General features: G+C 40.3%; 1 protein-coding gene across 1 annotated transcript; it reads left to right on the top strand.

Annotated features, from left to right (window-relative positions):
• The first annotated feature begins 12,999 nt into the window (after positions 1 to 12,999).
• On the top strand, positions 13,000 to 66,347 carry gatad2b (GATA zinc finger domain containing 2B). The gene is made up of 11 exons (XM_038304038.1): positions 13,000 to 13,133; positions 31,582 to 31,962; positions 38,266 to 38,395; positions 40,180 to 40,311; positions 41,991 to 42,119; positions 45,334 to 45,501; positions 49,302 to 49,671; positions 49,899 to 50,101; positions 51,294 to 51,404; positions 59,984 to 60,182; positions 62,073 to 66,347. Exons 2-11 carry the CDS (start codon positions 31,583 to 31,585, stop codon positions 62,207 to 62,209), a joined length of 1,959 nt encoding a protein of 652 aa, XP_038159966.1. The 5' UTR covers positions 13,000 to 13,133; position 31,582; the 3' UTR covers positions 62,210 to 66,347.
• The last annotated feature ends 5,742 nt before the right edge of the window (positions 66,348 to 72,089 follow it).

Genomic DNA, 72,089 nt, shown 5'->3' with positions numbered 1-72,089 from the left:
TAGAAAACCCTTTTTATACAAAGCACACAACCAGATCTTCAGATTTCTATTCTATTCCTAGAATAAACCTGCAGTAGCATACCAAAAAAAGTTAAAGAACAATCCTATGGACTTTGTTTCCAAGCTTGAAGACGTTTCGCTTTCCATCCAGGAAGGTTTTTCAGTACAAAATGTCAGCAATAGCATTGAGTTTAAAGGCTTCGTACAGTAGTCCAACAAGGCCTGGTTTTTGTTTAAAAAACATCCAAATTGCAACGGATGAACGGGTCCATCCCTTTGGGATGGGGCTTATTTTGTTAGCGTGCAATGCCCCATACCTGTCTATGTATCTGAAAGGGGGGTCGTTAAAGGGAATTGCTGTCTTGGCCAAATAGGCGAGGGGGTTTTCAATTTGCATGTTTCTAAACAAAAACAAGGCTTTGTTGGACTACCATATAAAGCCTCCAACTCAACGCTATTTCTGACATTTTTAATTGAAAAAGCTTCCTGGATGGAAGAGAAACGTCTTCAAACCTGGAAAAACAAAGTCCAGTGGATTATATTTTTTATTTTTTTTGGAATGACTATGACCTGAATGACTAAGAATCTTCACCAGCATACTGCAGTAGCATAATTTATCCTCCTCGAATATTAGTGGCCTTATAAACAACTTTCAATTTACAGCAAGAACAAGTGCTGTACTTCACTCATTTGTTCATTGAACTCACAGAGAATCTGAGAGGCTTCTTTTATAGATTTGGAAATTTATGTTGAAGCAATGTATGTAGTCACTCTATTCAATTTATTTCCTTAGAGATAATTGTAGAAACTTTATTAATATAAGAAAATCCCAATGATTTTCATTTGTCACACATTTTATCTACTTATTAAACATCACAGACTCTGAGAGAATTTGTTGTCATTTTACATTTCCAGAACCCATATTTATATATACAGTATGTGCAAAGATTTTTGTCCTGCATCACTCAAGTACTGAGTTCCCCAAAATAGGCTTGGATAGTTTATTATAAAGTTATATTTAAGTTGAATATATATATTTGTACAGCAGTACAGTGAGATTTTTTTTTTATATCAAACTAAGATGTTTTAATCTCTATATAATTTCTTTTCATTTTTTGAAAAGAACGCTGAAATTCGATCCAAAAGTATTCATGCGGTAAGTTTTGCCTGGTTGGTTGACTAAAATGTAAGATGACAACAATTTCTTCAGTGGTTGTGTCAGTTTCTGTTGGGTTTAAGTTTAAGCTCTTATTTGTAATTTTTATTCTAGATTTTGAAAGAAATAGACCTGTTTGTTTAGAGCCTCAAGCATTTTATTCCATCTAAACTCATATGAAAAAACAGCTGTACTTGAATGTCTAACAGCTGTTGACTTTTTAAAGTTTTATTTTGACATGCCAAAACCAAAAAAAGAAATCTAGCTAAAGTTCTTTGTGTTTTGTCGTTTTTTAACAAGACTAACAGGATTATCTCAAGGAGATAAACAAGATGAAAGTATCTTGTTGGTTATATGGTTTGACCCTTGAAATGAATACTGAATACTGCATGGCAGCTGGATGTTGTAATAAATTGGATAAAAATGAAAAGAAAAATGTGTAATTTCACCTTTCCGATTCCTGATCCTCCACGGACGGGTTGGTCGTTGGATCGCCAACTTGAAGAGGGAGGATTTGCCATCGAACTTCTGGCCAGAGAAAAAACCCGTAATATTTAGCCAACATTTGGAAGAAGAATGTTTTCAAGATGACTTGGATAATAGCGCGTTGTGACAAACACCAGATACAGCACTGGGACTTGATCAACAGCTGATACCGCACCGTGACATCACAAACCAGTAGGTGGCAGTAGTGTTCTTTGACAAACATGGATGCCTCCAGTAAAGCACATTTAAATGAAAACTCTTAATTGAAAAAATTTATCATTTTTTGAACAGTATTTTTGATAATCACATTAATTTATGTTGCCATACAGAAACTTGGCTGCAGCAAAAGCATTATGTAAGCATAAATGAGGCAACTCCTTCTAGTTATTTAAATTTTCACAAATCCAGAAGTTCTGGGTGAGGAGGAGGAGTAGCAACAATATTTTAGTCTGACTTAATGATTACTCCAAAGGCAGTTAATAATTACAACTCTTTTGAACATTTAACCCTTAATTTCACTCAACCAAATTGCAAAGCAAGAAAACCATTTCTTCTTGTAACTTTGTATCGTCCACCAGGTCCTTACTTTGAATTTTTAGATGAGTTTTCAGAGTTCCTTTCTGATTTGGTATTAAATACTGACAGGGTCATCATAGTGGGAGATTTTAACATAGCTTAAGAGCAGCCTTTAATGCTACCGTAACTTAGATGCTATTGGCTTTGTTCAAAATGTGAATAGTCACACACATTCTCATCTTCATACTTTGGATCTTGTGCTGACATATGGCAAAGAATGTGAAAGAAACAGTATTTCCTCGCAGCCCTTGTCTTTTCTGACCACTTTTTTAATAACCTACAGGATTACTGTACCAGAGTTCTCCCCCCCAAAAGTAGGTTCCACTTTCGCAGATCATTATCAGATGGTGCAGTTACAAATTATAAAGAATCTGTTTCACTTTCTCTCTCCTCTGTGTCGCTGAGCAGTGCTGCAGAGTGCAAAAGCATAGCTTATTTCCCTTCACAGGTTGATGATTTTGTTGATGGGGTTACTAGTTCTCTGCGTACTGCCTTACACAACGCAGCCCCTTTGAAAATGAAAACCGTTAAAAATAGAAATCTGGCTCCTTGGTTTAATGCATGCTGTGCACTTTGAAGCAAAATGCTAGAAAACTGGGGAGAAAATTGCGCCTCAATGGCCTACAAGAATCCTACCTAGTCTGGAAAAATGGTTTACTGCTGTATAAGAGGACCCTCTGTAAAGCAAGAGCAGCATACTTCTCCTCATTAATAGAGGAGAATAAGAATAATCCTAGATTTCTTTTAATACAGTTTCCAGACTCACCCAGAGCCATAGCTTAGTTGAACCATCCATTCCACCTGCTCTTAGAGGTAATGATTTTATGGGATTCTTAAAAAATAAGATCATTAGCACTCCTCTATTCGCGATTGGTTTGTATCTGGAGGGTGGGGCAGCATCTGAGGTAGTCATGGAATCTGAACCGTGTTTAGACTGCTTTGATACAGTTGAACTTTCAGAGTTAGCAAAATTATTGTCTTCATCTAAGCCTTCAACTTGGATGTTAGATCCAGTTCCAACCAGGTTATTCAAGGAGGTATTCCCTTTGATCTCCTCCTCCATTGTAGATGTGATTAATCTATCTCTGTTACAGGGATATGTACCAAAGGCTTTTAAGGTTGCTGTAATTAAACCTTTGCTTAAGAAACTGTCTTATGGCCTCACATAATGGACTTGTATGTACTTGTATGTACTTGTACTTGTCCTGTTAGATCTCAGTGCTTCATTTGATACAGTTTATCAAAATATTCTTTTAGAAATACTTGAATATTTTGTAGGAATTAAAGGAACAGCACTAGAGTGGTTTAAATCTTATCTATCTGATCGGTTTCCGTTTTTTCACGTTAATGATAAATCTTCCTCATAATCAAAGATTACCTGTGGAGTACCACAGGGATCAGTGCTAGGACCAATTCTCTTTACTATATATATATGCTCCCAATCGGTGGGGTTATTAGACGGCATGGGATTAATTTCCACTGTTATGCTGATGATACCCAGCTATATCTGTCTATAAATCCAGATGAAGCTAACCCATTACATAGATTACAGGCATGTCTTGAAGACATAAAAACCTGGATGACTCTTAACTAGTGTTGCACCGATACCGATACCAGTATCGGATGGGGCCCCAATACTGCCCTAAAATGGTGGTATCGGTATCGGCGAGTACCAACCAATAGAGCACCGATACCATTTGGAGAGCCATAAGTTTATTCAACTATTGTCACCCACTCCTGGTAGGCAATAAAAAGTTCTACTGGATTCACTTTGTATTAGATTTTTCCTGCTTCACAAAGGTAGGCAGCAGCTTGACAAAGCCATGATGGCAGATATTTTACATTATTATGGTATCGGTATCGGCCGATACTGCACAGCCAGGTATCGGGTATCGGTATCGGGGCCAAAAAATGGCATCGGTGCAAGACTACTCTTAACTTTCTCCTTTTGAATGCAGACAAAACAGAAGTTATAGTCCTTGGACCAGAGTCTTTGAAAAAGAAGCTGATTAGTCAGTCACTTCATTTGGATGGGATTAAACTGATTTCAGATAATAAAGTAAAAAATCTTTGTGTTGTTTTTTGATCAGGACCTGTCATTTAAATCCCATATCAAAGAGGTTTCTAGAATTTCCTTCTTTCATCTGAGGAATATTGCAAAAAGGAGAAATCTCCTGTCCAGGGGTGATGCTGAGAAACTAGTCCATGCATTTGTTACTTCAAGGCTGGACTATTATCAGGCTCCTCTCCTGTGGAACCAACTGCCATTTTAGTCCGTGAGGCAGACACCCTGTCTACTTTTAAGCCTAGGCTTAAAACTTAAAACTTTTTGATAAAGCTTATAGTTAGAGTGGCTCAGGTTATCCTGAGCTATCTCTATAGTTATGCTGCTATAGGCTTAGACTGCTGGAGGACATAGGGACCCCTTTTTATCATTCTGCTTTATTCTATCTCTATTCTCCCACTCTGCAGAATCTGTTAGTTCAATCTTATTTTATGCTCTCTGCTTTTTCTCTTAGTAGCTTCATCTGGTCTGTTCCTGTTTGGCTGTGACTCCATCCTGGAGAGAAATATCAGCTGTGCTGCTGCCATCAACACCTTTGTTTCTAGATGTTGGAGCTTGGCCTGTTTTCCAGTGTAGTCCTGTTTCTCTGACTGTGACTAACTGGATGTGCTCTCTTCATCCTCTGACATGGGAGCTGGCTCGGAGCTCGTCTGCCTGGCTGTGTGTTTCCTGGACGGGGCCGCCTGTGGAGCTGGTCGACAGCTGCCTTTTGTATCTATGCTTCTTTTTCTATGTCTGCTTCTGTCTCCTTGAACCCAGTCGGCCTCAGCAGATGGCCGCTCACACTGAGCCTGGTTCTGCTGGAGGTTTCTTCCTGTTCAAAGGGAGTTTTTCCTCTCCACTGTCGCTACAAGCATGCTTAGTGTGAGGGATTGCTGAAGAGTCAATGAGTCGATGCAATAAGCTGGTTTTCCTTAGATAGAAAACTTTGAATCTATCTGACTGGATGATCTGGTGAACTGGAAAGTGCCTTGAGATGACATGATGTGAATTTGCGCTATAGAAATAAACTGAATTGAATACATTTACTGCGATGGACTGGCAACCTGTCCAGGCAGTACCCGCCTCTCACCTGTAGACAGCTGGAGATAGGCACCAGCACCCCTCGAGACCCCACTTGGATTAAGCGTGTCAGAAAATGGATGGATGGATGGATGAATACATTTAAAGTTTGTTTTACTAAGCTAGAATGAGGTGTGAGGGATTGCTTTCGAGTCAATGATTTGATACAATCAGCTGGTTTTCCTTAGACAACCAGCTGATTGAATTGTCTCTGTAAAGTACCCTGAGAATACATGTGTTGTGAATTGGTGCTATATGAATATTCTAGATTGAAATTGAATTTAATCAAATGTTTATACACCTTTATATCATGAAATGTTTGAACACCTGTTTCTAAAACATTTTAGTTTTATGTTACCCCTGTTTAAACGGAATGACGAAAGTAAAGCTGAATAGTAAAATATAGAAAATCAATCTGAAAAGGTTGTTGCTAAAAAGACTTGTTGATTACCAAGTCCTGCTTTCAATTCAAGCATCTTCATAGATATTGAAGAACTTAGACAACTTTTATTGGCATTTTGTATACACAGAGTGGATACAAAACATATTTTAATTTAGTACAGCTTTTTAGACTGCTCATAGACAATTCCATTCCATAAAGCATAAAAAGCATGGTGCAAAAAACGCATTGATAGAGAAGAAGAAAAATGTGTAATAGAAAAGGAAGCAACAGAGAGGACTTTCAGAGGACTGTCAAACAAAATCCGTTCATAAAGTTGGGGCAGCTTCAAGCGGGATACATAAACTAAGGCTGGATCCAGTGCATCCAGTCCCCACACACATGAAGTGTTGCAGTCCTTGATTTTAACCAGAAACTCAGTGCTCTAAAATCCTCTTTTAGATCAAAGTTAGAATTTTATTTGGTAAACAAGGTACCAGAGTCTTGAATCAAGAGACAACAAAGCAGTTCAGTGTTCGGTTTCCTCAGATTTGGGGATCAGTGTGAAAGCAGTCATCTTCCTGGAAATCAATACCCGCTGCCAGACTTTCCACCTCCTCTGGGGCAATCCCAAGGCATTACCAGGCCACCCAAGAAACATAGTCCTTCCAGCGAGTCCTGGGTCTCCCTCTAGGTCTCCTCCCAGTGGGGTGGATGACTGAGCTCCTCAAGGAAGAGCCAAGATACACTACGGAGAAAACTCATTTTGGCCGCTTGTATCTGGGATCTCGTTCTCTCGGTCATGACCCAAAGCTTGTGACCAAAGATGAAGGTAGGAAAGTAGATTGAGCTGTAAATCGAGAGATTTGCCTTGGCCATAGCATGTATCGACAACCTTGCGGCCACAGCTCCGACTAGGAACCTCAACAATAGAGGCACGGAACACGGTCCACTCAGACTCATTATCCCCCACCTTGCTTAGAATGCTTTTAAAGCTCTCTCTGAGGTGGGAATTAAACCTCCATCTCATGGGGGACTCATGGGCCAGACGTTCTAAACAAACCCTCACAATATCGTTGAGCCTACCAAGTCTGAGCGGCATCCTATCGCTCCTTTGGAGCCAGCACATCACCAGATAATGGTCAGTGGAGAGCTTTGCCCCTCACTTCATGCGAGTGTCCAAGAAATGTGGTAGCAGGTCAGATGAAACAACAACAATGTTGATCACTGAACTACAGCCTCAGGTGTCCTGGTGCAAAAAGCACATGTGCATGAACATGGTTTTCATTATAGACGAGCACAGAAGTCCAACAGAACACCACTCGAGTTCAGGTCAAGTGGGCCATTCCCCCCCCCCCACCCCCAGGTCTCACTGTCATTGCTCATGTGAGCGTTGAAGTCCCCCAGAAGAATAAGGGAGTCCCCAGGAGGGGCAGCTTCAAAAAGGGTGGGTAATCTGAACTGCTGTTCAGGAGACTGGTTCCAGATCCAGAGCCATGCATTGAGGGAAGTCCAAGTTAGCCTCGTGAGACCATCCTGATTTCGCGAGCTTTCAAGATTTCACTCACTAATCTGGCCCCGTCCACACGAAACGCTAATATTTTCCAGAACGTTTGTCGTAAAGACTGAGACGTAAAATAAATGTGATCGTCGACACGAATGCATGAAAACGCTGCAAAATGTATGCCAGGCCTGTAAGTGGCGCTGTGGTGCCGAAGCAAAAATAAGCGACAAAATGTTGGGCATGCGCACAAATATTTATACATGGTTGCCCTGCGGGTCCATTTTCGTGGTTCAGTTGAATTCAGGTGCTGAACTATGTCGTCGATATTGCTCTGTTCTTCCTGGAGATATTCCAGAAGAAGAAGATTCTGTTGTAAGCCCGACAGCAGGGTGAGTAGCATGAGCAACAACCATTCAACACAGTACGGCGCCATTGTTGTTGTGATACTGTGTCGCGCATGCGTGTTTAGAGGCGACGCTATGACGCATGCGTGTAAGAAAAAAAATGCGGTTAGAGCTTAAAGCTGGAAACGTGAAAACGGCGTTTCAAAATCTTCCCACTCTGAAGGCTTAATAAAAAAAAGATTGTTTACAGACCCCCGAAACGCCGGCTTGGTATGGATGAGAGGCTGGTTTGGTGAAAAATTTGTGCGTTTAGGCCAGGGTTCGGCTTCGTGTGGACGGGGCCTCAGTCTGGAGACTCTCCGTAGAAGAAAATTTGGAGCCGTTCACCAATGAACGTCCAATCAGCGTTGGCTTTGAGGCGGATTGAGGTGTGGCGCAACGAGAAGAGCGACAGTTCAGTCTAAAGAACATGGCGGCTTCAGCCAATGAAACTAGCATTAGCGTGGCTATCAATCAAGTTTTATTGGAATTACAGAGTATTTCTTCACTGAAAGAAGAGCAAAACACTGCTCTGGAGGCTTTTCTCAGAGGAAAAGATGTTTTTGCTCTTCTCCCGACTGGTTTCGGCAAGAGTAGCCTGGCTGTTAGTACGTCATATGCTTCGTTGATCTGATTGGTTTATTTGGCCCGTCTATCACCAACATAGGCCAATCAGCTAACCAGTATTTTCGCCCCTTCCCAAAATTACTTCAACGGAAGGTTTCCAGATGGATATGCGGAGCAAATCCATCTGGCGGAGTCAGGTTAAGTCCAAGTATCTCTGGCCAGAACCTCTCAACCTCTGGCTGGGCCAGTAAAGAATGGTCACAGAGTTTTTCCCAAGCACCTCCTTTGTTATTTTAGCTGTTTGCTTAGGGTCATTGTCTTGTTGGAAGGTGAACCTCTGGCCCAGTCGGAGGTCCTGAGTATTCTGGAATAGGTTTTTATTCAGTTTATCTCTGTACTTGGCCACATTCATCTTTCCTTCGATTGCAACCAGTGGTTGCAATCGACATTTTTACATCTCTGTTTTTTCTGTCAACCAGTCCCTGCGCCTGAAAAACACCCCCATAGCATGATGCGGTCACCAGCATGTTTTACTGTTGGGATTGTATTGGGCAGGTGAAGAGCAGTGCCTGGTTTTCTCCACACATACCACTTAGAATTAACGGCAAAATAGTTCAATCTTAGTGCCATCAGACCAGAGAATCTTCTATCTCAAAGCCTGGGAGTACCTCATGAGTTTTTTGTAATACCCTATGCGGGCTTTCATATGTATTGCGGTGAAGAGAGGTTTCACTCTGCCATAAATCCCCGACAAGTGGAGGGCTGCAATGATAGTTGACTTTGTGGAACTTTCTCCCATCTACCTACTACATCTGGAGCTCAGTCACAGTGATCTTTGGGGTCTTCTTTACCTCCTTATCCAAGGCTCTTCTCGTACGATTGCCTAGTGTGGCTGGAAGACCAGGTCTAGGAAGAGTTCTGGTCATTCCAAACTTCTTCTATTTAATGATGCCTACCGTGCTCTTAGGAACATTGAGTGCTGCAGAAGCTCTCGTGATTAACCTTGGCCAGATCTGTGCCTTGGCACAATTCTGTCTCTGAGCTCCTTGGGCAGATCCTTCAACCTCATTCAAACCTCTTGTTTGCTCTGCACTGTGAGCTGTAAGGTCTTATATAGACAGGTGTTTGCCTTTCCTAATCAAGTCCAATCATCTTAATTAAACAAAGCTGGACTCCAATGAAGGAGCAAAACCATCTCAAGGAGGATCAGAAATGTATAGCATGCGAGTTAAATAAAAAGTGTCACAGCAAAGGGTTTGAATACAGGTGCTGGTCATAAAATTAGAATATCATGAAAAAGTAGATTGATTTCAGTAATTCCATTTAAAAAGTGAAACTTGTATATTATATTCATACATTACATACAAACTCATATATTTCAGATGTTTATTTTGTTTAATTTTGATGATTACAAATGACAACAAATGAAAATCTCAAATTCATCATATCAGAAAATTAGAATATTGTGAAAAGGTTCAAAATTGATGGCCCCTGGTGCCACACTCTAATCAGCTAATTAACTCAAACCACCTGCAAAAGCCTTTAAATGGTCTTTCAGTCTAGTTCTATAGGCTACACAATCATGGGGAAGACTGCTGACTTGACAGTTGTCCAAAAGCCGACCATCGACACCTTGCACAAGGAGGGCAAGACACAAAAGGTCATCGCTAAAGAGGCTGGCTGTTCACAGAGCTCAGTGTCCAAGCACATTAATAGAGAGGCGAAGGGAAGGAAAAGATGTGGTCGAAAAAAGTGTACAAGCAAGAGAGATAACCGCACCCTGGAGAGGATTGTGAAACAAAACCCATTCAAAAATGTGGGGGAGATTCACAAAGAGTGGACTGCAGCTGGAGTGAGTGCTTCAAGAACCACCACACACAGACGTATGAAAGACATGGGTTTCTGCTGTCGCATTCCTTGTGTCAAGCCACTCTTGAACCACAGACAGCGTCAGAAGCGTCTTGCCTGGGCTAAAGAGAAACAGGACTGGACTGCTGGTGAGTGGTCCAAAGTCATGTTCTCTGATGAAAGTAAATTTTGCATTTCCTTTGGAAATCAAGGTCCCAGAGTCTGGAGGAAAAGAAGAGAGGCACTTCATCCACGTTGCTTGAAGTCCAGTGTAAAGTTTCCACAGTCAGTGATGGTTTGGGGTGCCATGTCATCTGCTGGTGTTGGTCCATTGTGTTTTCTGAGGTCCAGGGTCAACGCAGCCACATACCAGGAAGTTTTAGAGCACTTCATGCTTCCTGCAGCTGACCAACTTTTTGGAGATGCAGATTTCATTTTCCAACAGGACTTGGCACCTGCACACAGTGCCAAAGCTACCAGTACCTGGTTGAAGGACCATGGTATCCCTGTTCTTAATTGGCCAGCAAACTCTCCTGACCTTAACCCCATAGAAAATCTATGGGGTATTGTGAAGAAGAAGATGCAATACACCAGACCCAACAATTCAGAAGAGCTAAAAGCCACTATTAGAGCAACCTGGGCTATCATAACACCTGAGCAGTGCCACAGACTGATCGACTCCATGCCACGCCGCATTGCTGCAGTAATACAGGCCAAAGGAGGCCCAACTAAATACTGAGTGCTGTACATGCTCATACTTTTCATGTTCATACTTTTCAGTTGGCCAACATTTCTATAAATCCTTTGTTTTTATTGGTCTTCAGTAATATTCTAATTTTCTGATATGATGAATTTGAGATTTTCATTTGTTGTCATTTGTAATCATCAAAATTAAACAAAATAAACATCTGAAATATATGAGTTTGTATGTAATGTATGAATATAATATACAAGTTTCACTTTTTAAATGGAATTACTGAAATCAATCTATTTTTTCATGATATTCTAATTTTATGACCAGCACCTGTACTTATGAACATTAGATATTTCAAATTTTCTTTTTAATAAATTTGTTAACATTTTTACATCTCTGTTTTTTTCTGTTAATATGGGGTCCTGAGTGTACATTAAAAGTACAGAGGACGATCTTTTATTTCCAGGTGGATCATCTAAATAAGGGGTCCTCCCAATTGTCACTCAGTTAGCTATATTTTTGGTTACTTTCGGGCATATATGTGTGGTGAGCTACGATTTCAGCCAGTCATTGAAGCACTCCTTTTTCACAGCGGTTCTTTGAACATGGCCGAGGGTCGTAAGAGAAAAAGTGTCTACAAGGTGAATGAGAATAAAAGAGACGCCTCAGAAGAGGCAGATATATGGTAAATGGCAAATGGCATGTACTTATATAGCGCCTTTATTCAAGTCAGGAGACTTGACCAAAGCGCTTTACACTACATTCATTCACCCATTCACGCACACACTCACACACTGATGGTGGCAAGCTACATTGTAGCCACAGCTGCCCTGGGGCTCACTGACAGAAGCGGGGCTGCCTACACTGGCGCCACCGGGCCCTCTGACCACCATCAGTAGACAATGCAGGTGAAGTGTGTTGCCCAAGGACACTACGACAATGAAAGTCAGAGTCGGGGCTTGAAATGTCAATCCTTCGATTTCAGGGCAAACTCCTACATCCAGCGCCACTGTCACCCCCCCGGAATCCTTTGCACGGATTGAGGGATTTAGGTGTTTAGGTGGACATTCAGACACAGTAAGCTTATATGAGCTTTAAGCAACTTTTAAACTGAGCCTGCACAAGGAGATATGGGCTTATGCACCTTCTCACATGCGTTTAACAGGCGTTCCATCTCTGGAGCGGGTACAGGGTTATGCATGTGCATTTTTTTTTTTTAAGTGAAGAGGGCAGGTCATTAAAAGAAAATTGCAAAAATCCTCCACAATAACTTTAATGAAAAATAATATATATTTTTTTATTTTAGCAAATGGCTGCAATGAAATAAAGAATGAAATTTGCTGGATACTTTAAGTACCCACTGTAACTGCCACCCCTGCAAAGATCACTACTGGAGTACTAAAGCTACTGGACCTGACAATGAAGATGACCTGAAGAATGAACTTAATCTGGGTTTAAATGAGACCTCAGCAGGGCTGCAGGTTGATAACATGATGCCACACCGCATGATGGAGTAATTCGTTTGAAAGGCCAAACCAAATGTTTAGTGAACAGAAATTAAAGATTTCTGTCATTTGTTTAAATATTCTATTTATCGATCTTGTGTAATGTTAAAATATCCTAAGACTAACCATTTTGTTATTATCTATAAGTAATTTTAATTTGACAAGAAATGGAGGTTAGTGTTTGTAATTATACGTTTAATCATACAATTATCATATTTGAGTTTCAAAATTGTAAAAAAAAAAAAAAATTAAATAGCATGTTAACACAAAACGCTGTTTTACATATCTTGTTAAAACTTGTTTATTTACCCAAACCCATCTGCTAACGTTTGGTCTGTGTTGGATCTTTTGTCCTGCGCTTTAGTGCGCAGAAACCAAGTAAATACTCCAAATTAAGAACATATCCGAATTTTAGCGTTAAACTGATTTCAAATGTATTTAGCTTAAAAATTAAAATACATTTAAAAAAAAGCCTCCCAACCGTTTGATTCTAAAAATATTGGGTGGAAAAGGTGAGCGATCCAAATATAACACTCAACACATTGTTTTTAGCCCATGTTGAGGTAAACGCTGCTTTCTGTCCAGACACAGACAACAACAGTTTCACCGACCAATCAAATTTCTCTCCTCTCCACCGCGGAAATTAACAACCAATCAAATATCAGTCTGGGTCTGCTGTGGCAACGAGCAGCCAATCATTTGTCTGTCTGGATTCCACATTGCAGCTGTCTGACCAATGAGAGCTCCCGCCGTTTGCAACGAAGGGATGAGAGTTAGAAGAGGCCCAATCAGCGGGTCAGTGCTGCCTGCCGGTGCCGGGGACTGGTGGTGAGAATCCGCTGCAGCGCGTCAGGGGGACCGGACCGTGAACCCGGAGACGGTACAGACTGAGGCGAAACGAGACCCAGGTGAGTCCGAGGACTCGCGAAAGGCCTGTCTTTTGGCGGTGATGTTCTGAAATGGCAGCGGTGGGATGGGGTCGCGGTAGGACTGCTAATTAGCTGCTGTGTCGGTTTCCTGCCGGTGGAAATGTTGATATGCTATCAGACAATAGAGCGCATTGGCTTTGCTATTTATTGATGCAGGCTGACATGTTGGCGACCAGCTCAGCCGCCCCGGACTCTTCATTTACCTCTAAAGGTTTTGGAGTCCCAGCAAAATAGCTTTTATTGTTTTGGCGGTTTCGGTTTTGTGCTCTTTTTTTTATTCCCCCTGTAACCGTTTTGTCAACAGAGATTTTCTAACGCTGTGATGGAGGCATTTTTCGGAAAGCCTCCAATCCTTTTTTTCATTGTTTGATCCGTATTCTCAGGGGTTTTAACTGCAGAGCTTTGCTCATCCTTTAAACGCTGCTGTTTTAGCGGCCAGGAGGCGAGATGTTTGACACGGTTCATCCAGCGGTACTGCGGGGGGAGGCGGATTTGAAGGCGTCAGGAGGCCCCGAGTGCTGATGGCCCTCGGCAATTAGGAAGAAAAAAAATTGGAAATGCATCAGCCATTTACGTGGAGACTCAACTAGCTCCATATGCACCTAAATGGCTGCCTGGCGCCTGACGGCACAAGCAGCGCTTTACAGTAAGGACAAAGCACTATTAGGGCCGCCTGATCGGCAGATTAGAGGTAGATTACTCCTCAAGTAGAATCCATTTTTAGATTCGCTGTTATTATACCGCTTTTCACAGGTTTATTGTCTGAGAAGAGCTGTTTTCTCCCTGCGTTGCTTTGCTCCTGAAGATTCACTTGAGTCCAAAGCAAAAGGAATGTCATGGTTTGCATCACTCTGGGAGCAATCCACTGTCAATAGGCGGTTTTTATAAACAAATATGTCAAATCTATATTTTTCAGATGTATACTGTATTGTCATCTTAAGCACTTATTAGAATTTGGTTGCTAAATGTTACTCTTCACCATAAAACCTTCCCATCTTTTCTGAGCTTTGTGCACTTATTATTTTTTTCTTCTTTAATCTCATCTTTCAGACAGTCTACCAATGCCACAAACACCTGACATCAGATTATAGAAGCAGTCACAGACCCTAATGCTATGCTGACCCTGCTAAAGCCCCCCCCCCAAACATCCTTCAGGGTTTGTTTTTTAGTTGTTGCTCATCCTATTTTTATCCCACTTTATGAGTATCTGTTTTAGATTAAATACAATTCAAATGCAGTCGATTTGAACCCTCATATTCTCATTTGTTTCAAGGGTGGATTGTGTCCCGTTAAAACAACTTCCTTTCTGATCTGTTAAACTTAAATTAGATTTTTAGAATCTACATGTGTACAGCCCTACAGATTGTACTCACAGTACGATGGAGTGGAGATTCGGTTCAGTTTCAATTCAGTTCATTAGTCAAGTTGATTCAAAGTTTTCTATCTAAGGAAAACCAGTTCATTGCATCGATTCATTGACTCTTCAGCAATCCCTCACACTAAGCATGTTTGTAGCGACAGTGGAGAGGAAAAACTCCCTTTTAACAGGAAGAAACCTCCAGCAGAACCAGGCTCAGTGTGAGCGGCCATCTGCTGAGGCCCACTGGGGTTCAAGGAGACAGAAGCAGACATAGAAAAAGAAGCATAGATACAAAAGGCAGCTGTCGACCAGCTCCACTGGCGGCCCCGTCCAGGAAACACACAGGCAGGCAGACGAGCTCCGAGCCAGCTCCCATGTCAGAGGATGAAGAGAGCACATCCAGTTAGTCACAGTCAGAGAAACAGGACTACACTGGAAAACAGGCCAAGCTCCAACATCCAGAAACAAAGGTGTTGATGGCAGCAGCACAGCTGATATTTCTCTCCAGGATGGAGTCACAGCCAAACAGGAACAGACCAGATGAAGCTACTATGAGAAAAAGCAGAGAGAGCAGAACGTTAGAGATTGAACTAACAGATTCTGCAGAGTGGGACAATAGAGATAGAATGATGAAATGGGGGTCCCTATGTCCTCCAGCAGTCTAAGCCTATAGCAGCATAACTATAGAGATAGCTCAGGATAAATTTATAAAAACCTCATCGCCATAACCCATCAGCTATGATGATAACCTAAAAGCAAACGGAGCTCTGGTATCAGGTCTGTAGATATTCAAGATCATATCTGAACATAATAGTTTTCTTTGTATTATTATCATGAGTGGTGGTTTTTGCCCCCTTAACAAATGTGAAGAGGGTTTATTGATGTGGCCCAATGATGGAGACTGGCTCATCAGCTGCTTTAGTTGCTCAGATCAGTTTTGAAATTCAGAACGGGGAGTATGTGTGCTTTACGCATGTGTTCTTTCAGTGGTTTAACCGGCTGGGGTTAATAGATTCAGGAGCATGTTAGAGGGACCTAGCTGTCTAGTGGCGACTGTGCCAGTGGAGCCTGAGCCGAGCCATGCCTGTTTAGTGGAATGAAATCCGCCTTATGTCTGCCAGGTTTATTACTTTCCCATTAAATGATGTCGAACATGCCAACATGCAAGCACAGAATGCAGCCAGCACCAATCTGCTGATTAACTGCAGGATATATGTAATATAAAGACAAAGTAACAGATCTTCACTCAAGGGGAATCCTTTTTATCTGGAAGTACTTTTGACCAGTTTTAGTGGGGAGACCGTTTATTGCAATGATATAATAGTCTACGGGTACATACCTGTTTACCTGTGGGGACGGACGGGCTTGGGTAACTAACCTGGAGTCTGCAAGTATGAGAAGGGAAACAAACTGACTGGATATCAGTCACAGTAAGATGTATTTTAATATTTCAAAGACGAACTGAATGCAAGTGAGTAGAGTTACCTGATCATTTAACACCAGGGCTCCCAGAATCCTGATCCTACTAGCTCTCCCACAGGTGGTGTTTTTCCCAATGGGAATGCAAGAGTAGGATGTCATCGACTGAAACGGTTCTAGTGTGCCATACAAACTCATTGTGGATATTTAGACCTTAAATCAGGTCTAATAGGTTTCTTTCAAAGGCTTTATAGGCTGTCATTATTTGTAGAGTATGTGTATTAAAAATAAACCAGTAATATAAATAAGACTATTTTACTACAGACGTTCAAAGTTTGAAATGACATTTACAGAAATGGATTGATTACCCCGCACATTTCTCGCACACCATCTTTGTACATTTATGATAAACATCATATGAGCGTTTGCTTCGGTTTTTTTGCAGCGCTGATGCACCTGGCACTGTTTTCTTGGCCTCGCCAAAGCTCGCTCTAAAGCGCTTTGGTTTACCAGTTCTAGGATAAAATTTCTGCATGAGGCGGTGACATCCAAACAGCTCCTGAACAAAACCAACGCGTTTATAGCTGCTATGCCCGGTAGATTGTAAACGACAGCCTCGGGCCACCTTAGAGCTTTTACAGAGCACTTTCTAATCATCTGATCCAAGACATTTACACCAACCTTTGTGTAATCACACAAAGGCTTTGGTTTGGCTTTTGGGCCGCTGAGTGTGCCGCTGTTCTGTCAGATGAGCATACCTGGTCAGACCAGCATACCCATAGTCAATACCCGTTTATCCCTTTAGTGTATCTCTTTAATTTTGTCGAAAAATAAACTTTAAACTACCTCAACGGGCGTGTATCCCTTTAGTCATGTACAAAAAAACTATTTTTTGCTGTTATTTTGAAGTATATGGTGATCTGACTTTAAATGTTATTTTCTTTGTACATGACCAAAGGGATACAAGCCCATTGAGGTAATTTAAAGTCTATTTTTGTACAAAACTAAAGAGATAAAGGAAAGACGCCTTGGGCATGCGTATTGACTATGGTTATGCCGGCCTGACGAAGTATGCTCATCTGACAGAACAGCGGCTGAGGTGTGGGCAGTGTTATCCAAACCTTGAACAAAAGTTTCCCCACTGTCTGATGGGTCACTGATAGGTCTGCATTTTGCTGGAGGTGGTTGCTCATCCTCAGTCGCTGTCAGAACCTGAGCTGCTTCCTACCAACCAGTCATCATCATCGGTCTGTCCATCTCCACCCGAATCACTATCATCAATATTTTGAAGCACTTCTCAAGCCTGTTTTGCTGTTAGATTTCTTTATTTTATTTTATTTTTTTATTTTTCCGCATTAGCCAAAGAGTTCCAGAGGTTACTAGGTAGAATGTTGGCTATTAGGCAACGGTACAGAACGTCAATTAACCGCGGGAAGAATTTACAATGCAACTCATAGAGGCGTCAAAATGGCGGCTATGGGAGATCGAGGTAAACTTAACCATATTTTTTTTTTTTTTTTAGGTTTTTTATTTTGTTCAAAAAACAATGTTAAGATGAAGGAAATGTATAAACGGGAAGAGTTAACATGACCAACATAAGATTAATGTAAATAAAGTTTGTTTTTTTTCTCTGTCAAAATGACTGCCTTGGTAGTTCTAGTGTTAACTTTAAGGACACATTTCTGATAGACGAAGAACAGCTGCAACACACGATGGCTGCAAGGAGACTTTTTTTTTTTTACTTTAGTCATGACGCTACAGCATTATGTATATACATGCACTAGGTATAACACACAACTATCAACTAACTAATAACAGCTTTAAAGAGATAAATATACATGTATAGATAGTCGGATTAGTTTATATAGCTCCAATTTACAACATGTCATCTCAAGGCCCTTTACAGAGACAATTCAACCAGATCATCCTGTCAGATTGGTTCAAAGTTTTCTATCTAAGGAAAACCAGCTGATTGCATCGTTACATTGACTCTTCAGCAATCCCTTGCACCATGCATGCTTTTAGCGACAGTGGAGAGAAAAACTCCCTTTGAACAAGAAGAAACCTCCAGCAGAACTGAACCAGGCTCATTAGGACCGGCCAGCTTTTTTTCTTTTTCCAACCAATAAAGAACACAACATTTAAAACTATGTTTTAAAACTATGAACCTACCTGCATTGTAATATAAACTTGTATAAACTTACAATCTGTTGCCATTTTCAGCTGAAAAGCTTTGTAAACGAATGGATTTTTTGGTGGTATCTCTTAATTTTTTTTAACCAACCCGTCTCCCTAACAAACATCTGTTGAAGTAGCTGCCGGTTAAAATTCACTGAGGGCTACTGTGTGTGTGTGTGTCTCTCCTTCAACCATGTAGTTACTATGTACGCAATGAATAGCGCCCCCAGTAATGTTATGTGTCAAAGTGACAGATCTGATGATGTTACACCGATAGATGGGACTCTGTAAAGTGCCTTGAGATGACCCGTTGCTCCAAGGAGTTTTCTAAGGAAAACCAGCTGATTGCATCAGCTCATTGACTCTTCAGCAATCCCTCACACTAAGCATGCTTGTAGCGACAGTGGAGAGGAAAAACTCCCTTTTAACAGGAAGAAATCTCCTGCAAAACCAGGCTCAGTGTGAGCGGCCATCTGGCGGATGGAAAGATGGAAAACCTCCCAGGGAAAAAACTTGTGAGTTTAATATATTGTTACCTACCTATACATATAAGCAAAATTTTGCTTTGGCCATTTTGTTTTCTGCAACAAAGTAAGGATTTTAAGAAGCTCCTTTATTTTATCTTCACGCTGCACTTGAGCATCGTGGATAGCTTTGGCCAGGACATTTTTAGCTGGATCTACCTCATGTTTACATTTCCCTGCTGCAGTGGGAACAACACAGAGTGGAGCCACAAAGTTAAGGTTTTACTTCTTTGGTTGGTAAAGGGCATGGGACCGAACATTTTACAGATGAAGCAGCTCATTTCACCCGCGACGTAGCTTTAGCCAGTTAGGCTGAATCTTTCGGTTGCTTAGTGATATTGAAGGATCAGTGGTATCTGGGTCAGTCCCAAAATCACTGGGTCCTTCATTACTTTTGATTTGTGTTGTTTTTTTAGAAGCTGTTTTCTCTGTTGATATGATGATAGATTTACGTTTTAGCCAGTGATCCATATTTTGAATAATTTAAAGGTTAACCACTGGTTTGCCATCCGAAAGCTAAACCGTGCTCTAAGAGAAGATGAAGAAAAAAGTAGAGTGTGCATCAGTGTGTGGTAGGGGTGGAACGGTTCACAAAATCCACGGTTCGGTTCGATTCACGGTTTCGTGGTCACGATTTTTCGGTTCGGTTCGATTCGGTATATGTTGATTGTTACACCGAAATCCCATAAAAAATTATGAAATAAATGAAAAAATCCCACAAAAAATAATGGATTGTAATTATTTTAAATGATCCGCGGAAACCCTGGATCATTTCCGTATGTTTTGCTGCTTTGAATTTAATCATCTCGCGCATGCTCTCTACCATCTCCAAGGAACTCAGAGGGGAGCGGACGGGAGCCACAGAGGAGGCTGCAGGCTTTGCTCTGAGCAGCCGGTCTGGAGCGCCGCGGGGATTGCTGACGGAGTATGAGGGATTTCGGAGTTAGCATGACATGTTGCTGTTAGCATAAACAAAACGTGTTGCACAATGCTTGCACAATAGCTACGTTTACATGGACACAACTAATCGGATTGAAGGCCTGATCAGATCAAAAATGTTTCATGTAAACATGTCAGACTGAAGATTCTAATCCGATTCGGTCCGATCGGATCTAAATTTAATTCCGAAAGAGAGAGGTGGTTTTTGCCGATCGCCATTCCGATTGGCGTCCATGTAAACACCCATTCGGATCTTAAGAGTAAAATAATCTTCACTGCGCATGTGTGCGACGTCAGCGTGACGTTTTTCCACCTTGTCAACAACAGGAAACCACCGGTCGCTCTCGCTCTCGCTGTGAACAACATGGCGGGGGGAGTCTAGGAACGCCGACTTATACACTCAAGTTCATTTAAAGCTGCAGGAAGCAGGAATTTATCCTCCTCCTCTTCCTCTTTTCTCTCTCCACAGCCCACTCGCTCTCCCACGCCGGTTCAATCGCTCATTCTCTAAATTTTCTCTCGTACATTTCGCTGCCAAGCGCTTTTTTCCTCCTCTCTCCTTTTTTCTTTCCGCTCGCTCCGAGCGCATCGTTTGTCAGGCCTCCCAAAAACCAGACGCAGACAGAACTGCCAAGTTTGGCAGGAAGTTCTGCGCATGCTTAAAAGATTTAATCTGATCCAACGCTTGGTACATGTATACACACATCATGATCGGATCATTTCATTTAGTGTCCATGTAAACGGAGATTTTGAATTTCCGATCAACCAAGGTTTGGATCGGATCGGGGAAATTTTGCGCATGTAAACGTAGCTACTGTTGCACTTTTATCCACAACTTTCTTTCCGCCGTCATCGTAGGTCACTCTAAATGCAAAGCGCTCCCATACAGCAGACCTATAAAGTGCTGCTGGCGCGTCTTCCAACTCCTGTTCTTTCCCACTCGCCATACCCACACAATTCTCCACAACAACTGATTTTTTTCTGCTACACCCGGCTACGCTGCTTCGCTTCTTCTTCTTGTTTACTACTGGTGGTTGGCCTTGGTCGCTGTACCGCCACCTTCTGCTCTGGAGTGTAAATGCTTCGCCTATGAGAAAAAGGAGCAGCGGATGAACCGAACACAACACACGCGAACCGAACCGAGACAGTCGAACCGAACGGTTCGGACGGTTTTCATAAATCGTCCCATCCCTAGGGTGTAGCGAAGATGTTCTTCCTTGAAATCCGAAAACATCAACATTAATAGCTACACGTTGCCATGATTTTTATTAAGAGTAAATTTCCATCATTATAAAAACTGGATTTTTGTGGATGGATCAGATAATGCGCTATTTCTGCTATCATGCAGTGAATTTCAGGCCCTGAAGTCCTTTAGCTGCTGGGAGGAAAGATTTGCGATAACGCTTCTTAGTGCACCTAGGTTGCTGCAGTCCTTCACTGAAGGAGCCCTTTAGCTCTGTAACAGGCTAATGCATGGGGTAGGTGACATTAATAAACACTGAGTCCACCTGGACAGTGTCGACCTAGACCTGCCTTCCTGATGGACTTAGCTAATGTAGCATCTTCCTCAGATGCTGCTCATTTTGTTTGCTGCTCCAACAGACCTCACAATTGATGACTAATGCTGCTTCCACTCCATAATGTCCCAACCTGAATCAGTGTTGTTAGTCTATTCCAGGACATAACCGATAAAAAAAAATACATAGCTCATAGGAAAGGGGGTAAGATATGGTTGACAGAACTGCTTTTAATGATACCAGTGATGCCAACATGTTGCTCAAATACACCGTGAAAACCTGCTATTAAAAATCTGTATTTTTAAAGTTATCATGATTGAATAAAACGTTTTAAGGCAGTTTCTCTAGAATATGTTCCCTGCTCCGTGGTTTGCTCATGCCACACATTTCCCATGTTTCTACCAGCAGAACAATAGTGAAAGCTTTGTGTCGCATCCAGACCTCTTAAATGAGATTAATATGCCTGAATGAGTGCATGTAGGACGTATTTACATCCATGCTGATGGGGAAGGATTGGTTTTCTAATTAAGTTCTCCTTGGTCATGAGAACACACAGCCATTAAAGAAAGCAACATTATTTCATTCACTATTTCACAATTGTAAGAAACTAATTTGGAAGTTGTTTTAATGAACAACTTGGTTTAGCACATAAAGTACGTGTGTGTACTGCATGTGAGTGTATAAAGCACATTAAATAACTCAAAGTTCAAATGAATCACGTGTTTATTAGAGGAGGATGATTTCACCAAAAATCAAAATTGTGATTGCCATTTTATTTGGGTTTTCCTTTACACTAACCCCAAACTTCTAGATGTTTCACCAGAGGGTTTTCAAAGCTAATCCATTGTTACAGGACTTTTCCCAGCTTTTATTCTCATTACCATGTCACAAGTACAGAGTAATGAAATGAAATCTGCATTTAACCCATCTACACCCATCCCCTTGGGGAGAAGTGGGCTGCCATTGTTCGGCGCCCGGGGAGCAGTGTGGGGTTAAAGGTCTTTGCTCAGAGACCCAGTCTTTAACCATTTTCTGTAACCATTGTGTTAAAAAGTGTTTAATTTTACACGACCGCGTGGATCTGTGCGCTGGCTGCAACTCTCTCTACCTTTCTGTGTGCCAGCAAACCCACTTCAAGGGTTTTACCATTATCTAAAGGGCTAGAGGGAGAAATTTAATGTCTTACTCTTGTTAAATATGGAGTGAATAAAAATCAAATGAATCAACACCTTGAAAATTATGTTTTTTTAAACTGGGATTATATTACAGTTTAGATAGATGCAGTTTAGAAAACTATTATGACATATAATGACAAAATCTGAAAACATATTGAATCAAACCTAAATATATCTAATGATGGGTCCGGGCAAAAAATCGATTCAATTAAATCATTTGAATTTAGTGTTGCGTGGGTGATCTGAAAAAAAAAAAAAAAAAGAACTGCACGGCTTAAAGTTCTCCGGTGTAGTGGAATTGGGGGGGAGTGAACTTGATCAACTCATACTCCATGCGGGCTCCTGGTGAGGGGATGGATACAAATTCTGGCAGGGATAACTACATTGAAATGACATTAGTGAGGGGGGGTGGTGGCAAGTTTATTTAGCTACGGTTGTACAGCAAGCAATGGGGTTGTAGATTGAAATGCATATTTTAAAAGATGCCAGGTGTAGGTACCAGATCTGCTTGGGGTCCTACCCCTTCTTATGACGTCATCGTATGGCAACTCCACTCTGACAAACTGTATCAGATCTCTTTTAGAGTCTCAACATACTATTACCTATATTTGCCTTTTAACATTTCATTGGTGATCTAAAGTAGCCAAAGCTAAAAAAAAAAACGTTGTCAGTCTTGAAGGAAAGTATTACGTTCTAAGACTGAGCTCTGCCATTTAACAAGGGGATAAAAAAGTCTCAGCAAATTTTTATTCTTTTTAGAATAAAATAATACCTGAAACCTATTACAGGAGACAATCCCCCCCTTAACGCCCCCACCCCCCCCCCCACCCCACCCCACCCCTTTAACGACCGACCCTCAGAATCACAGACAGGTTTCAGATATTACAGGCTAACGATGGAACCAAACGACCCATTCATCGGTTACTATTTGCATGTTTCCAAGCGATACAAGGCCTTGTCTATATAAGACTCAAACTCACTGCAGATCCAGACATTTAAATTGAGAAAGCTTCCTGGAGAGGTGGAGAAACGTCTTCAAGTCTTGGAAACCAAGTTCAGTGGATATTTTTTTAAATTTTTACAGAATGACTATGACCTGGATGACTGAGAACCTTCATCCGCAATAAGCCCCTTGGTGACACTAGATAATCAGCCATACATCATCATCTAACATCAAGTCAGTAGGATCTCTGAAAACACAAGCATCTTTCATCCAACTGAAATGAAAACTTTAAGCAAACCATTAAAAGTTCTTTCCATTTAGTTTAAAGTGAATAAATCAAGCACAGCAAAGCCTAATGTGGTCGTCCACATTACGTGGTCACACATGGCTGTAATAAACAGCAAGTAGGGGCTGCAATAACCACAGATCAGCTATGGAGGAAAGTTTTTAGTCATGTGTAGCTAGTGGGCAAGTTGCTCTTATGTTAACATGTCGGCAAGCAATGGTGATATTGCTTCCAGCCATGTTTCTGTGCATCATTGGAACACCCAGGAAGACGCTCTGTCTGGACGTGCGTCCTAATCACTATATTGTGGTTACACCATTTTAGATTAGTGTCCGAATGGATGAAAAATTTTCCACAATGCACCTTGGAAAGTTTTGATCATCCATGATCACTAGAGGGGAAGTGTCCCAGATTGTGAGAGATCTTGTTTTAACTGCAACTAATAACAAAGATGGCGCAGGCAAGTGACTAAAGAGGAAAAAAAAGTAATGATGATCCGTCCGACTGGTCAGTTAACTGTGTTCACTATAAAGTCCACTATTTAGTCGCCACTCCACACAGTGACGGAGGGTTTTAGGGTTTAGGGTGTACGTTCGGACACAGCCACTGACAGATGGGCTTAATATTTTAGCATCTCAGCATCTTAGTTTTCCCTGCGTTGATTAGGAGGTGATTCCACTAGGACCAGTCCACATTTCTCTTTGTTCACCATCTGTACTCTGAGACACCCTCAGTTGTAATTAGGATGATTCGCACTTGACTATATTGGAGTAATCTGGGACCATTTTAAGGTGGAAGTCACGGGAGTCGATGGAAAAGTCTTCCGTGTATATACTGATCAGGATACCTGCCGTTACAGTTCCCTGTGGGGCTTTGGTACTGTAGACCAACCAGTCAGAGATGCAACCCCCTGCTTACCATAGTGGGGATGTATCCACTGGGACAGCACCTGGTCCACTCTGACCTCTTCAGTGCTTAAAGGGGAACACTGTTTTTTTTTTTTTTTACAGTGGCCCCTTGATTTGAGGTTATTCCATCATGTTCTACTCACCCATATGAGTTTGTCTCATTTGGAGCCGTTCTGAAGATATTCCGTTAAGTTATATCCAATTAACGTCTTCCTATGGGCGACGACTTGAAGGCACAAACTAAACTGTTCATCATTTATTCTTTATGGTACGCCAGCATTCAGAACATGCAGCATGAAGTCTCCCGGTTCTTATTGCAGGCTCCTTGTGTTCTGGAGAGGCTCCTCTGAATCCCACAGACGATAACTCGAATTCTGGGTATGAGACCTGTACCCAGAATGCATCCTGGGGCCTCCCCACAGCTACCCTAAGAGATGGTTGAATTCGGAGGATAGATTATTCTGGAATTTTCAAAAGCTGCCAACTTTTACTTTACTTTTGTCATCTGTGAGCAGTTTTTTTTTATTTCAGCAAACAGCAGCTGCACATTCATACAAGCGTTTATGCACGATGTTTCTGATCCTTTAACCGTGTTCAATTTTTTCACCTTTTTTTTTTAAAATGGTAAATAGCATGTACTTATATAGCGCCTTCATTCAAGTCAGGAGATTTGACCAAAGCGCTTTACACTACATTCATTCACCCATTCACTCACACACTGATGGTGGCAAGCTACATTGTAGCCACAGCTGCCCTGGGGCTCACTGACAGAAGCGGGGCTGCCGTACACTGGCGCCACCCTCTGACCACCATCAGTAGACAATGCAGGTGAAGTGTCTTGCCCAAGGACACAACGACAATGAAAGTGGGAGTCGGGGCTTGAACCTTCAATCCTTTGATTTCAGGGCAAACTCCTACATCCAACGCCACTGTCACACCAAAACATTTAAATCAAATGTTTTGATAACTTGAGGTTGTGACTTTGACTCCAGCTTCCTCCTGTCACCTGTCGATGTGCCCATTAGCAAAGTATTTCACCTGCGGTTGCCTACCGAGCTTTGTTTGTGTGGCAGTAAGTAAAGGGCTTTAAGTGGTCAGTATGTCAGGAACAGCTCTACATAATTTAGTCCACATTTTTTTTTTTTTTTTTACATATATATAGCTTTCTATTCAGGTGTTTATCAGTAATATTTTTTGACTGTATTGTTATAGTGTATTTATATAACATAATAAATGTACCTTTAACAGAGTTCCTGGATGTTCTGGGTGGGTTTGGACTAAGGTTGAACAATTAAACATGATTAATCGACTATTTAAGTAATCATGAACTAATTTAGTTATTAATTAATCATTGACTGGAGTCTAGAGACTCTAAAACATGTCTTTATTTTATGGAACAACTCACTTGGAGCAGTAACTATACCAAAATTTAAAAAAATAACAATTTAAAAAAAATGTGAATGTATGATTTAAAAAAAACAAAAACCTTTTTGGTCTGTCAATATGCTCTATCCAGAACTCCACAAATGGAAAAGTTTTAGTGACACCTGGTTTAATTCTGTAAAAAAATCTTTTGCTATCCGAATCAAAATCGGTTAATCAAAAATTTAATTGACAGATAAACTGATTAGCGAAATAATCGTTAGTTGCAGCCTGAAAAGACAAACTATTGCTATTTTTTTCTGTATCATCAATAAAATAACCAATAATGACCACATTTAGTCTGCTATGGTTTCCCAGCTCACCAATTGTGTCCCCTAAACATTTTTCCAAAAAGTTGGCTCATTTATTTATTTATTTTTTGGCCAACTTGTTTACTGGTTTTAATTATTATGATCAATAATTCTTGGTATATATTGTTCTTTCCAAAAAAGCCTTTTTTTTCCCCTATCTCTGCTTCTGTCTCCTAGAACCTCAGTGGGCCTCAGCAGATGGCCGCTCACACTGAGCCTGGTTCTGCTGGAGGTTTCTTCCTGTTCAAAGGGAGTTTTTCCTCTCCACTGTCGCTACCAGCATGCTTAGTGTGAGGGATTGCTGAAGAGTCAATGAGTCGATGCAATCAGCTGGTTTTCTTTAGATAGAAAATTTTGAATCAATTTGCCTTGATGATCTGGTTGAACTGTGTCCTTAAAGACATTTCAACCAGAGATGAGATGATTTAAATCAACTGAATTGATTTGAGATTCAATTCAGGCGCCAATTCACAACACATATTCTTTTTGGCAAGAAGCATTTTTACCCACAATTCCTACAGTCTGATCCTGCGTCTGGCAATTGATTTGAATCATTTTACAAGTCTGGAGTTTGAAATTAAATAAATATTATGATATGTAGAGTATAATAAATATAATTGCATAATAGCGTTTTCATGTTTTCCACTACAGTTGATCTTTTATCAGTCACATTGGTCAACTGCTCTATTGTTGCATACTCTATTCAAAAAGGACAATTTCACAGCTTTTTGGGAGTCTGGTTGTCCAGATGCCTGTGGTCAGCAATCTCTGCAACGCCTCCCTCAGAAAGTCCAACACCCCTCCTCGCTAATTCAGACTTAGATTACAGAATTTATTAGTTTTTTTAGTTTTTTCGACACTAGTGGCTCATTTTTCTGACAGAAGGCTGACAGAAAACGGGGTATGACATATGAGGGGGGGGGGGGCATGTGGTAAACAACCACAGGTCGTTTTTGAACCCGGGTCGGCCACGTTAAGGACCAAGGCCTCCGTACATGGGTCGCCCGCACTATCCACTGCACCACCTGCACGCCCCAGATTACACAATTATTGACTATTTTGACATTCATTCATTCTTTTGCTCATTGATATTATTTGTGTGTGTGTGTATAGATGTGTGAGATGTTAGGAGTGAATTGGACCATAATAATAATCATACATCTATCAGAAATTGATGGTTCAACCTGTGTGGTCAGATAAAGGACACGTTGGTTTTTTTAGGAACTTTGATAATATATAGAAATCCATATTATAAAGAAATCTCCCGTGTGTTACTTTGTTCTCCTCCTCCAAGTGCACACTCACTCCCCCGCCATAAAATACTGTCCTCTTCTATCAGTGCCCTCCACCTTAACATACACCCTCCACCCCTCAGGCAACAACAGAGCAGGAATTGATTAGTGCTATGGCTTAAAATAGATGACTGGTTGTCATAGCAACATTCACCATCATCTGTTGTCCAATGAAATAAAGAATTGACTGTGCATTTTATGAAATGTGTCGATTTGTGAACTGAATCTGCAGGCATCGTGTGTGTTTGGGTGCAAGTATCCCAGCTGGTCTACGCTCGTCATGTCACATCGATGTCACCATTTTGAAGAACTTCATTCAAAAATGCTTTGTTGTTCTCTGAAGGAAATTAAATGTTTAATGTTTATCTATATAGTAGCTTTCACATACAGAGGTCACAAAGTGCTTCACAAAATTAAAATAAGTTTGAGTATGCTCAAACTTTCCCAGCGTATCCCAGCGTATGCAATATGTTGGCCATAAGTTCCAGGTCAGTTATCTGATCGTTGACATACGTTAAGTGTAAGTTATTCATAAGTCGTGGCGTCTAGCTTATCCAGAAACTATGCATAACGTAAGACTTCACAGTAGGGGTGGGTATTGGCAAAGAAGTCATGATTCAATTCGAATCACGATTCACATGCCATGATGCGATTCTATCACCATGCATCACGACACTTGAAATATTGCGATGCATCACGATGCGTTGCGATATTTTCATTGAACACTGTAAGAAAATAATACAGCCCTAACCAGTGGCTGACTGGCTGGGTATGATCTGGATCGTGTCTTCAATTGATACATAACTGAAAGCAACTGAATTCATACATAGCTGGATTTATTGAAACGACTTTTGGAGGTGTTGCCATTAAAACAAATACTGGATACAAATATTACTAATACTGGCGTGGACACACTGACAGATCTTAGGATTCATCAAACTTAAAATAACAAAATAAGGATAATCAGTGCTGTTTACATGGCCTCAGTGGTCCTTTAAACCAATGAAACGAAAACATTCAAATGTATGACATTTCCCCTTTTGCAAATGACGTGCGTCATATCAATTTCATTTTTACCTTCTTTGTTTTTAAAGCCAAAATGCATCCAAGCATCTGACTTGAAATGTTTATTTCATATGACTTGTCACAGTATGCCGCGGCCAGAAATGCTTGTGACAAAGCAGCGGGTGTCAACACATCCGCAGCGACATCTGCTGGACTGGAAGTTGTATTCCACTTGATTTGGCTGATGTGCGCCAACCATTCATGTATTTTATTAATTTTTTTAAATTAAGAATCGATACTTGGCGTCAAGAATCGATGCAGTAGATCACAAAAATTAGAATTGCGATGCATCGTCATGACTATTATTTTGCCTACCCCTAGTTCACAGGAGGGAACGGTCAGTTCTCCTCCAGACTTCATCCCCATCATGGTGGCGTTCACGCCCACCACCAGCAGACATGACGCTGAATCTGCTGCATCTGCAAACCTTCTTTCTTTTTATTTCCTTCTTTTTTTTCTTCTATGTTAATACTGCGATCAAAGAAATCTTTTTATGCAAGCCGGCCGCCTCGCTGCCCCTCTAGCTTTAACATTTCATGGGCATTGTGCTGCCATCCGTTATGCATAAGTCAGGCTGTTGGACATATGTTCTGGACTCGTTATGATTACGCTATGTTTACGCCCAAAATTGGAAAAAATGCATAGAAAGTTCAGTGTATGGCAGCGTTTTAGGAGATTCTGGGACGTCAGGCATACGCTGGCTAAATCTGCAGTGTGACAGGGGGCCCTTAGGTGTCTTGAAACTAATTAAGTCAGTCTGACTAGAATTTTTGTTCTGTACTTTGCTCCCAATTCTTCAAGTTCAAACCTGATTATAAGGAAGCTTCACAACAAGTGCATCACATACCTGTTGTTGTTGACTATAGCTTTTTGTTTAAATGAGCACCTGATCAAACCTTTTTTATATTACTCTCTACGCAATAAGTTATATTAAGATTTCCAGTAACATGGGTGGGAAGGATTTTTAACCTCATGCTGATTTCTAAGATTGCTTTTCCTGCAGCTATAAACCATTTGTGAGGATAATAGTCTATACTGCTTTTTATCTTAGGGAATAGAGAAGTGTTAGAAATAAAACTATTTCATAGATTTGTAGGAGGAAGAGTTTAAAAAGCAGGGGACTCAGAGTGGAAAGATAAAACCTAGCTGCCTCAGCTCTGATGCACATCATAGATGAAAAAAGCAGCACGCTTTCCTGTGCAACTGCAATTCACCACATTATCAGTCAGTTTGACAAAACGCACGGATGCAAACATGGACGCACATCAGCCGCACCGTGGGCTTAAGAAGGCTGCTTCTTTCAGGAGGACATTTTAGCAGCAGGCATTTGATCGACAGCTCATTGCATTAAGAACATGGAGTGTGTGTCTGTGTGTGTTGGGGGATGGGTGGAAGGAATTAAGAGCTGGTATTATATCAGGAGAGCACTGCCAGCTTTGCCTCTCTTCTCGTCCTGCGAATGTCACTGATGTTTATCCTCGTATGCCTCACTTTACCTCTAAAAGCTTAACCTTTACTCACAAACTTTGAAACTTAGAAAGTTATCTTTACCCATTAGGACATCCATTTTTCTCCCCACCTTGGCATATGTCCCCATTAATTAGTGTGCAGCTAAGTTAAAAGCTCCATCTGGCATGCCGAGCAGCAACTCTCTTCACACAATGGAGACATTTGGAAAGATTTCTCTAGATGCCAAAAGATCTAACCTCTGTATATCTTGGCTGTGTCTTGGTTTTTTTTTTTTCCGTTTCTCTACACCTGATAGGCTGGTATAATACCAACAAATGAAAATCTAAGCTTTGGCTGCATTTAAGGGGCCCCTGAGAATAAGCATGTTTATTTTTACAGTGAAAAAGGAGGAGGAGGAGAAACGACGAAGGTTTAAAGAATTGGGGGAGGGTAGAAAAGCAGGGAGGGTTTCTTTGTGGCAGTGTACAGCTGGAGCAGAAAGGAAGGGTAAAAAAAAAAAAAAAATCCTTCCCTCTGTTGGAATGCTGTGCCAAATGAGGATGACTGTGGGTTTAGTTCAGAGGACTGCAGCGTTACAGCACACAGTCGGCGCTCATTGTTCCAAACGCCGTCTCAACAGTTTGTTTTAATGTGCTCAGTGTGTTACGTGTTCGAGGTTAGGCTTAAGACTAAAAGATGAGTTGGGTGTGAGCCAGTACGGGTTCCGTTAAACGGGTTGAAAATGAACAGAAGTCAATGCATGGTCCTCGGTCAGTAACCGACACACGGATGCGTGCATGTTTAAAAGTGTAACAGTCGAGCTGGAGGAGAAGTGCCAAGCAGGGTGTGGGGCGTCGGGGTACATGACACCGCTAACCGTTGGACGTAAAGGTGGAGACTTGGCAGCAGATACCTTTTTTTTTTTCTTCTTCTTTCCAGCTAAAGGAGGCCAAGCTTCCTCTTTAGGGTCGCTTGTTTATTTTCAAGAAGCAGAGCTAGGAGTAATAATGTAAACAAAACAAAAGAATCTAATCCATGGAGCCGGTTTTTATTTAAAACAAAACTGTCTCATACATTATATTAAAATAGCTTTCTGTCTGGTTAAGAGAAAACAGAAGAATTATAGATGTTAACCTCGTGGTGTTTTGGTTTGGTCATTTTTTTCATAATTTGCATTTTCATTTGCACTAATGTCTTAGTTTTTTGTGTCATATTTGCTTTGTTCCCCAATTATACTGCGTTTGTTTACAGGCATCCCCAAACTCTGTCCTCAAGGCCCGCTGTCCTGCAGATTTTAGATGTTTCTCTGCTTCAGCACAGCTGGTTATAATGATTGCAGTAGATGATTGCTTTCAATTAAAATCATCTGTGCTGGAGCAAGGAAACCTCTAAAACCTGCAGGACCGGGGGCCTTGAGGACTAGTTTGGGGATGCCTGGTTTAGGAGGACGTCTCTTTAAAAAAGCAGGAAGAACCAGCTGTTGTTCAGACTAGACCTGCCTGGTACCTTGAATTGAAAGACCCTCCTTAAAGTCAGTCTTTGCGATGTCAGAATCACAAAGGATGAAATGATGTGATGGATCTTCAGTCTATGCCGAGAGATTATTAATGCTGATGTCATTTCCTCTTTTCTCTCTCAGCATGGAGCGAATGTCTGATGATACACTGAGGCTCAACCTGTTAAAACGAGGTCTGGAGACATCCACCGAGAGGGAGGAGGCTCTGTCCAAACGTCTAAAGATGGAGGGTCATGAAGCCATGGAGCGCCTGAAGATGCTGGCCCTTCTAAAACGCAAGGACTTGGCTGATCTAGCTGCTCTAGAGGTGCCAGGGACACTTGGGGATGGGAAGGGTCCCAGTGCCAGTTCCATCCACCACCAGAGCTTAATGGGAGCCGCGTATGAGGAGAAGCTGAATGGAAGCTTGAGGCTCGGCAGTCACAGTGTTCATGTTGGTCAAAGTAAGAATGGGAAGGAAAACATCATGGATGAACCAGTGGATATGAGCGCCGGAAGAAGAAGGTGAGTCTGAGAGAAAGTAACCTGATGCAGCTGAAGGGTCGTTTTTTATTTGTGAATTTAGGTGTTAAAAAGTATTTTCTACAGCAAAATATATGTATAACAAAATGGTTTATCATATTTTGAGGACATATTCCTTTTTAGGGCTGTTCTGATCCAATATTGATATTGGAAAATGGTTTAAAATCAGCAAAAAAAATTAACGAATCTGAATGTTTTGGCCTCAATCTAAAATATTTATCAATTAATAACCAGGTAGCGAAAAGTTTCTTAAAGAATATTTTTACTAAATTAAACCAGGTGAAACTAAAATGTTTTCATTTGAGGAGTTCTGGATGTAGCAGATTGAATGCAAAATGTTTAGATATTTTTACAATTTTGGTATATTTATAGTTCTAAGTCGGTTGCAGTCAGTCTCTACACTCCCGTTAACGATTCATTTATAACTAAATTAGTCGACGTTTATTTCAATATTCAATTAATTACAATTATTGCTGTTTCAGACCTAGTTGATATTGTATTGGGTTAATATTGGTATAGTCAATAGTCCAACCTGCAATAACGTATTAGAAATAAAACTCTGATTAGAACACCCTTGCTTGGTGGTCTTTGGTTGATATAAATTTTAGAATAAGAATTATGATTCATGTTTTTTTTTTTTTTTTTTTTACGTTTGGTTATCCTATGAGAAAGTGGACATTATCCCGGGACTACAAACTACATGATGATTGCTCTGATCTGACAGTCAAACACAATATCTAGGTACATCCCAGGCAGCGGTAGATATGTAGCTAAGTTTAAGCTCGAAAAGGAAAGCTAAAGATGTGCCTTCAGAACCAACTTGAACAAATCAAACTCTGCTGGATTCCTAATTGGATGACCTAAAGTTGCAGCAGGAGGATGGATACTGCTAGCCTCGTCAGACCATCCTGATCTCACGAGCTTTCAAGATTTCACTCGCAGATCAGTCTGGAGACTCTCCGTTAAAGAAAATTTGGAGCCGTTCACCAAACGAACATCCAATCAGCGTTGGCTTTGAGGCGGGTTGAGGTGTGACGCAACGAGAAGCGCGACAGTTCAGTCTAAAGAACATGCCGGCTTCAGCCAATGAAACTAGCGTTAGCGTGGCTATCGAGCAAGTTTTATCGGAATTACGGAGTACTTCTTCACTGAAAGAAGAGCAAAACACTGCTCTGGAGGCTTTTTTTAGAGGAAAAGATGTTTTTGCTCTTCTCCCGACTGGTTTCGGCAAGAGTTTGATCTATCAATTCAATTCAATTCAGTTTATTTATATAGCGCCAAATTCACAACACATGTCATCTCAAGGCACTTTACAGTTCAACCAGATCATACAGTCAAATTGATACAAAGTTTTCTATCTAAGGAAAACCAGTTGATTGCATTGACTCAAATACAATCCCCCACACTAAGCATGCTTGTAGCGACAGTGGAGAGGAAAAACTCCCTTTTAACAGGAAGAAACCTCCAGCAGAACCAGGCTCAGTGTGAGCGGCCATCTGCCGAGGCCGACTGGGGTTCAAGGAGACAGAAACAGAGATACAAAAAGCAGCTGTAAAAGGCGGCCCCGTCCAGGAAACACACAGCCAGGCAGACGAGCTCCAAGGCAGCTCCCATGCCAGAGGACGAAGAGAGCACATCCACTCGGTCACGGTCAGAGAAACAGGACCACACTGGAAAACAGGCCGATCTCCAACATCTATAAACAAGGGTGTTGATAGAAGCAGCACAGCTGATGTTTCTACTACTACTCTGAGGAAAAGCAGAGAGAGCAGAAGGTTAGAGATTGAACTAACAGATTCTGCAGAGTGGGAGAATAGAGAGAGAATGAAGCAGAATGATGAAATGGGGGTCCCTATGTCCTCCAGCAGTCTAAGCCTATAGCAGCAGAACTATAGAGATAGCTCAGGATAACCTGAGCCACTCTAACTATAAGCTTTATCAAAAAGGAAAGTTTTAAGCCTAGCCTTAAAAGTAGACAGGGTGTCTGCCTCACGGACTAAAACTGGTAGTTGGTTCCACAGGAGAGGAGCCTGAGAACTAAAAGATCTGCCTCCCATTCTACTTTTAGAAATTCTAGGAACCACTAGTAAACCTGCAGATTGAGAGTGAAGTGCTCTGTTAGGAACATAAGGAACAATCAGATCTCTGATATCAGATGGAGCTTGGTCATTTAAGGCTTTATATGTGAGAAGGAGGATTTTAAATTCTATTCTTGATTTAACAGGAAGCCAATGAAGAGAAGCCAGGATAGGCGAGATATGATCTCTCTTTTTAATTTTCATTAGAACTCTGGCTGCAGCATTTTGGATCAGCTGAAGGCTTTTAACTACAGTTTGTGGACTTCCTGATAGTAAAGCATTACAATAGTCCAGCCTTGAAGTAACAAATGCATGGACTAGTTTCTCAGCATCACCCCTGGACAGGAGATTTCTAATTTTTGGAATGTTCCTCAGATAAAGGAAGGAAATTCTAGAAACCTCTTTGATCTGGGATTTAAATGACAGGTCCTGATCAAAAATAACACCAAGATTTTTTACTTTATTATCTGAAATCAGTTTAATCCCATTCAAATGAAGTGACTGGCTAATCAGCTTCTTTGTCAGAGACTCTGGTCCAAAGACTATAACTTCTGTTTTGTCTGCATTCAGAAGGAGAAAGTTAAGAGTCATCCAGGTTTTTATGTCTTCAAGACATGCCTGTAATCTAAGTAATGGGTTAGCTTCATCTGGATTATAGACAGATATAGCTGGGTATCATCAGCATAACAGTGGAAATTAATCCCATGCTGTCTAATAATTCTACCAATTGGGAGCATGTATAAAGTAAAGAGAATTGGTCCTAGCACTGATCCCTGTGGTACTCCACAGGTAACCTTTGAGCGTGTTGAAGATCTATCATTAACATGAACAAACTGAATTCGATCAGATAGATAAGATTTAAACCAGTCTAGTGCTGTTCCTTTAATTCCAACAAAATATTCAAGTCTTTCTAAAAGAATATTATGATCAACTGTATCAAATGCAGCACTGAGGTCCAACAGGACGAGCACAGATACAAGTCCATTATCTGAGGCCATGAGAATATCATTAGTGACTTTCACCAGAGCTGTTTCAGTGCTATGATGAGCTCTAAAGCCAGACTGAAACTCTTCAAAAAGTTCATTATGGTGGAAGTGATCGCAAACTTGTTTGGCAACTACTTTCTCAAGAATTTTGGATAAGAAAGGAAGATTGGATATAGGTCTATAATTGACCAAGTCATCTGGGTCAAGAGACGGTTTCTTAAGCAGAGGTTTAATTACAGCAACCTTAAAAGCTTTAGGTACATATCCCTGTAACAGAGATAGATTAATCACATCTAAAATGGAGGAGGAGATTAAAGGGAATACCTCCTTAAATAATCTGGTTGGAACTGGATCTAACATACAAGTTGAAGGCTTAGATGAAGACAATAATTTTGCTAATTCAGAGAGTTCAACTGGATCAAAGCAGTCTAAACCCGGTTCAGATTCCATGACTACCTCAGGTACAATCGCGGATAGAGGAGTGCTTATGATCTTATTTTTAATAAGATCAATCTTATTTATAAAGAATCCCATAAAATCAATTGGCTCCTCTTCGTCGTCTCTCTGTTACGTCATATGCTTCGTTGATCTGATTGGTTTATTTGGCCCGTCTATCACCAACATAGGCCAATCAGCTAACCAGTATTTTCACCCCTTCCCAAAATTACTTCAACAGGACGTTTCCAGATGGATATACGGAGCAAATCCATCTGGCCGAGTTAGGTTAGGATACTGCGACCCAGACGAGTAACACCGTGACGGTCCCCATATGACGGCTTCATGCCTGCTCTGCACAGGGTTTCTGCTTTTATCAAAGAATGCTAACTTGTTTAAGACATGTCTCTCTCAGCCCAGTGGAAGTAGTTTCAGTAATATGAATTGTTTTCTTTTATGTGCAACTTCAAGAGAAGAAAATTCAACTTTTATCCTACTTTATGTATTTTTTTCCCATTTTTCTTGAAGCTGTTTCTAACTCTGAGTTCACACAGACTCCATCATCCATGGGTTTTCCTCTATCTCACCAAGAAAGCCTTCCAGGAAGTGCAGAAGTTTCCAGCTTGACAGAGAGTCAAAATCTTCTGTTAGAAGACGCCATAACTTGTACATGTCTAAAGCCCAGAGGTCTCACTTATAAATTAATTGGCTGTGACACTTAAGTAGGTCATTTTCCGCAAAAGGCTTTATGATCTAAATCAATGGAATTTGATGGTCCAAAGTGCTGCTACAGGAAGGGACTTAATTAACTGTTGATTATTTAAAATGCGTACCTGTCAGCTAATCCAAGGCGATTATTTAAAATGCGTACCTGTCAGCTAATCCAAGGCGGTTTCCAGGTTAACACCAGGAACTCGATAAGGGTGGTGTGGTTGAGGCAGGTTGGCTCCTCCAATACTGGACCCAGTTTGGCTACTCTTTAGGGAGAATAAATATGCATGTTAGACCAACCCACATTTGAAGGATCAACAGGAAATCCTGGTTATCCCTAAAAACAAAAAACTCTGCATTATGCAGAATGTCAACAAGGTGACAGGCGTGATTGCCTGACGCTGCGTCACGATACATGTGTTAATCTGCAGCATACGTCATCCTGGTAATCAAGGGTGATGAGATGGTTTTAAAAACTTTTTTCACGTAGATCCTTATAGACCTTTTAGATTGATGTGACAGCTCCTCGCTTGGAATTAGATTCAGTTTTTCTATAGCGCCAATAGAAACATCATACATTCAGATTGGTTCAAAGTTTTCTATCTAAGGAAAACCAGCTGATTGCATCAAACCATTTAGTCTTCATCAATCCCTCACAACAAGCATGCTGGTAGGGACAGTGGAGAGAAAAAACTCCCTTTTAACAGAAAAAAAACTCCAGCAGAACCAGGCTCAGTGTGAGCGGCCATCTGCTGAGGCCCACTGGGGTTCAAGGAGACAGAAGCAGACATAGAAAAAGACACATAGATACAAAAAGCGACTGTAAAAGGCGGCCCCGTCCAGGAAACACACAGCCAGGCAGACGAGCTCCGAGCCAGCTCCCATGCCAGAGGATGAAGAGAGCACATCCAGCCAGTCACAGTCAGAGAAACAGGACTACACTGGAAAACAGGCCAAGCTCCAACATCTAGAAAATAAAGGTGTTGATGGCAGCAGCACAGCTGATTTTTCTCTCCAGGATGGAGTCACAGCCAAACAGGAACAGACCAGATGAAGCTACTATGAGAAAAAGCAGAGAGAGCAGAACGTTAGAGATTGAACTAACAGATTCTGCAGAGTGGGAGAATAGAATAGAATGAGGCAGAATAATAAAAAAGGGGTCCCTATGTCCTCCAGCAGTCTAAGCCTATAGCAGCATAACTATAGAGATAGCTCAGGATAACCTGAGCCACTCTAACTATAAGCTTTATCAAAAAGGAAAGTTTTAAGCCTAGCCTTAAAAGTAGACAGGGTGTCTGCCTCACGGACTAAAACTGGTAGTTGTTTCCACAGGAGAGGAGCCTGAGAACTAAAAGATCTGCCTCCCATTCTACTTTTAGAAATTCTAGGAACCACTAGTAAACCTGCAGATTGAGAGCGAAGTGCTCTGTTAGGAACATAAGGAACAATCAGATCTCTGATATCAGATGGAGCTTGGCCATTTAAGGCTTTATATGTGAGAAGGAGGATTTTAAATTCTATTCTGGATTTAACAGGAAGCCAATGAAGAGAAGCCAGGATAGGAGAGATATGATCTCTCTTTTTAATTTTCATCAGAACTCTGGCTGCAGCATTTTGGATCAGCTGAAGGCTTTTAACTACAGTTTGTGGACTTCCTGATAGTAAAGAATTCTGGTTAGCAAGCAGTAATAATGCAATGTGATTGGCCGACCCCTTTTGGGTTAGACTTAAATGGTTTAAGCTGTAGTACTGGATGGATAATTTAGTGTTTTATGAATGCACAAATGCAGCTAAATTCCGTTTTGAAGTGAATCAGCTTTCAGGCCACTTTTAGAAATAAAATCCCAGATTAGCTACAAAGAAAGTTGGAAGATCTGATACATCACAAAATAGGAGGGCATGAACTGATCGTACCGGCATCCACTGAGTACTGCAGTGTGTACTGAGCGGACGATGGAAAAAAGCAAGGACCATAGTTTATGAGTAGAACTATAGCCGCTCGGTTGACCTCATGCCAACTTCAGTTTTCTTCAGAATTTCTAAATAACTGGACTTTTTTTTCTTCTTCTTTGTAGTGACGCAGATCGGGACAGACAAACCCCTTCTCCAGATGTCATCATCCTGTCAGACAACGAGGCCTCCAGTCCCAGAACGACACCTCGGCCAGAAGAGCGCATCCACCAGGCCAACCTGGAGATGTTCAAGGTTAGATTCTAATCGGCAAACAGTTCTTTTTTGTGGTTTGTTTTAATTTGGACCTCTAGCTGTGTTTACCTGAGAACATTTGATCTAATTAACGGTGGTGGCTTAAAAATCGGTCTCTTTATCTGTGAACCGGGAATTACGTGTTAAACGTACTTTTCTTACACAGTGGCTGATTTTTATTTTTTTCTGGTGAAGAGTAGATGGATAAAACCATTTTCACATTGCTTTTGTATTTAAAATCTTTCTTTGTGTTTGATTTTGAGCGTGCATCCAAATTCCCAGAGAGTTTGCAGTTTTTATTCCTGTTCCTAAACAGCTTTCCTTGTCATTTCTACTAAGCTTTGTACGCTTGGCTATTTAGGAGCTGCCGTCGGTGACATCATCAACCACCCCTACATATAAACCCACTTTGGCAAATTTTTTACAAAAATGCTGAAGATAGTTATTGGAGTTTTAGGTTCCTGGCTGTTTTTAGGCAAATATTTCCCTTAGTGACATTCCTGCTATATCAATATTTAAAAAAATTGATTTCATTTAATCTTTCAGAGACAAAAGCTACAGTCTAAACCCAAAAATGTTTTTCATAAAAGCTACAAGCTTGTTGTTATTTCAAAAGTCAATCAACACAAGCTTTACAATTAGTACGTGTTGTTAGATGTACTAGAAAATAAAAATGATTTGAATTACTGTTTAAATGGCTTCCCTCGACTGAAATAGCATCTACTCCCCATCATTTGGTAAATACACGATTTACCAAAACTGACTTTCCCCATGCGAATAACTTATTTTATTTATTATTTTCACCCAAAGTGGAATGTTATTTATTATTTTCACCCAAAGTGGATGTGTTTTACTTTGTTCCTCCATTGTCAGTCCTATGAAATTGCTGAGTGGTCTGACTGAAATCAGGAAAGTAAACAATGGAGAGCGACAGATGTCGCGTAATTTAGTAGGTCGACTCGTCTGGCGTTCCCACCTCATGCCGATCAGAGCCGAGGCGATTTTGACACTGGTCACTTGCCGACTCGTTTGAGCTGGGTAGACGCGTTAGTGAGCTGTTCCCACTGCCAGTAAAAGAAATTGTTCCCGGCTTTCAACTGGCTTTTCCACCAATGGGAAAGGGGTATTAGAGTCTCAATGCATTATGGAATGTCTTCTATGTATACCTACACCGGCTCCCAGATAGCTGGACCTTGTTTTGACTCGGTGCTACTTTGAAAAAATAATCTCTAATGCATGGAAGGCTTTCAGAAGCCCCCAGTAAAGGCTGAACGTCTCTGCTGTGAAAAATGACCTTAGTTAAAGGTCCATGTGGGTAATTGATCCAGGGTTCTTACAGAATGAAGCTAAAAACCAGAAATTGGCTCCTTGATGTTGGTTTTAGTTTTTGCATTCAGTGATTTATTAAAGTAACATGACCCACATTTGTCAATTTCAGTACTATAGCACCAGTTCACAACTCATGTCATCTCAAGGCGATTCAACCAGATCATGTTTCAAAGTTTTATCTAAATAAGGAAAACCAGCTGATTGCCTTGACTCTTCAGCAATCCCTCACACCAAGCATGCTTGTAGCAACAGTTGAGAGGAAAAACTCCCTTTGAACAGGAAGTCAAACTGCTTAATAATCTGTTAATTCACATCAACGGGCTTTTAACAGTTGTTTTTCACCACTTAAATATCCGTCTGATTCAGTCAAGAGTCGTCATTTTGCTCAAGTTTTCCATCTTTAACTGTGTGAAGTGGGTCAGTTATATGCATCGCTGTGTTTGTCTTTCTTCCAGGGAAAAACAGGAGAGGAGCGACAGCAGATGATAAAAGCTCTGAGGGAAGAGCTGCGTCTGGAAGAAGCTCGTCTCGTCCTGCTCAAGAAGCTGAGACAGAGCCAGATGCAGAAGGAGAATTTAGTGCAAAAGGTTGGAGTCTCCATTTGTTTACAAATATTGGACTTTTCTGGAGCTTTTTTTGGTTGAGATGGACAAAACCTGCATCTCGAGCTCCTTGTAGCAGCTCCAACATACCTCACTGCAAAGACCATGTAGAAATAAGTAAACATTTCTTAATTGTACCCTTAATTTGAAAAGGTAAATAAGATGATCTGCCAATGGAATAAGAATATTTACTCTTAGAATAAGATCATTAGATAAAATGCACTTGAAATGAGAAAATACAATTGTTTGTTCTTATTTTAAATGTAAATAGTCTTGCTCCATTGGCAAAGTGTCTCACTTACCACCTCAATTCCAGAACCAAAGCCTTTGTTGTGCTGGTTGATTCTGATCAGTCACTGAAGCTTCCTCATGATCCAGAAGACTGGATGATATTTCAAATGTCTCAGCTACTGGGAGCATTTCCCCAAGTCAAGGATAGGTGATGGATTAGCCTTTTCTGTTCATCTGGGTCTTTCTTTTTGCCTTTTTCTCCCTAAAACCACAAAGCCCTGTAGTTGATGTACGAAGCTATGCTATCTTTTCTTTGCATGGCTCTTATCACTTACCCCTGGATCTTTCACTTCGAGCCTCGTTAAAGAGACAAGTCATCAATGCTGCATCAGCGACTCTGTAGATGTTGAGTAATCCAGAAAAAACAAGGACTATTCATAATAAAAGTGTTACTATAGCATGACCAACGTTAAATCAGGCTTCCAGAGGAGCACAGTGGGGGGGGTTTCCTCTCCGTCAGCATTTGCTCCCACTTCTTTGACTGATCCTCCCAAATGCGGGCCTTTAACCAGCCATCACACTGTAACAACGATCTAAAAATAAAAAATACATTTCCTAAATTAAGTGTATTTATCCTTAATTTCAGTAGGTAAATGAGATAGTTTGCCAATGGAATGAGTATTTTTACTCTTAAAATAAGATAATTAGATAATAAGCAATTCTTATTTTAAATGTAAATGGCAAAATATCTTTTTAATCTCCTCAATCCAAGAACAAATGCACTTATTGTAAGGAAAAAATGACTTACATTAATCTTATCTAGATTTAAAAAAATTTCCAGTGCAGCCCAAAGTGCAGAAGAGACGCATCAGAGGACCTAAAGCCTCCGAAAGCCTGAAAAATTCCTCAGAAAGAAATTAGTCAGACTTTTATCCTTACTGAGTGAAGCAAAGGATTAAAAAAACGAACTGCTTTTTTCTTAAAATAAATTAAATGAATAATCGAGAGAATAAAGATGCATGTATCAAACGCTGCAAATAATGATTATTTTGGAAATCGCTTAAACTGTTGATTTTCTATTAAGCAATTAATAATTGGATAACAAATGCTTCCTTAAAGAAGATTTTGTACAAAATTTATCCCGATGAATCTAAAACTTCCACTTGAGGAGTTCTGGGTAGATTTTGATTTATTTATTTTATTTTATCATCTTAAATGGACCAGCTCTTCATGGTTCACTGCAGACTAGGAAAAGCTGACATTAATTCCTTTGCTCTGAATGAATCTGTGGGATCAAACCTCATAACAAAGTTGTTATTTAGCTGTAGCGATGAAGCGGTTCTGGAGAGGAAATATGTTGAGTGTCTGATTCTTTAGGAAGACAGAGAAGCTCACTAACTCCAGTATGAATGTGACGTTCTGGCTGTTTGCAGGTTCCAGTGGTCCAGAGCTCTTCATCCTCTGCTCAGCCTGCTCCCCTACACGGCTCTGCAGGGTTAGGGAAGCTGCCTGTGAGGCCGGGCCTGCACAACAATGAGCCTCAGAATCTCAGAACTGCACAGGTATGGGGGTGGGGGTTTTATAAGAGTGGGAGGGAGTTGTGCCCAGTTTAAGATATTAGGGTGAAAAGCCATCAACATTGGTTTGTGGTGCTGAAAATGTTTATCGGTTTGTTTTAACGGCAGCCTCATTGTTGACTAAAGTGAAAATTCTGAAACATTCAGGCAGCCATTAGTTGGAAGCTTTTCCAATTTTTGAAATATTCCTGGAATCAAGATAATCTTCCTGTGGAGATGCAGCGAGCATCCCTGGTTGTTGATGAGCCTAGAAGGCAGATGCTGCCCTCTGCTGTCTGTTTTTGGGCGGAGGATGATGGCAGTAATACAGCCTGGACCAGTTGCCTTCAATACCTGATAGCTGCTTTTCAACAGTGTGACGTCACGGCGATTCTACTTTACAGCTGCCATGTTGAGGAGCGAACACGTTGCTTAGTGGCGCTTCCCCTCTGACCACACTGGATAGTTCTCATTTAAACCCCTGAAGATCAGTTAATGGATGCGATTCATACGAAGTCCCTCAAGACATTTTATGAAAACGTTTCCTCACCTGACAGGATTCCAGATCTTTCCTTTCAGCACCGGTAAATAGATCCAGACGAAGTCCTCAACACTAGTACAGCAGTAAGCTTAAAAGATTTGACTCAGAGTCAAATACTCAACTACAAGGAAAGGTTACTCAGTCAAACATCTACTCAACTTGAAGTATTTAAAAGTACATATATTTAAAAGTCTTTAAGTACTCATAAATACAAATTTGAATTTAAAATCATCAGTATATTTCTCTCTAATGTTTAAAGTAATATTAATAAAACCTTGTAACGTTCAGAAACCAACTGATGAACCAATCCGTAAAACCACCTGCTGCAGATTCTACACATTGATCTCTGTTTATTCGCTGGATTGCTGATCGGCCGCCAAATTTGAGGTCACCTGCCGCCTTCTTGGACTCCCCACTCTCACCGAGTCGCACCTTTAAAATGCCTCTAATGTCATGTAATTACCATAACACTGTGATCAATAGATGTTTATTACTTGTACCTCATCAATTTAGCACCTTTGGCATAACATATATTAATATCCAAGTACCGTATTATTATTATTATTATTATGCTCCATTAACACACTCTTTTGTTGTGATGGATTTGTATAATAATGTTATATTACGTGATTTATAGACTTCATACTGACTGCAATGTGACCTGCCTATTTATTTATCATAAATTACAGTGGTCTACAGATGCTATGAAACAGCAACTTTGTGTCAAAGTGACGACTTCATCTTTATTTAAACAGTCTGACATTCCCCCTGAAAATGAGAAATTCAACGTTGTTCGATCATTTTTTCATTTTCAGGTAGTGCACATATTGTTTACATTCCGCCCGGTCTTCTTAGGGAGTACCAACATGGCGGCTGGTGACTTCACAGCACTGTGTACTACCAAGGGCCTATCAGCCATCCAGTGAATCAGTGATTCTACACCACTTCTAAATAATTACAGCATAAAAACGCCACAGTAAATAAGGACAGCTATATAGGTTATTTCTTTTTTTTAAACCAAACCAAAAAAAAAAAATGGTGAGTCTCTTGATACTCTTTATACTTTCACTATGGAATAGAGGTTTACAGTTGAATCTATTACCAGAAAGAAACTATGGCTGAATCCCAAACTGCTTCCTAACTATTAAAGGAAAATTCCGGTTTTTAACACTTTTAGACCCTTTTCTGTAGTGTCCAGGATGAAATCGAATGATCGACACCAAAATTTTGACAATTGGTCCTGTCTCTGCTATTTGGCTCATGCAGAATCCCCCCCTGGCTTTCAGAATGGCTTTCATAGTGCATGTCCGATAATGTCCTTAAAACAACCTTAAACGTTCTTTTTTTTAAATATGCTACTCACCGAGTCGTCAGCGCTGTTCAATTACGTTCAAAAACAAGTTTCGTAAAGAAAAAACGCTCCTGTAGTGTTTTATTTAGCATTTTGTAAATCCCATTGAGTTCTGTTGGAATAGTCAATATTCCCCTGCCACCGGAAACGGAAATGGGGCCTGTTTACACAGTTGTAGTCTTTTTGCTTCACTCTGTGTACTCCAACGTCGAGGTGCTAACGTCTCTGTTAAACACTTTAAAAAACTCTGAAAATGGAATACGAAAGGTGGATTCTTGAGGAGGACATATTGGACTTTGAGTTTGACGGTAGATGATACCTTTTTGAACCGGAATATACTGAGGAGGAGTATATAGAGACATTGTCGCCAACTAGTGGTCTGGAGTGTGCAACGCTTCAGATTCGAACGGGAAGCGGAAGTTTATAAGCGGTTGTGATGTATCGGAAAAAATAGTTCTGGGATTTACAAAATGCTAAATAAAACAAGACAGGAACGGTTTTTCTTCACGAAACTTTTTTTGGAACGTCATTGAACAGCGCTGACGACCCGGTGAGTAGCATATTTAAAAAAAAAAGAACGTTTAAGGTTGTTTTAAGGACATTATCGGACATGCACTATGAAAGCCATTCTGAAGCAGCCAGGGGGGATTCTGCATGAGCCAAATAGCAGAGACAGGACCAATTGTCAAAATTTTGGTGTCGATCATTCGATTTCATCCTGGACACTACAGAAAAGGGGCTAAAAGTGTTAAAAACCGGAATTTTCCTTTAATACTTAACTATCAAGTGTTACTCGTAATAACGTCTCAATCACAGCTGTGGAATGGGCCTTGATTAAATGGGGGGGTATGAATGAGAATGGGACGGCTTCTGCCCTCCAAAGGAAAAAGAAAACAGTCGTTGCTAAGGCAACACAGTGACCCCCCCCATGTGCGTAGCTGGATCTCTGTGGCGCAGGTTGACATAAAATAGAACATTTGCACTTTTCTTAAAACAAATTGGGCAATAAACTGGATTGTTATCGTTCCCAATTTCACTACAATAACCAGCACACATTTTCCCATGTTTATAAAATGTAAATAAGACTGTAAATAATTCTGCTTTTGCCTGTGTGCGCTGGTGGCTGGTACCTCCTTGGGTCTGTGTTGGTACCGTATATCCTCACATCCCTGATACCAAATATAGAAAAATCATACAAGTTCAGTTAAAATTGCTTTAGGAACTTTTTACCTCAGAGTCCATCTGAGTTTCTGTTTTTTGCAACTTAGTTTATATCCCCTAACAATAAGAATGATGTGTTTTAATCGGATTTAAAACATTTCTTTCAGGGTCATACGGTCATTCGTTCAGCCAATACCAGCCTGCCTCCGATGCTCATGTCCCAGCGGGTCATAGCCCCCAATCCGTCCCAGTTGCAGGGCCAGAGGATCTCCTCCAAACCTGGGATGCCCCGATCCAGCTCATCCAGCATGGCCAACGCCGTAAACTATCAGCAGGTGACTACATTGATTCAAAATGGCAGCCTTTCTTTGCAGTTAACTTTACAGGTTCCTCCCAGAAATTCGGATGTGTTGGAAAAGTTCAATCATTCTGTGACTTAGAAGGTTAAACTTCTGTGAAGATTCTCAGTCATCCAGGCCATGGTCTGTGAAAGTTTTCTAGAAGACATTTCAGAGGAGGGCTAACTCCTCAGGACAGGACTCTGCTGCTCACCTACACCCGAAAGCTAAAGGACACGTCTGAGGACAACAACGTCCATATTCTGTCCAAAGAAGAAAGATGGTTTGAGCGAGGGGTTAAGAAGCCATCTTTTGTTAATCTGGAAAAACCATTACTGAACACACTGCAAAAAGGATCTAGAAATTAGTTTAAAAAAAATGTCTAGTGGAGGATTTTAGTGAAATTTTGAAGAAAAAAAGACATCCTTTAACTCACTTTAAAAAAAAAAAAAGAATCCAGTACCCGCTCCCAAGAGGCAACGCCTATTAAACGCGTGAGAGAGCGTGCACCAGCCCATTTCTCCTCATGCACGCTCTGTTTCAAAAGTTTTACTTAGCATCCCTCATACAAGCTTACAAAGAAGATTTTTCCACTATGTCAGACTTTTGGCACCGGTAAGTGAAAATGGGGACGAGAACGTACACTGAAAAAAATGAAACACTGGCTCAATTTAAAAAAATTGAGATAATCGATCATGCAATATAAACAATCCATTTGATTTGACCTGAAATATTTTACTTCATGTAAACTAATTTCTGAAGGTTGAACCAAAGCAATTATTTCAGATTTTACTAAATCAAAATAAATACATTGGTTTTATTACTGAATGTAAATAATATACTTGGTTCAACCTGAATATTTTAAATTCATTTAAACAACTTTTGAATATGGGAGCAAACTATTTTTTTAAAGTTGTCTCAAATAATAATTTAAAGTCATAATGTAATATTTATAGACCTGATTTTTTTTATTTACACTCAGAAGCCATTGCTTTTCAATACAAAATTTTATTGCTGAAGTAAGATTTTTTTCCACATCTCAACCATTCAAACAGCATTTAGGCATATTTTTTGTCTCACTTAACATTTAAACAGTGACCAAACAACAACCTCAGATAACAAGGTACAACGTTTTGGTTGTAGAAATGCAATTAAAATCAGGCCAGACAGTGGAACTCAACTTCTGTATGCCTACTCTTGCTGAGCTCATGAGACCGAGCTCAAGCTTAGCGGCTCCCACACACTCGCATCATGGCGGCTAGCTTCCTCTCCAGAGCTCCGGTGACCCATAAAACCTCTGCTCGGCCTCTCCAATGACAACGACGGCGAACCCCCTCCCCTCCAGCGCTAATGCTAGCAGAGCAGTTAATTGCCCACAAAAGCACAGACTCACACAAATCTTGTCTGGGGGCTAAGGTTTACGCCCAGTCATCTTTAAAAATCGTAATGACTTACCTCAACGTTGCGCAAAATGCCTGATATTTTTCTCTTCAGCACGACGTCTGGTGGAGGCTGAGGCGGAAGTACAATTGCCGCCAGAACTTTTAAAGAATTTGCATGCGCAAATTGCTCAATCTAATAAAAAGACTTTGCTTAAAATAAAATAAAAATCAGTTTGGTGCCTCGCTGTCAGTTTACATTATAGTAAAGTAAAAAAAAAATAGATTCAACCATAAATATAACTAAGAAAGTTTAGTTTAATTGAGCAAACTATTTTTTTTAACTCATTGGAATGAAAACAAACACATTAAATGAAAAACAGCTTTGTTTCACTTTTTTCAGTGTAGGACTGTCTGACGTAAACATATCAGCAGAATGATTGACAGTTAAGAGGACCACTTATCCACCTAGAAAAGAACCCCCTCCACTATACCTTTAAATGTATTCACCACAGACATTACATACGTAGACGCCTCATTGGACGCCATCAGCAGCAAGGCTGACATACCTAGAGGGCGGCCATCTTGGGTCAGACCATCGTTGACTCAGCTGCTGGCAGAATGAATAGGAGACACCTTAGATCTCATTTTAATCACGAAAGACGAGTCTGAGATATTATTACAATAATCTGTTATATCACACAACTACTAAAAAGACCAAAACATATTTTAAAATGACCTTTTAGTTAGATTACACATATTTATTCAGATTAAAAACTATTTAAACTGAACTCAAACTGGATGAGATAAGCAATTATATATTTAGCAATTGAATATTAATATGATAAACACAAAGTTTTATATTAATATATTATAAGTAATATTTTTATATTATTATTCAGTATTTAAAACAAAATTTTTGTGATTTGCAAAAGCGTGTAAAGTTATTTTGTTTTTTTTTATTAATTTTGTTTTTATTTTTGTAATTTTCATCAACCTAACCCCTAATTGAAGACTTTTTGTCATAAATATATATTTATATCTGTGTGTGTGTGTTTGTGTGTATATAGAACAAATGTTTGAAAAAGAGTTTTAGAAGAAGTTTAGACAAACTTATGACAAAAAGCCTTTAGTTAGACACAACTTAAATTCACCAAGGTGAGAGAACATTGGTGTTCTCAGCTAAACATTATCATTAATAAGCCAGTCTCTTGTGAAAGAGTCTTCCTGAAATCACCATTTTTCACTAAACTTTCTGTAGATCCTCGCTCCCCCTCCTCCTCATCAGCATGTTGTCTTTTAGAAGGCTGGTTGCTCCATCTATAAGCCGCCGGCAGATTAAATGGAGGTGGGCTCTCTGTACCGGTGTAGGTACCAGATTGACTCGGGGGCCTGCACCTTTTGATGACGTCGTAATATGGCAACTCCGCCCGTCACTATATGGCAACGCCACTCGTAACGATATGTCAACTCCACTCAAACAAACTACATTGCGCCCGCGGTCTCTATTTGTCACAAATCTATTTTATTTAGCCAATAAACGGTAATCGTTTGGCACTGTCCGTTAATTGACCAAATGCCTATAATACATTAAAACATAAATTTTTCATTAATTTTTTTACAGATTACAGGAAATGGGTATATATTTTTTTCAGTTCAAACTTTATTCTCATGTAAACACAAACATTTAAACAAAAGAGCTGGTAAAAAATGGCTCAATGTAGTTTGTTTGAGTGGCGTTGCCATAATGTGACGTCATCGGGAGGCGCAAGGCCCTTGGCGAATTCGGTGACGTCATCGGAAGGCGCAGGGACCATGGAGAATTTCTTCGTAAAATTGTCCGTTTACAAACCGCAATCCCGCTTTCGAATAAAACCTACACCCCGCTATAATTACTTTAGTAAGCTGTCCAGACCAATCAAAATGTTTTGCGCAATTGTGCAAACGTTAAAACAATTATGTATTGTGACGTCATCAAAAGGCGCAGGCCCCCCGAGTCAATCTGGCAGCCCGAGTCAATCTTGTACCTACACCGGCGTCTGTCTATTGGTGTGTGAGGAACAAAGGAAGCAGAGATATAACAGAATAAAAGAAAAGGCTTGACTGAAGTGAAACTGTGGTTTAAACATTTACTCACCTTGTGGCAGATGGCCCTCCTGCATTAATCCACCAAATGAAAAATTAAGTTGGACTTGGCGAGTGGTGAATGTTAATTTTGGACACTATTAGAACCGTATTGCATATGTGATTGTATAAAGCACTTCGATCCATCCTCTTTGTCACGGCCTCAGGAAGCTGGTGGTATTTTGCCTCTTTTATTGTAATGCGTATATATGAAGCAGTGTGGTTGAAAATAGAATAAATATCGTCTGCTGAATGTTTGGTTTTCAATGAGCCGATTTTTGTTCTCCCTTGCAGGCCAGCCAGCAGGTAGCAGCTTCCCAGCGCTCCAGCTCCAGCGCCATGTACATGAACCTGGCCCACATGCAGGCGGCAGCAGCAGTAGGGGCAAGCGCCGTGGCCGGCGGCCTCGCTGGCGCCTCGGCCGTCAGCCCGTCCACCATGTCTGGCTCCGCCAGCGGAGCAGTGAGCTCCATGGCTGACCAGGCCAGCAGCCAGGCAGCCGCCAAGCTGGCTCTACGGAAGCAGCTGGAAAAAACACTGCTGGAAATTCCTCCACCTAAACCCCCGGCGCCGCTGCTCCATTTCCTGCCCTCGGCTGCAAACAGCGAGTTCATCTACATGGTGGGTTTGGAGGAAGTGGTGCAGAGCGTCTTGGACAGTCAGGGTAAGGACTTCAAAAAAACATCTCAGGTTTATTTTTTAAGGGTGTTGACAAAAAAAAACCTTTGGTAATCAGCCTGCTTGACAAACAACCAAAGCATGAGTTAAGAACAAGACCTCTTCAAATCCACGTTTGTCTTGTTATAACTGTTGAAAACAGAGATGTTACATCATCGTATTTACATCTCTGTGCTGCACGGTGAGGCTGAAGCAAAGTGTTTTTTTCTGCAGGTAAATTCCGAGGGTCTTTGGCCCGTTTGGAGCCCTTCTTCTGTGCCCAGTGCAGAACAGACTTCACACCCCACTGGAAGCAAGAGAAGAGCGGCAGAATCCTCTGCGAGCAATGCATGACGTCCAATCAGAAGAAGGCTCTGAAGGCAGAGCATACCAACAGACTGAAGAATGCGTTCGTGAAGGCTCTCCAGCAGGAGCAGGTCAGTGGACACAGACTGGAAGCTATAATGATTTTAATCTGAAGTCATCACAGCTCAGGAGCCTCCTCAGTTCAACTTGTTTACTCGAAAGGAGCAACAGTAACTGTTAACACAGAAAAGCAATGTAGAAATTAACATTTTCTTACATTAAATGTATTTAGCCTTAATTTGAGCAGGAAAATAAGATGATTTGCCGATGGAATGAATCTTAAAATAAGGTCATTGACTAATCCCAGCATGAAGCGAGTTGCAACATTCAAGACGATTTGTGGCATAAACCTGGATTATCTCCAGATCATGTTTAGATAAGGCCAGTTTCAGTTTAGCAACTTGACTTAACTGAAAGCATGTAGGCTTCCTCCGAGTTCCTTTCATAGTCTAAAAGGAACATCACCAAGATGCAGATATTTTTGCAGTGTGGATCATTGTGGTTCTTATCCATCCTTTACGGTTGTGACTTATTGCCAAACTGTCACGCCTCAATGAGAACTTATTCTCACTTCTTAAAAAGCATATTGTGAAAATATGTTTAAATATATTGAAATATTTGAATTAGAAGGAAGCAAAAAAAACTGTAACTTTTTCTACAATGAAGTATGTCATTAGAAGCTGGACAGTGATTTAAATTATTGTATAGTGGTTTTTTATGTCAATTTAATATATATCAAAATTGATTTATTTCTGGTAAAATGATTTGTAATTTTTTTTTTTTTACAAATGTATTCACGTTTAGAAGCCAACTGTCTGTCTTGTATTTTTTTTAGGCTTAGATCATACAAAAATCTCTACCAATAATTTAAATGTTTTCAGTTATTAAACACAGCTCCCATTAAAAAAAAAATAAAAAAAATAAGGTCATTGGATATTATGCACTTAAAAATAAGATAAGCTATTGTTTTTTTTTTTTCTTATTTAAAATGTTAAAATGTAAATTTTCTATTCCATTGGTAAAGTGTCCCACTTACCTCCTCAATTTAAGAAAAATCGCTTATTTTAAGAAAAAAAAGACTTCTTAGATGACAGGAAAGGAGTGCATGGGAGGCCGAGTGCGAACCTCATCTCTGAGAAATGTCTCCTTCTTAGCTTTAAGTTTTCTAGAAACAAGAATAAAAAAACATTAAAAAAGCAAAACAAGTGATAATGGGATTAGAAAGTTCTCTAGAAGCAGACTCTAATCCGTCTGTTTTTTTAGGAGATCGAACAGAGGCTGCAGCAGCAGGCCGCTCTCTCACCCAGCTCTGCTTCTACTGGTCCCAACGTCTCCAAGACGGACACCATGATCCGACAGCACGCCCTGCGTCAGGTACGTTGCATCACAGTTACACTGCATCCTCTCCACAGGAAGGAGGTTTTCATTTACACACATGGCTGCAACACTAACCCTGAAATCCCACGTCCTCCATTCCTCTCCACTCCAGACCTCATGCACAAAGCAAAGCCTAAATCCTTCGCTGTTCCTCTCATCTTTCTCCGCTCTGACCTCCTTGGAGCTCGAGGAGAGCATGCGTGATATTATTATTATACTCATAGGAGCAAAATATTCGGTAATGAACGCTTAATCTAATACGACATATTAGAAAAATCCCATCAGAATCCAGCATATGTGCAGTTTCTTCCCAAATATTTTCTTTTTGTTTTGTAACGGGGATAACTAGATGTTCTATACTTCCAAACTCAGCATCTCTTCATCCACGCATAAGATAAGACGTTTGTTTTGAAGTTGTCAGAGGCTCTCCTGGAAGTTTGGACTGGATTTGATTAAACTTTAAAGCCTCTCTGTATAAAATAAATCCAATACCGTATTTTCACGACCATAAGGCGCACCGTACTAAAAGGCGCAGTTTCAGTTATGTGTGCCATTACTGTATTTAACACACATATAAGGCGCACCGGACTATAGGGCGCGGGTTTTATATACTGGTACATGTCCTCTATGTTTAAATACCTCTACTGCGTATTTAAAAATAGAGCGTGAGCAAAACTGAGTATGATTGTGCTTTATTCAAGTATTTATTACAAAGTATTAATCAAACCCATCAAAGTCATCATCCTCTGTTTCTGAATTAAACAGCTGCACTAAATCAGACATGCCAATTTCCCCTTCTTCGCTGTCAGAGTCACTTTCCGTGCCAGGCGGCTCCTCTGAAATGATGCCGGCTTTTGCGAAAGCTCGAACAACAGTGCCAGCAGACACGTTAGCCCAAGCATCTACAATCCATCCGCAAACGGTGGCGTAATTTGCCCGGCGCTGCCTTCCACTTTTCGTGAAACTGTGGTCTCCGTGTGTCATCCATCGCTCCCACGCCGCTCGCAGCCTTACTTTGAACGGCCGGTTCACACCAATGTCGAGCAGTTGAAGTTCCTTTGTCAGACCTCCGGAATAACAGCAAGCACAGCGTTCATTTGTTTCACCATGTTTTTCACATCAGCTGTGAGATGGGCACGCATGGAGTCACAGAGTAACAGCAATGGTGATGAGTGGAAAAAACCACCTGGTCTCCTTAGAGACACCACACTCAGCCACTCTTTCATCATCTCCTCATCCATCCAGCCCTTTTCATTTGCCTTAATAACGACTCCAGCTGGAAAAGTTTCTTTAGACAAAGTCTTTCTCATAAAAATCACCATAGGCGGCAGTTTCTGTCCATTTGTGTGGCAGCTAGGGCTGCAACAACGAATCGATAAAATCTATAAAAATCGACTTTTAAAAGCGTTGGCAACGAATTTCATCATCGATTAGTTGTGTCGCGCTATTAATGCGTCATCCGCCGCCGCCGTCATCACATCCACTTGACTGAAGCGGGGGAAGAAGAAAAAATACGTCAGAGCGAGTCAGCGCCGCAGGTGCAGTGTTGCCAACTTAGCGACTTTTCAGACCCCTCCAGCGACTATTTTTCAAAAAAGCGACTAGCGACAAATCTGGCGACTTTTTACGGTGTCACTGGCGGCTTTTGGAGACTCTTATTACGTGAAAGCATGTATCATTCCCCCCCGCGCCTCCCCTCACTCCCTCAGCGTCCAGACTGCAAATGAAGCGCGCATGCACCTGGATTGATGGCGCAAATTGATCACAATAATTAAAATAGCCTGCGCTTTGTACAGTGAAAAAAGTCGTAACATGCAACTTTTGTAAAAACAAATGAACATGGCACGGAAGCACCATGTTTGTTTGGTTTTAAAGTGGGGAAACGTAACGTTAGTTTCTCAGGTAGCTCATCTGATGCTTTCCTTACCTTGTTAGTAGGTTACAGACAGTGATAAGGTTGGCTACTTATTTTACTTTTAATTTCATTTGAATGAGCTTAAGCAGCGTTTATATTTTCTTTATAAATAAATTAACTTGCAAATTATGAGGGCAAGGCTTTTAAAGTTTAAATCTTCTGGCAAAGATAAAGTAAAGAAGATCCTGCAATTTATGGAAGTAAAGCAGAATAAAATCCAGCAAGATCAGTAATATGTCAATTAATTATCTGCCACATTCCCATGTAAATATCTGTCTTTGGAGGATGTGTTTTTTAGCACCCCTAGTTCTCTCATTTTTATTCCAAATACAATTTATAATTTGAATCACAGGGCTATTTTTATCTCTATGGTTCAGTATTTTCTCAAGTAGCAACTTTAACTGCTATACTTTCCTGTCTTAAAAGGCAGAACTCTTCTAGTCTAAAAAAACTCATTTGTTGAAATGGGGGGGCCTATTGTTTGAACCCCTTAGGGGCTTTTAAAAACAAAAATGTATTTTTTTGCGCTTTATGAAACAAAGTACCCTATATTTTGTGGATGTACAGCTACATTTCTCATGTAAGTTTGCGTAGTTGTAACACAAACATTTATTTTTCATATTGCACCAGTACAGTTAATGAGCAACCTGTACTTGTGTGCTTGTTTGTTCTGTCTAAAATGTTTATTTTGGAATAAAGAGGTTAATATAAAAAATATTTTTTGTCCGATTCATCGATTAATCGAAAAAATAATCGGCCGATTCATCGATTTTTAAAATAATCGTTAGTTGCAGCCCTAGTGGCAGCCAATCCACGCCCACACTTCCCCCTTTAACGTTCTCATGGTGGTCTCAAAAGTCGCAGTTACAACACACATAGGGCGCGCCGCACATTTTGAGGGGAAAAAAAGACGTTTATATGCGCCTTACAGTCGCGAAAATACGGTAACTTTAACGGTCTTGGGTTTTGGGAATATATTAGAATTATGCTATAATCTGTAGTTACTGATCCGTCGTTACTATATTTTAATTTGATGAACCGGATCTTCTTACCGTTCTTTTACCTATTTGGTGCGATTACAGTTATAGATCTTGAGCAGGCCGGACCAGAGCGGAGCAAAAAAAACTTGGGCTCCGTATTTTGACTGTGAAGGATGGAGAAGACGTGTGTGGATGGTGAGGTGCGGCGGAGTAGCCAGTTCTCATTGATTAATATGTCAAGTACGACGTACGTAAGCAGAGCGCTGATGGATTATGTGGAATCTCGGAGTTAGTTAGTAGGTTTGCAGCATTTTAGAAGATCCTAAACAAAATGTTCTTATAGCGGAACAATTTAGGAATTGTCTCTTTAAAGCACCTTGAGATGACATCTGTTGCGAATTGGCGCGATAGAAATAAACTGAATTGATTGGAACAATTGAAGTATGATTATCACTGCAAAACAATCTAAAAAAATAAGTAAAAAATATCTTAAATTAAGTGTATTTAGACTTAATTTGAGCAGGTAAATAAGATGATCTGCCAATGGAATGAGTATTTTTATTTTTAATATAAGATAATTAGATAATATTTACTTGAAATAAGACAATGCAATTGTTTTTTCTAATTTTAACTGTAAACTGTCTTGTTCTATTGGCAAAGTTTCTCACTTACCTCCTCAATTCAAGAAAAAATTCACTTATTTTATGAAAAACGTGTCAGAAACCATACGAGTACATCGCTGCCTAAACTGAACATAAATATATTTCACTTTATGAATAACTGAAAGTGAATGCAGCATATTTCTTATAGCTGCATCGTAATCTCATTCAGATCAAGTCTCACTGACTTTATATCTATCAAGCAGGTTCATAAAACATTTCTCGGTAAGTTTGCTTTTTTGGACAAAACAATCTGTCCAAGTTGTTACAGCTGGGAACATATTCTCATCAAATGTTAGAATACAGGAATCATTGTTTAAATCGTGGTTATTTCCTGTTTTCCTTTTTATTATTCATTGTTTGAATTGTAGAAATGTGACAGAAAGGGGAATGAATGTGAAATCAGTGGTGAGTGGAAGGATGTTCCTCCTGTAGCTGGTTTACATGCATCTTAGCTGTTCTATGAGCCTTAATGCAGCCTGGTTAAAAGCCCTAAAATGAAACCACAGGTTTTCTTCCTTTTATGGTATGATCATGAATATTTAGATGAGCTGTGCTCTGATTGGTTGGTTTACAACGAGGGAAGCTGCTGAGCAAAGATGTATCATAGCAACAAGCACTCACTCACTGAAATATCAGATTGTTGATATGGTAGGGTGACCAGACGTTCTGTTTATCCCGGACATTTCCTACTTTTCATAGCTAAAAAAATGTCGGGGAATTTCAGAATATTCTGGGATTTTGGTCGACAACACTGCAGCATGTTGTGGAAACACACCGGGCACTCGAACTTAGCTGTCAGCTCCGGGGCTGGTCGGAGCTGACGAACCCGACCCGGCGGCCACGTCTACGGTAAGGCAGGTGGGGGGAAGCATACCGTCACCAGATCAGGTTCAGACCAGCCCGGAACTCGTGGCTCGGTTCGAATGCCCGGTCTGTTCCAGTCAGCGACCCAACAGTCCTCCTTTTCAGAAACCCAAATCTCGTCACCATAGATATGCTATAATTGCTATCAACAGCTTAGCGGCAGAATCACACTTCGCTGCACTGCTCCTTTTTCTCATAGGCGAAGCGTTTACACTCCAGAGCAGCAGGTGGCGGTACTGCGTCCAAAGCCAACCGCCAGTAGTAAACAAGAAGAAGAAGCGAAGCAGCGTAGCCGGTTGTAGCAGAAAAAAATCAGTTGTTGTGGAGAATTGTGTGGGTATGGCGAGTGGGAAAGAACAGGAGTTGGAAGACGCGCCAGCAGGACTTTATAGGTCTGCTGTATGGGACCACTTTGCATTTAGAGTGACCTACGATGACGGTGGGAAGAAAGTTGTGGATAAAAACAGTGTGCATGCATTGTGCAACACGTTTTGTTTATGCTAACAGCAACATGACCAACATGTCATGCTAACAATCAACATATACCGAAACGAAAATCGTGACCACGAACCCGTGAACCGAACCATGGATTTTGTGAACCGTTCCACCCCTACTTTGAACTGTCCAAGATTTTGAAAGCCTTTTTCGGTAAAATGCTTCAAGCAAATGCAGAGCATCAAACTTTGCAGAGATCCTCTGATAGACAAAAATAATCCATGCCTGTCGATTCTTCGGATATTTGGGAAGACTGTGAAAATGTCTTCACAGTCTGTATGTGAATGCATGTCAATTTTGGGGCGTCGAAAAAGTACAGGCCAGAACCAAATAAGGCGACATCCCTGAGTTTATGTCAACTCTGTGCTTCGTCTGAATTCACCCGTTTTATGGTGAAACTTTAGAATTGGGAGAATTGGCAGAGAAAGGAGGTGTTGATGGGGTTTGAACTTCTCTGTACGTCCATTTCACCTACTGAACTATCATTATTCATCTATGACATTAGAAACTCTGTGAAATATTGAACCATGAACCAAAAGTTGTTTCTGTTCGGGATCAAATGTCCTCCTTTCTCATCACAGGAATCTGCTGGAAAATTCTAAGTTGGTTTTCACTTTCCATAATCTGCAGGAATACTGTGATGTTACTGAGATGTAAAATGTTTGGGGTTTTTTCTGCTAAAGCTATAGGGGAGGATTTTCCTGAATTTTCGAAAAGACCCGCCCTCTCCACTTTAAACAAAAATTCACGTACTCAACGCTGTACCTGCTTTTGAATGTATTCAAGAGCGTGGACAATCCATATCTCCTCGTTTTACTTCCAGTGATGTGAAAAGGATTTCTCCAAAAAGCCAAACTTTACCCGTCAAGTAGAAACTTTGCAACTGAGGCATGAGTGGGGTAGCCTCGTGAGACCATCCTGATCTCGCGAGCTTTCAAGGTTTCACTCGCAGATCGGTCTGGCTACTTTCCGATAAAGAAAATTTGGAGCCGTTCACCAAACAAACGTCCAATCAGCGTTGGCTTTGAGGCGGGTTGAGGTGTGACGCAACGAGAAGCGCGACAGTTCAGTCTAAAGAACATGGCGGCTTCAGCCGATGAAACTAGCATTATCGTGGCTATCGAGCAAGTTTTATCGGAATTACAGAGTATTTCTTCACTGAAAGAAGAGCAAAACACTGCTCTGGAGGCTTTTCTCAGAGGAAAAGATGTTTTTGCTCTTCTCCCGACTGGTTTCAGCAAGAGTAGCCTGGCTTGTGGTTGCGTTTTCGTCGTCGCTCCGTTAGTACGTCATATGCTTCATTGATCTGATTGGTTTATTTGGCCCGTCTATCACCAACATAGGCCAATCAGCTAACCAGTATTTTCGTCCCTTCCCAGAATTACCGTATTTTCACGACCATAAGGCGCACCGGACTAAAAGGCGCACTCTCAGTTATGTGTCCCATTTCTGTATTTAACACACACATAAGGCGCACCGGACTATAGGGCGCGTTTTTTATATACAGGTACATGTCCTCTACTACCTTTAAATACCTCTACTGCGTATTTAAAAATACAGCGGGGGCAAAACTGAGTATGACTGTGCTTTATTCATGTATTTATTACAAAGTATTAATCAAACCTGGCAGCTGGCCGTGAGACAGACACATCGCAGATGACACAGCGCTGTGATCGCTCCTAAATTAACTTAAAATCCTGAAACCTGCCGACAGAATATGTTCGCTTTTATTACCGGTATCCTGGTGCCTGCAGTTTAAATTATTTAGATGAAAAACACCTGCCAGCAGCCGCGGTGAACGAAAGGATTTCTCCTGTCGGCGCACCGCTGGTATGTGGGGGTCTGAGCGCCTCCGACAGAAATAGATAATCTGGATGAACTGACTGCAATTATTAAGTTTTCAGGTGGCCTTTCTCACTTAAAAACATATTAAAACTACTTTATTCCAACTGATCACAGCAAATATAGCTGCAAGATTTAGATTATTTAGATGAAAAAACACCTGCCAGCCACCGCGCTGAAGAGGAGGAGACCCGCTCAGAGGCTGCTGTTGAATTAAGTTTTCAGGTAGAAAAATAGAGCGGGAGCAAAACTGAGTATGATTGTGCTTTATTCATGTATTTATTACAAAGTATTAATCAAACCCATCAAAGTCATCATCCTCTGTTATCCTCAGCATTCCTCTGAATAAAACAGCTGCGCTAAATCAGACATGCCAGTTTCCCCTTCTGCGCTGTCAGTCACTTTCCGTGCAGCGCGGCTCCTCAGAAATAATGCCGGCTTTTGCGAAAGCTTGAACAACAGAGCCAGCAGACACAGTCCATCTACGATCCATCCGCAAACGGTGGCGTAACTTGCCCGGCGCTGCCTTCCATTTATCATGAAACTGTGGTCTCCGTCTGTCATCCATCGCTCCCACGCCGCTCGCAGCTGAACGGCCGCTTCACACCGATGTCGAGCGGTGGAAGTTCCTTTGTCAGACCCCCCGGGATAACGGCGAGCACAGCGTTCATTTGATTCATCTTTTTTTCACATCGGCTGTGAGATGGGCACGCAGCGATGGTGATGCGTGGAAAAAACCACCTAGTCTCCTCACATACACCTGCCTCAGCCACGCATCCACCCAGCCTTTTCATTTGCGTTACTATCATATGTCATCAGAGCGCTGTCTGTCTCGCTGTCAGCTCCCAGATCAGCTTCTCTGATTGGTTGATGCGGCGCGTCCAGCAGCAAAACTTCAATTTTTCCATGTCGAGCAGCAGCAGCGCGTTGGCGGTGCGTCAGATGCTTAAACGCTCCCGACGTGCTGCACCAAAACGCGGTGCAGGACCTTTTGCTGCGCCTATACGCGCGTCAACCATTGACTTTGCATGTAAACTCGCTGCTTCTGCTGCACCTGCTGGGTCCGGTTCACACCGATGTCGAGCGGTTGAACAGCGAGCACAGCGTTAATTTGTTTCCCCATGTTTTTCACATCAGCTGTGAGATGCGCACGCATGGAGTTACGTATTAACAGCGATGGTGATGAGTGAAAAAAAAACACCTGGTCTCCTTACATTCAGCCACTCTTTCATCATCTCCTCAATGAGGTGGTCTCAAAAGTCGCAGTTACAACACACATAGGGCGCACCGCACCAAAGGGCGCACCGCACATTTTGAGGGGAAAAAAAGACGTTTAAGTGCGCCTTATAGTCGTGAAAATACGGTACTTCAACGGAAGGTTTCCAGATGGATATGCGGAGCAAATCCATCTGGTGGAGTCAGGTTATGAGTGGGAAGCCCAGCCTGTGCTTTCAGTGTACGCCATCGCATGAAAGAATCTCCCAAAAACACTCTGGTCTTGTTTCTCTATTCTGAGGCTTTTCTGTTCTTCTCATACACTTCCTAGACACTTTTTCTCTTATGAAGAGAAAAGCTTCATGCTGACTAAAACGATTCAGTTTATAGAATTGAAACATGGAATAAAAATCAACATCATTGTCTTTAAATTTCTTTGGTTCTTGTCATTTTTATAGAACACGTTTATTTAGAAATGAAATCATAAATACATTATTTACATGTATTTATAATTTAGTGTAGTAATGTTTGTTGCATTGTTAGTCTGGGGTCAAAGGTCAAACATTTTGGGAAGCCCTAATGCTTTATTGCGTCCGTCTCCAGGCTCAGCAGCCGCAGGCCTCTCTGCAGCGAGGTCTGTCCAACTCTGCAAGAGGCGTCCTTTCCAACTTCGCCCAGGCCTCCCAGCTGTCGGTGGCCAGCAGCCTGATGGGGATGAGCGGCGCCAAGCACTGTGGCAGCGGCGGCGGCGGCAGCAACAGACTGCAGCACGACAGCCGTCGTCAGATTTACAATATCCCAGGTAAGGACAGGCTGTCAGAAATCAATCCTCCTTCCTGTCTTTGCTGTTAGCTTCTTTTTAAAGGAAAGGAATAATCATCCATCCATCCATCCGTCCATTATCTTACACGCTTGTCCCAATCGGGGTCGCGAGGGGTGCTGGTGCCTATCTCCAGCAGTCAATGGGCAAGAGGCGGGGTACACCCTGGACAGGTTGCCAGTCCGTCGCAAGGAATAATCAATGGATCATTATTTATACCTAAAAATAATATCTTTGCAGTGATTTAATGAATTTAGTGTAAAAAAAATAAAAGCAATAGGATTGTAGCTGAGTTGAAAACATGGTTTGATTATAAAAAGTTGTCGTTAAATGAGGGGAAAACTAAATTTATGGTATTCTCTGGTAATCGGGTCTATAACGATGTAAAGTTATGTAGAAATGGAGTTGAAATTGAAAGAGTTTATGGATTTGGTTTATGGGATTATTATAGACAGCAAACTTAGTTGGAAGCCTCACATAGAATATATTAGAAATAAAATTGCAAAAACTATTAGAATATTATTTAAAATAAAAGATTTAATAAATATTGAAGGTCTGCAAAGCTCTAAGGCTTATTAATAAGGTGGGATAAAGTGAACCAACTGATAAACTCTTCATTCAAAGCAACACATTAAAATTCAAAGACATTGTTTATATAAAAATACTGGAAATAATGCATAAAGCAGTGAACAAAAGTCTTCCTTCTGGTATTCAGAAATTATTTAAGTTAAGAGAAAATAAATATAATTTGCGAGGTTTGTTTATATTTGAATGAGCAAAAGAGACGAGCCCGATAAAGTCTAGATGTGTTTCAGTTATTGGTGTGAAAATGTGGAATGAGTTTAATGATGATTTAAAGTTATGTCCTTTCTTGGTGAATTTTAAAAGGGCTTTAAAATGTAAAATGATAAAATCCTATGTTATGTAGATTTGAATATTTATATATGCAGTAAAGAAGCTGATAGGTTGTAAAGGTTGTAAGTTTAAAACAGGGTAATAAGCTTTGCTTCAGCCTATTCCTTTTATTTTTATTTTTTTGGTAAATTGTTGGTTTTGTTTTGATGTTGTTGTTTTGTTGTTTAATGTTGGATTATTTGCTAAAAGGTGAAGTTGTTTCATTTATATTGATATTTTTCTACTCTGTGTTAAAACCAGAGATGGAAGTAACGAAGTACAAATACTTGGTTACTGTACTCAAGTAGATTTTTCTGATATTTTTACTTTACTACTTATTTTTATGGCGACTTTTTACTTCTACTCCTTACATTTTTACACAAATATCTGTACTTTCTACTCCTTACATTTTAAAAAATTGTCTCGTTACTTTAGTTTTGAATCATTTCAATGGAGTTACCGTTATTATTTTTCACGTCATCAATACCAAATTCATTCTAATTGGATGGGAATCTACGTTGCATTTGACGCACCGCTACAAGATGAATCGACAGATTCGGCGGTATTCATTGGCGGCAAATCATTGCAGCTTGGTGGCGGTGGCGTTAGCATAGTAGCATGGACGACGAGATGATTGAAAATGAACACAACGGAGATCTAGTCCTCTTGGCAGACATCCATTTAAAATGTAGGCAACGGCATGAAAAAAGTGGTTTCTACTTTTACTTTTATACTTTAAGTAAATTTACAAGCCTGTACTTTGTTACTTTTACTTGAGTAAAGAAGTTTAATCAGTACTTCCACTTTTACCAGAGTATTTTTAACACAAGTATCTGTACTTTTACTCAAGTACAGAAAGTGAGTACTTTTGTCATCTCTGTGTTAAAACTGTGAAGCATCTGAATTTCTATATTGAAATGTTATCTGGTCTGTAGTTCTCTCTACTGATCTTTTGTTTGCGTCTCTGTTTTCCTGCAGGGTTAAATATTGCCTACCTGAATCCTGCAGCGGTTGGAGCCCATAAGACTTCCACCTTAGCGGACCGGCAAAGAGAGTACCTGTTGGACATGATCCCGCCTCGCTCCATATCGCAGTCCATCACCGGGCAGAAATGAGCCCCGCTAACCTCTCCTGTGTGTCAGAGGCCAGTGTCGTTTGATAACCCCCCACCCCCCCCACCAGGCGCTCCCAGATCAGCTGAGATTTCCCCCCCACCGTTCCATCGCATGCAGTGCCTGTCCGTGTGCCTATCTCAGACCAACCCGTGAGAGTCGACCAGAAACACAAGCCGTCAGCGCATCGCAGTTGTTTTTATTATAGCAGCATCCCCCGTCCCTTTAGAATCACCGCTGGTAGCGCTTCTACTGCATTGGCCACTTAAGCTCAAGTTGGTTTCCGTTCTGCTATCATTGGTATTTGGCACGTATGTTTCTCTCTCTGCCGTCTGATCTTTGCTTTAAGAGACTATCAGTAACAACACTTTTATTTTTCTCCACTAAAGCTATTATGACTATTGTTCAAAACAGAAGATCAACAGGGTTCACTCTGGTTGCTATGCAACATCAAGTTTATTTACTCTCAAGTTTTTAAACGTGATTAGTTTGCTGACTCCTATTTTAAAAAAGGAGTTAAAGATTCTGTTAGAACGAATTTCAGGCTGCGCTGGTTCTGGAGAGACTCTGAGATTCTGGAGCAGAGAGCTCACCGCGGATCAGTGACCCGCCTCAAGCTCTTCATCAGAGGGTCCAACGCCGCCTGACCCCAGACCTGGAGTCGCCCCCCCTAACCGACATCAGAACCAAGAGAAACTGACTAATCTGGAACCAGAGAGGATCTGATGGAGTTAAAACATATTTCCCATCTTTAGCAGCTTTTCCTTTGTTTCGGAGGCGACTTTCTGCTGTTACAGGAAGCATCAGACCAAGCAGGCGGGGAGCTGATGAACCAGGAGACGGATGTTCCAGGTGGCGTTGTTCACCGAGGAGCCAGATGCATTTTTTTTTTTTTTCCCGCCTCCTTTTTTCTCTGCCTTTTCTTCAATATTCCCCCTGAATTATTTCCATCCCATCAGTTCCTCTTTGTTTCTGTGTGCAGAGAGTTCAGAGTCGCTCCTGATCAGATTCTCCACCCAGCATCCCAGTTTATTTTTCCAGTGTGTCTCATCCTTTTTTTTTCCCTGACTTTTTCGTGCGGCGTCTTCAAATGATTTGGTGGCCTACCTGAGAGGCATCGGCTACCGGAGACGATAATAATCTAAAACTGTAAAAATAATTTTTAAAAAATCTATGGATTGTGTATAGATGCCTAGCTACAAAGGAAAAAGGATGCGGATGTTTTACGAGAGACATGGATCAATCATTGTGCGCACCCTGTGCTCACAAGTTGCCTCACTCCAGAGGAGCACTTTTCATATTTCCAAAATGGAAATTTAGTTTAGTTTAGTTTTTCGGTCGTTTGTTGTTGTTTTCAGTACAAAGAAATGAATGTTGGATAGAAAGTAATAAGGTCACGATCAGTTGGGTTATTATCCTGGTTACAGAATGACATTGATGTGGACTGATCCTCATGCATCTCTCATTGCTTTTTATGTTTCACGCGTCGACCGCTGCACACATCCTCAGTCAGTGTTTGTAACAATTTGGTTAACGTGCTCTAATCACTTTAACTCTATTGAAGTTTGCAGGATTTGTAGCGCCACGCTAACATGCTGCTATCAGACAGATTCCTCTGAGGTGAACATTATAGCTGGAACTGCTCTGCTAGACAATCTCCATATTTCATACGTCTATATATATATAATTTATATATATATATATTAGGGCTGCAACCAACAAATTATTTCACAAGTCGATTAATAATTGGATAAACAAGGGTTCCTTTAAGAAGACTTATGGCTTATTAAATTAAACAGGATAAAAGTAAAACTTTTCTACTTGAGGAGTTCTGGATATTGACAGCCTAAACTTTTTTTTAATCCGAAATTCTAAATATTTATATAACTTTTTTTAAAATTTTGATTTAATTCCTGCTCTTAGTGGGTTGCTCTGTCAACTAAAGGCATGTTTTATAGTCTATATACTCCAATTAAACATTAATTGATTATTAAATTAGTTGATTCTTTCAACAATTGATTGATCGCAAATTAACAGATTAATTTCAGCCCTATTTTATATATCTATATCTATCTATATATATATATTCTCACACATCCTCAGTGAATGGGACATGCAGTCTGCAGCAGCTGAAGGTTGAACCTTTTTTATTTCCACATACCTGACATTGTAAATGTTTCCATCATGGCGTAGCGATGCTTTGTGTTTTCTGTGCTGGATGTTAGGGAAGACAAAGGATTATGGCATTTTGTTTGCAGCCCCAAGTCATGACTTGTACAAATTCTGAGCAAGGTTTATCTTTTTTTTATTTTTTTTAACACCTCTTTGTTTGCAGGGTTTTTAGAGCCTCCTGTTAATTAGGATTTAGAAACGGTGTCTACGTAGGCAGCCCTGATCTGTTCAATCTTTGTCGCCCAGGTCTTTGCAGACTTGTCAGATTGTCCCGCCCACCTGACTGAAACTTAATCAGTTTGCAGTCTCTCAGGTTTGTAGCTGTGTTCACTCTGTTTGCAGTATTATTTACGGTACATAGTTACCCCCTCATGCATGAGGTCATTTTGAGTGGGACGTTCAAGCCGTTCTCATAGATTACTCTGAAGGGACAACGCTTCCTTAAGCCCCATTTTAATTCTCTACAATCGTCCGACCCTAATGAGACAGAAACACCTGAAAAAGGGAGTGTCTCACATTATTTTCCATTTAAATAGGAAAGTATATGACCACCTATTGACTTTCTGGACAAAACTCTGCGATTCTTAAACTTCCAGATCTTCTGTCTCTCCTTCCTAGAAACATGTGACCTGAATCTTCATACAGTCGGTTCAGAAAACATCTCAAGGTTATCTATACAAGAGCCAAGGTCAACACAGGTTAATGCAATGAACCTGTTCCATTAATGGCTTTAAAATTTGTTGGATCTATTGGATCATTTGATTCTAAGTTGGTCCGAATTCAGTTAATTTAAATGCAGTTTATTCAAATCCGATTAAATAAGATTTCTATTGGCGTTCTCCACAACTCCATATTGATTTTGATCTTAAAATGTCATTTTGTTAAAAGTTATCATTGACTTCAAAGCATTTCCTCCTCTGAAGCTATTTTATGGCTGCAGGTTCCTGTTTGTGTGAAGCGCTCCGTACGAATCTCTACGGCCAATTTTCTAGAATAATGGCAGCAGGTCCTTCTGTGGCTGTTTTAAGGATGCATTGATATAAACACAGTCACTGCTCGGTCTATGTTCCATTGAGAGGTAAAACCTCAATACCTGAGGTGTGTCGTTAAGCGCCAAAACGGCCACCGAAACTATAGAGTTTTATCAAAAAAGATCAAAGCGTTTATTTAAAAATTTAGAAATAAATTGCGTATCCGTCTTACAGACAAAACTGGAAGTTAGATAAATAAGTGCTCTGATGGGAAGGTTTAAAACAATCATTCGTAACAGAACTTTGTATTCAGAGTTTCATGTTTAACAAGAATAATATCGAGCTATTCATTTATCAAGAATCCAAAGAAATCAAATTATAAAAGTATCTCCCTAGCTTCCTTCTGCTAAATATTAGACGAGTTGAAAACCTTTTCTAAATCGTTTTGATCTTCCTAATAATGGAGAATCCAGACTAGCTCGTTTTGACTAATCTGGATGCAGATGAGAATCACCCATCAACGTACAATATTTTACATTTCTTCAATGCCATCGGCACCTATAGTAAAAGGGCCAAACACTGAACCCTGTGGTACTCCATAGCAAACGTCTCACTTGCATGAAACAGACTAGATTCTGTCGGCTGCAATCTTAACCACCTAGTTCTGTTCCCCCCATTAATATAGAAAACGCTTTGATCATTTTATTTATTAAAACCACATCCTACCCAACCTGTTGTAGATAAAAGGAACAGATGATCTTCTTTTTAATGAGATTGAGAAGTCAGTACCTTAAGTATATTATCAGTAGTACCTTCAGTGCTAGTAAAAGTTAAAATGGCCCCCAACATGTTAAGAAGCACGGTCCATGCAAACATAAAAACCTCTGGCCATAGAGGTCTGTTTGAGCGGGAGAATGTAGCGGTTTATAGTCTGTAGACCTTCCCATATTTAACCCCTAATGTAAAGCTGGACATGTCAGAGCAGCTGTTAAAAAATAGATAAAAATAAAGCAGTTTAATGTGCTGCCTGGGAGCTAGATAACTGGTTTCAAAGCAGTTGTGTTCGTTGATGGAGGAGGAGGAGAACTGCTGCTGTGAACAGTTTTAGCTTCTGTCTTGGATCAGAGCCTTGAAATATTTCCATAAATACAAAAGATGGAGGAGAGACTAGTGGTGTCTGTGTGTCTGCAGCTTTCTACACAACATGTAAAAAATAAATTGTTAAAGAAAAAGCAGTGGATGCTTTTCTTCTGCTAAGATATTAACTATCCATGGCCTCTTCATTAAACAAGAATCTAAACTTGCAGCTTAATTCTTTCAAAGTTGTGGACTTTAAACCCATTTGACTTTTTATTCTGTTCTGATCTTTTCTTTTAGTTTTTTCATACCAATCTGACTGGATGAACATCAGCAATATTTAGTTTCCCAATAACACCAGCTCTAGGTGGGACGTCAGGATTTATGCATCTCAGAAGTTGAAGGCTTTGGGGCTTTGTCTGTTTTTTTTTCCTGTTTGCAGTATGGCTGCCGTAATATTTGGGTCTTTTTATTTTACGCAGGAATTCACACGGTTCTGTTTGTGTAATTATTATCTGCACAACATTAAAGCTGATAGAAAGGAATCTGGACTATAATCGTGTTTTTCTGACGACCAGTTTTCAGTTTAAGTTTCATTTACTTTTTTTTTTTCTTGAATATTGGAGGAAAGGTTTAAGTTGTTTGTGGTTTTCACAGATTGTTGCTATCAGCAGCATAGTTTCATTAAAAACACACAGTTTGTGTTTTAGATCTAAGTGTAAAGCTGAATTTGAGGAAAACCCTTTTCATCCCTTTCTGCCGATGCATCTTTTATATTTCCAATATTCATTTTCAGCTACAAATGTTTTTAAACCTCTGAAATCCTTTTTATTTTCATGTCTTGACTTGAGTTCAGCTTTCTGTTTTATTGCAGTTTTGAAAAAGAAAAAAAAAACAGGAAATGTATCGACTATTGAAATAAATGACACGATATTTGCTAGGTTTGAAGTAATAACGACTTATTGTACAGAAGCATTTTCCTCCCTTGTACTGAAGAATAAATTAAATGGTTGTACATTGTGTAGAAAAATCAAACAAAAAGCCATGAATATTGTGAAGCTTGTCATTTTGTTTTGTGATCACTGTGTATTATTGTGTAACAAATGTGCAAAATGTTAGGGATACCCCTCTACCCCACCCATGTGGTTTCGCTAGATGCATTTGCTTGATTCTCGGATTTTACAAATTTTGGACTAAAGTGTTTACTGATTCAGGTGAACAGCATTGCAGTCTAAGACTGAGCTTTTGAAGCGTTAGAACTTGATGTATAAACAAAGGTTGGAATGGAAGTTGGTTTGTAATTCAATTACGAATCTAGTTTGAACATGATGTAAAGGAGCACTTATTATTATTATTCTAGCTGTTACAGAAGCTTATAACGCCATCAGATCTCTGCATTGGTGAAACTCCAGCCTGTTCAAACATAAAAAGCGTTCTGGTTAAATGTCGGTGACCTGAGAGGAGCTCATCCTGAATCAGGGATCACTGTTTCTGCCGACACCAGCATAGAACAGTCGTGGTCCTGCACTCTTTGACTTTCTTTTCTTGGTCGTTGTTGCTTATGCTGGAAAAATTCCCAGTCCGGTTCATCCAACGATATTTTTTCTTTGCATCGTTGAAACAAATGTTGAAGAGGGAGACTAACTGAAGACGTTTCTGTTTCGCTTACATCAATCCTGACCTTTTGCACATAGTTGATATTTAATCTTCAAAGGTAAAAGAAAATAATGCTGTTTGAATACTGCCAGTTGATTGACAATTATGCATTGATTGAAAAAAAAAAATAAGCTAATTTTGGAGGAAATAACTTTGTTATATTTATCTCTTGCAAGCTATGTTTAATAAAGGTTGAAATAATTTGCTTCAAAGTGTGTTGTTGTTACCTGTGTGGTGAGTCCTTTAAAAAAGCTTTTTATTATCAACATTTCAAACTTTTTATACTTGTAGGCAGTTGGGTAATTTATAGGAAATTGTATCATTTTACCCTTAGTGGGACACAAACGGCAGAGTTCATAGTTAAAGCCAACACTCCACTGCAAATAACTGAGATATCATATATGGTATTAGTCTGATTATTGGACTGTGGCTAACTGGAAAAAAAAAACTTGCAGCAAAGAAAATCCAACCAGTTATTAAAGAAACCCAGGGCAACTAAACCTGCCAGGGTTAGTTCATTAAAAAAAACAGCTGTTTGTTGTACAGCACCACTGTTATTCACTAAGACTACGTGGCACCAGCCCGTCTGCATCTTATACTTGATGCAAGACCCCCCATTGAACCATGAATTTAGATGGTATCTGCATGTCTGGCATGTGACCTTAATGAAGCAAAATCAGCAAAACTAATGCACAGAATTCTATATTTCTATAGCGCCAATTTACATCATCTCATCTCAAGGCACTTTAGAGTTCACCAGATCATCCAGTCTCATTGATTCAAAGTTTTCTATCCAAGAAAAACCAGCTGATTGCATCGACTCATTGACTGTTCAGCAATCCCTCACACTAAGCATGCTTGTAGCCACAGTGGAGAGGAAAAACTCCCTTTGAACAGGAAGAAACCTCCAGCAGAACCAGGCTCAGTGTGAGCGGCCATCTGCTGAGGCCCACTGGGGTTCAAGGAGACAGAAGCAGACATAGAAAAAGCAGCTGTTAAAGGGGCCCCGTCCAGGAAAGACACAGCCAGGCAGACGAGCTCCGAGCCAGCTCCCATGTCAGAGGATGAAGAGAGCACATCCAGTTAGTCACAGTCAGAGAAACAGGACTACACTGGAAAACAGCCCGATCTCCAGCATCTGTTTGGCTGGATGCTGGAGATCGGCCAGCATCCAGCCAAACAGGAACAGACCAGATGAAGCTACTATGAGAAAAAGCAGAGAGAGCAGAACGTTAGAGATTGAACTACAGATTCTGCAGAGTGGGAGAATAGAGATAGAATGAAGCATATCGTTTTAAATAATAAGATCTATGACATCATTAGTCATATACAGGCTTTGACACAGGAAGCAACAAATATATAACTGCAATAAGTAAAAAAAAAAATCCAGTTTAACAATATTCTCCAAATATTTTAACACAAGCCTGCATTTTTTTTTTATTCCGCTGATTTTCTGCAAATGTAAAATAAAGGGCAAATATTTTCACTGTAAGAACCTTACTCTGTAAATTAAAGAATCTCCTTTTTATCTAATATTTTTTTTTAATCTATGCTGAGTATATTTTTTATTATTTATATATAACAGTCACACGCTTAAGTCATTACTTTAAGAATAATTCAATCCAAAGATACTTTATTTATCCCCAAAGGGAAATTAAATGTTGCTGTATTTTCTGAACGAGGTATAGGTGTTGATAGCTGTAGGCAGGAAGGATCCTCTATAGTGATCTGCCTTGCACCAAATGTGAAGAAGCCTCTAATTAAAGACACTCTGTTGTTGTTTAACAGTCTGATGAGGGGGAAGCTCACTGTTCTCCATAATGTTCTTCACTTTTTGAATAATTCATGTTTGTGAAATCATCTCCAGAGGTTATGGTGGAGTTCCTAGAACAGCACTGACCTTCTGCATTAGCTGGTTGAGCTAATTTAAATCATTTGCCTGTTATGCCAACAGGTGATAACGAAAGAGTTCACAGTCTCAACAGACTATTTAGCATCTTGCTGCAAATGTCAAAGGACATAAGCTTCCTTAGAAAGTATGATCTGCTCGAAAAGGTAAATAACAGTTGTCTTTATAAGGCTGGTAACTTTTTTTTATGAATAACAAAATAAGATGAACAATATACCTGCCTCCTATTGGAAGCCAGTGATTTTTATCCACATGGTTCAAAGGAAAGTCTGTCCCTTTGCATGTCATAAACACTTTGTTTTCCAGGAAGGCTGTCCCACTGTTTTTATGGCCTGTTTTGAGCATGCTTGCAGAAGCCCATTTGTCAGATAATGGAATGCAGTTTGACGAGAAGGCCTGGCTCCAAGGTCAGTAGCTCTGCTCAGCCTTTTCAGGATGATTGATGAACTAACAGATTATGCAGAGTGGGAGAATGCAGATAGAATAGAGCAAAATGATGAGAAATGCTTCCCTATGTCCTCCAGCAGTCTAAGCCTATAGCAGCAGAACTATAGAGATAGCTCAGGATAACCTGAGCCACTCTAATTAGAAGCTTTATCAAAAAGGAAAGTTTTAAGCCTAGCCTTAAAAGTAGACAGGGTGTCTGCCTCATGGACTAAAACTGGTAGTTGGTTCCACAGGAGAGGAGCCTGATAACTAAAAGATCTGCCTCCCATTCTACTTTTAGAAATTCTAGGAACCACTAGTAAACCTGCAGATTGAGAGCGAAGTGCTCTGTTAGGAACATAAGGAAGATATCTGTGATATGTTGAGAGTCATATATCTGTTTATTAAAGGAATAAACAGAGAAAGCATTATTTTTAATGCTAATATAAAGGATATGATAAAAAGAAATTAAAATATTACAATCTGGTTTGGACGAACAACCTGATTGAGATTCTGGTATGGGTCATTTGATAGCTAAAGCAATCCGGCTTACAGGAGAAAATATACACCGTTTCTGGACTAGACAAGCAAAGTTAGTGATGATAAAGAATTGTAATAGTCTTTCATTTAAATGCATGACTCAGTTTTGCAACATCACTCCTTGATTTACCAACACATCCCTGTTACTGAATAAAGGGAATCCTGGAATATATATATATATATATATATATATATATATATATATATATATATATATATATATATATATATATATATATATGCATATATATATATATATGCAACACAGAGACAAACAGGACAAACAATCATTCACTCGCTCACACCAAAGGACAATTTAGGGCAGCCGATTGACATAACAGTCATGTGTTTGGACTGTGGGAGTAAGCCAGAGTACCTGGAGAGAACCCATGCATTCTCAGGGAGAACATGCAGACTCATGCAGAGAGACCCCGGGCCAAGAAACTTCTTATCTATCTATGGATAGATAGATGGATAGATAGAAAATTTGCTTTCTGATAGCAAATTGTATATATCATTTTTAGAAATCATACATTGTAAGGATGAAGATGGTTAAGAAGGATTAAATCACTTTAAAGTAATTTTTTGTTTGTCTATTTAAGTTAAAATCCATAATTGTATCTGTTTAAAAAGTTAATAATATCAACCTCTAGGGGGCAGTATTGTGTGTTAATATAGGGCATGGTGTGAGGAGGCCTACTTTGAAAAATAAATCTCCTAAGGTGTGGTTAGTCTTTATCTTAATGTAACCTCAGAAAACACAGCTTGTACCTGAGCTCTAAAAACATTTCATTTTTGCAGAGTAGTTGGTTTACGGAAGTAAACATATTTTGCTTTATGTGAAACATAATCTTTAAATAACCCTCCTCATTCAAGCTGAACATACAGAACTGTTCAAGTTGACCAAGGAAGGAAAAATCAGGATCAAACTAAACAGCAACTCCTCACTGTAATGTTTTATTGTTTTAGTAAGCTTGGTAATAAGAAGAAAAAATAGAAAATCACATCTCTACTATGTTAATTATCTCAGGCGTTTAATTGAGATAAACTCTGTTTTTTTCATCTAATATGTCTTTAGGGTTTCCCTGCTGGTCCGCCTCAATTGTCTGTTTGTTCAGACTGTTCTTTCAAA

This window comes from Cyprinodon tularosa, unplaced genomic scaffold, assembly GCF_016077235.1.
Source record: "Cyprinodon tularosa strain WSP-4 unplaced genomic scaffold, ASM1607723v1 ctg524, whole genome shotgun sequence".
Taxonomy (NCBI): Eukaryota; Metazoa; Chordata; class Actinopteri; order Cyprinodontiformes; family Cyprinodontidae; genus Cyprinodon; species Cyprinodon tularosa.
Note: the sequence above shows the minus strand (reverse complement) of the source record. Positions and strands in the feature narration are given on the sequence as shown.

Excerpts from the sequence above, each read along its gene's own strand:
- gatad2b (XM_038304038.1), top strand. The coding sequence starts at position 31,583 with ATGGAGCGAATGTCTGATGATACACTGAGGCTCAACCTGTTAAAACGA. Across the intron at positions 38,396-40,179 it reads CCAACCTGGAGATGTTCAAG|GGAAAAACAGGAGAGGAGCG; the intron begins GTTAGATTCTAA and ends TCTTTCTTCCAG. Across the intron at positions 45,502-49,301 it reads ACGCCGTAAACTATCAGCAG|GCCAGCCAGCAGGTAGCAGC; the intron begins GTGACTACATTG and ends TCTCCCTTGCAG.